The sequence below is a fragment of the Martes martes genome, assembly GCF_963455335.1.
Source record: "Martes martes genome assembly, chromosome: 8".
NCBI classification, from domain to species: domain Eukaryota; kingdom Metazoa; phylum Chordata; class Mammalia; order Carnivora; family Mustelidae; genus Martes; species Martes martes.
Genome location: NC_137895.1, coordinates 47,539,280 through 47,611,368, shown reverse-complemented (window position 1 = coordinate 47,611,368; position 72,089 = coordinate 47,539,280). Strand labels below are relative to the sequence as shown.

The following is a 72,089-nucleotide window of genomic DNA, read 5'->3' as shown; positions in this document are numbered from 1 at the left end:
TAACATAGGGAAGCTGTGATACTACTGAACCGAGGGGCAAGGAGGGTATGTTGGTGGTGCCTCGGCTCCTGATGCCCTGAACACACCTTCTCGGGCCATATGGAGGTACATGCAATAAAGCCTGCATTAAGAGCTTCCAACCAGGTATACAGACAGGCCCAGACTGCGGACTCTTCATCAGCTCTTTTTTCTCCCCTCTTCTGTCCCTGGCTTTTCAATTCCTGGCACAATTCTCTGACTTCTAATATCTGTCTCTGACCTTCACCCTCAGTCTGAAGATCCAGAATTCTCTTCTGCAGCTCACTCAGCTTGGCAATGCATATCATATACCTTTGTGTTTGACATGCTCCCTTGATTCCTGTGACATTTACAATTTCAGGAAACAGACCTCTCCCACCATCCCGCTGGTGCTTACGACTTAGGGAAGCAGGGATTCGGGGAAGAACAATGTTGTGACTGGGGTATCATGTTATGAAAGACTTTGCATCAGATAAATCACAAATTTGACCCATTAAATATAAAAAAATATATAAACAACTAGAAAAGCCTGTAGCATCTAGAAACTGTAATAAGCTGCTCAAGTATTATAAAAGAGAAATAAATGTCCTATCTGCATAGATTTCCTAAGAAGACCAACTACACTATGAAGAATATAATCAGCACATTCAATTCAACATTATTAAATCATACATTTGACTTACCCGGGGCAAATATGCTAATTATACACATTTTAATAACTAATTAGACATTCAATTAATGCCTTGCTGATGACTTCCTTGTATTTATAATAACTTTGATGGAAAATCTAGGGGATCCAAATGTCATTAAAAATTATTCTGGAGAGGTGTGGAATGGGTGGCCGTGGCCTTTGGGCTGGGAGAACTGCACTCTCCGTGGAGACCAGGGAGCTGAGCCAGAGGGGTGGTCAGTACAGTGGGAGCAGCTGGACTGATCACAGCTGCCACTGGATTTGCACGCCATTATATTTTGCAAGCCATGAAACATATGGAGCCTCAAGTAAAACAAGTTTTTAAAAGTCTACCAAAATCTGTCTTCAGAGATGGCTATCATAAAGGTGGGTTTGGAACCAAAATGATGAAACAGAAGCAGCATTGATAGTAGGCACAAACCCTACTGCCAATAAAGGGGAAATAAGAGATGCTCATCAATGAATTATGCTTTTAAATCACCCACACAGGGTTGGATCTCCTTATTTAGCAGCCAAAATCAATGAAGCTCAAGATTTACTAGACAGTCAAGCTAAAAAATGAAGTAATCATGTGGTGAATTTTAAGTTCTTGTTAGTTTATGTATATAAGTGCCAGCTTTTATAATAAAATGCCTCAAAGATACATGCTTTAAAAAAGTTATTCTGAAATATGATTATTGTTACAGCATCTATAAGCGAAACAACCTAATACCATGAATAATTTAAATATTCAACAAGAGAACAATAGCTAAGTTAGTTATGCACAGCCATAAAATATCATTTGATCATTCAAATTTATCTTTAGAAAAATATCTTAGTAATATGAGAAATTGCTAATTTTATAGTAAATGAATAAAGCAAGATGGGAAATGATATACAGTATCATTTCAACTTTGTAAAAATATGCATTGAGAAATAGGGTAAGGTCACACAAAGGTAATATATACCCATAAAAGTGATGTAAAAGGATATTTATTGATATTAAAAAAAACATTATATCCTTGGGTGAAAAGGGGGCACACATCATGACACCATTCTTCAAAACAAATGTGTATTTCTACATGTGCATCAGAATATCTGGAAAGACATACATGAAATGTAATAGGATTATCTCTAGTTATAATGCTAATTTTTACTTTCCCCCTTTTACTTTTCAGCATTGTCTACATTTTTCCATAATTATCATATATCAGTTTCCTATGGCATATAAAGAATACACAGTTACTTTCAGACAGGGAAAGAAGCAAAGGAAAATACTCAAAAATACCCAATATGTTATTAGTAGTTGCCTCTATGCAGTGATTCTTCCTTTTACTTTTTTCTTTTTTATGCATTCCAACATGAAAGAAGATACATCACTAGATACAGATTTCCAGTTATAAGGTAAGTAAGGACTGAAGATGTAATGTCCATGATGACTAGAGTTAACACTGCCTCTTGGTGTATTTGAATGTTGTTAACAGAGTAGATCCCAAGAGTTTTTTTTGTTTTGTTTTGAGATTTTATTTATTTGACAGACAGAGATCACAAGTAGGCAGAGAGGCAGGCAGAGAGAGGGAGGAAGGGAAGCAGGCTCCCCGCTGAGCAGAGAGCCCGATGCAGGGGCTCGATCCCAGGATCCTGGGATCATGACCTGAGCTGAAGGCAGAGGCTTTAACCCACTGAGCCACCCAGGCGCCCCCTAAGAGTTTTTATCAGAAGACACAAACACTGCTTTTATTTTTAAAATATCTTTATAAGGTGGTAGATGTTAACTAAATTTATTGTGGTAATTATTTTACAATCTATAGATGTCAAAGTATGATGCTGTACACCTCAAACTTACACAGTGTTGTATGTCAATTATATCTCAATAGAACTGGGAAAAATAACAAAGAAAATACATTGCTGTCTTTATTTTTATTAATGGTTAAATTCTCTTAAATTTTCTTGTCTGATACTAACATCACTATGCCAGATTTTTTTCAGCTACTATTTGCTTGCCACATCTTTTTATATCCATTGATTTTTAACCTGTCTGTGAGTCTTTGTATAGGTGTGTCTCCTATGTGATGTCAAGATCATTTTGATTCTGATAATCTAGGTCTTTTAACTGATGAGGTTTTTAAATTTTTTTTTAAATTTATTTATTTGTTAGAGAGAGAGAGAGAGCGAGCACAGGCAGACAGAGTGGTAGGCAGAGGCAGAGGGAGAAGCAGGCTCCCTGCAGAGCAAGGAGCCCGATGTGGGACTCGATCCCAGGACGCTGGGATCATGACCTGAGCCGAAGGCAGCTGCTTAACCAACTGAGCCACCCAGGCGTCCCTGATGAGGTTTTTAAACATACATTGTTTGTGTCCTGTTGTATTTGGACATAAACTACAATCCTGTATTGTGTTTTCTATCTATACTTCTGTTTTTCTTTCTTTTCTCCTTTCCTGGCTCCTGTTAGATGAGCAAGAAATTTCCATCTCCCCACCACCTTTCTGGTTCCTGATATGAAGGCTATAGATCATGTTTCTCTGATTTGGGAGGCCAACTTTAATTTTTTAAATAACATATCTAGCATATATAACAATTCAATATATTTTTTTCTGACAGTGTCTGAAGTTATTCAGTAGTTCTTTTTTAAAGATTTTATTTATTTATTGAGCGAGAGAGCGTGTGGGAGAGAGCACGAGCAGGGTGAGGGGCAAAGGGTGAAGCAGACTCCCCACTGAGCAGGAGTCTGATTCAGAGCTTGATCCTGGGACTCTAGGATCATGACCTGAGCCAAAGGCCAATGCTTAACTGACTGAGCCACCCAGGTGACCCTTCAATAGTTCTATCAGACTCCAGAACAGAATCTTAGCACAGGCTATTTCCAGCATTTCAGCTTTATCACACTGGCTTTTGCCCACGTTTATTGATTCACTGTGGCAATACAATAGCCCTAACTCCATTAGGTATCAAGTTTATATTCAAAACAGTAAAAAGGAAAGGGGGAGAAAGGTTATAGCTATCCTGTTTATTAAGAAAGCAAAAGTTTTCCCGTATTCTACTGTGGAAATTTCAACTAAGTTGCATTGGCCAGAACCAAGTCATGATCCTATCCTTGCTGCAAAGGAAGTTAGGAAAACTAAGGCAACAAAGTGTTTGCCAATAGATCAGGATTCTATTCTCACTTTAGGCAAAACTTGAATACGGCTCTTAAAGAGGGAAGAAAATGCATCCCTTATACCATGACCTGGAGCAAATCACTTTCCTCCATTGTAAAATTAGCATATTGGATTAGATTAACTATATTGGATATTTGAAGTGATGAAAATCTGCATAAGGATAATCATAGCAGAATAGAAGATACTTGAGAAATATTGAAAGGAAGCAGAGCCTGGGTAACTCAGTCAGTCTGGCTCTCGATTTCAGCTCTGGTCGTGATCTCAGGGTTATGAAATCAAGTCCGCGGTTGGCTCGTGCTCAGCTCAGAATCTGCTTAAAATTCTCTCTCTCCCTCTCCCTCTGCTCTTCCCCCTGCTCGTGCTTCTAAATAAATAAATAAATAAATAAATAAAATATTTAAAAAAAATATTTAAAGGAAAATTCAACAAGTCTGAGATTGAATGAACCTAGGCTTTTCAACAATTTGTATTTTTTTCCTTTCATTTTTGTTTCAACACTACCTAGTAAACACTTATATCTTAATTCCAATTTCTTTCACTTGTTTATTCAAAGATTTGTGTGGCGGGACCAGCATTGTTTTACCACCAACCTGTTTAACATTAGGTTTCTCCTTCTTTGGGGAGGAAGGAAGAAAGCAAGCAAGCAAGCAACAAGAAAGGCAGACAAACAGAAATAGAAAAAAAGGCAGGGAGGGAGGGACTTGGATTCATAGGTACTTCCTAGTTCTGAAATTCGTTGACTCTTTAACAATTCAATTCAGCCAACATTCATTAAATACCTTATTCAACTAAAGCATTCTTCCAGATGCTATGGGAATATGAAGATGAGGAAAATGTGTTCCTTGACCTCAAGGAATTCAGAGTATACAAAGTATGATATAAGGGTTTATCATCGTTATTATCACTACTACCATCATCATCACCTATGTTCATTTTCTTCAGACCTGCTTCCTCCAAGGCCAATCTTAACATTGTTGGAGCCTAGTGTAGAGACAGTTTATAACTTCACCCCCAGTATTTCTGTTCCTGGATCCATATAGTTGGGGTTGTTTCTTGATGAAGGGAGACAGCGTACAGAAAAAGAAGTGAGTGGTGGAATTAGCTTCATTTTTGGAGTCTATGATAATGAGACGAGTTGGGGATACAATAGCCTGCCAGTCAGAACCCAAGCTCCTTAATAATAGCTTACTTAATGCATGAGATGAAACATTTCTTCTCGACTCTGAGTGAGGAGAAGACATTTTTAAAAACTGGTAATGCTCACTATTGAACAATTTAATCACTGAATTGGCCATGTGGAAAGCTTAACCAGAGTTGACGAATACATTTTAAATCTTATCACTTTTGAGCTTAGAATTTAGAACAAGGCTGGTTCTGAAGTGAGCCTGGCTTAGAAAGATGCCTTCTCCAAAGTCCCTGCTCTCCAAAATGGTGGATGACAGCTTTTTGATACCACAGGTGAACATTCATGGGAGGCAACATTCGCTCATTTCTATACTTTCTGTGCTGGGTATTCTCTTTGCTTCTCCAGATCTATTTACCAACCTTTCCACCCTACTTTCTGCTCTAGTGGGCGACCTTTATTGGCCATACCAATGGTACCTCCTCCCCTCTGACTTCCAGCTGAGCTGAACCAGTGGTAGGCCCCACCAAGAGATCTAAGGTCAAGGGAGATGTAACATTAGGATTTATTTTCTAAGATCTCTCCACTGTATGCATGAAGGCTACAGCTGATTCAGGCAGTCTTCTCCAACAGCTACAGATCTCTCTCTCTCTGAGTTTTAGTAATTGGTTTTTCCCTTTACCCCTTAGACTTGCCCTACAGTGCTTCATCATCTTCTGTTAGTTTCTCTTTACCCTGTCTAAACCCCCCATAAATGGTTACTCCATTACATATTCCATTTCCCCATTGAGTGTACCATCTCTTCCCTGCCAGGTTCTGACTGACACATATTCCCAGAGATTCCAATGTAATATCTATCTGTACTTCTAAGGATTACCAGCTCCCCCATCTCTCATGCTGTATATATACTTTCTAATTTGAGTTGATGCTTATAAAACATGTATCTCAGGGGCTGGCACATAATACTGTGTGCTCAATAATTGTTGGCTTCTTTCCATTCCTCCATTTGAGGTAAATACTATCATCTTTATTTTTTTCAACAGGTCCCATTGAAGTTCAGTAACTCTTGCCCAGAATGGCACAGTTGAGTCTCAAATGACAGAGCTGGGTTTCAAACCAAGATCTGTCACACTACACCTTACCATGCCACTTCTCACTACATGATAATGAAATCTTATTAGCATTTGTCTTATTCACTCCTACTTACTACAGTAGCACCCATGCAGTAGTTGCATTAAAAATATTTGTTGGATAGGAGCATGAATAAATTCTGTCATCATTGATACATTTATTTAGTTGCTGTGTAAGTTGTTGGAAAAAAGTGTTAAGATTACTAATTTTGAGTCCCATTAGCTCCATCAAAAGCAGTTTTTGAGGTGCATGGGTGGCTCAGGTGGCTAAGAATCTGGCTCTTGATCTCAGCTCAGGTCTTGATCTCAGGGTCCTGAGTTCAAGTCCAGGTAGGGTTTCACGCTGGGCATGGAGCCTACTTTTAAAAAAAAAAGCAGTTTTTGATATTGAAAAATACTTTCACTCATATTAATGTTATTGTATTTTGCTGAAGTCCAGCTCTTCACATGATTTTATATTCCAATTTCATCTTCAGTCATTTCCATAAATGAATCATTCAAAACACAAAGATAAATGCATTTTACATAGCACAGAAAAAGACCACTTATATCAAACAGTACACCTTAAAACCATGATGAGAAATGTCTGTTTTTTAAAAACAGTTCACATAAGTGCTGAAAAATAGTTTATGGCAAACTACAGTGTAGCCTTCACATGTTTTTATTTTTCAGTCAGGCGTGTGACTCATTATTATTACAGGTTTCTAAATATCAAACTCCATCCTGAGTCCAAAGTATGGCTAAACTGCATTAAAAAAAATCTTAATTTTAGGCTTTCTATTTTTAAACCTTTAATTTATTATTATTATTATTGTTTGTTTGTTTGTTTGTTTTAGTAGGCTCCATGCCCAGCATGGAGCCCAACATGGGGCCTGAACTTACAACCTGAGATTGAGACTTGAGTGGAGATCAAGAGTTGGCCCCTCAGCCAACTGAGCCACCAAACGCCCCTACTATTACTTTTTTTTTTAGAGTAAGCTCTATGCCAATGTGGGACTTGAACTCACAACCCCAAGATCAAGAGTCACATGTTCTACTGACTGAGTGAGCCACGCATCTCTATGCTTTCCTATTTTTAAAAATAAAGTTGAAATTCTGTCGATAATAAAGTTAATAAATACATGCTGTAGCAATATTAAAAACAGAGAAATGTATACATAAGAAATTAAAATACTCATAATCCCATTATGAGTTCAAATATTAATATATCATTAATATCATTCAAAAATGATATTAATATTTGAACATGTTTCTATGCAGTATTTTGTCTGTACATAATTGAGATGAACTTTTTTGGGGGGCCAGTAGCTGATCATCCTGGAAGTGTGTGCATGACCATGTGCTATAATTTTTTTTAAAGATTTTATTTTTTCATTTGACAGAGAGAGAGAGAGCACACGCATGACCAGGGGGAAGGGCAGAGAGCGAAGTAGATACCCCACTAAGCAGGGAGCCTGATGTGGGGCTTGATTCCAGGACCCTGGGATCATGACCTGAGCTGAAAGTGGATGCTTAACCAACTGAGCCACCCAGATGTCCTGACCATAGGCTATAAATTTAATGTTGCAGCTCTGGACTTTGAATCTCAAGGGAATGTATAAAAAAAGAGCAACACTTAGAGTTGGTAGGAGGTGACTGTGCTTAGTCAAAGATGTGGCATCTAGCAATGAGCCGAGCAACGATTAATGGTGGAGTTCAGTAGAGTGACGGCAGTGGTCCAGCGGCAACAATGCCAGCAGTAGCTTCCTAAGCAGTTTATCTCTGCAGCATGATCCTGACTTATTTTGCCTCCTTTGGTTTCTGCCTATTTTCCAAAAGGGGTTCTCAAGGCTTGAGTCAATTTTCTGAGTTCACTGATATTCTCACAATGCATTTCCTTATCGTTTAGGTCAATTTGAGTTTTGTTTCTTTTACTTGCAGCCAAATGCAATCCAAATGATATAACAGGGCAAATACCATATACACAATGCTAATGATATGCCAATGTTACACAATTTATGACTTATAAAACCTGTACTTTTATACGGTACAGTTTAAAAGAATTTGGTAACAGGAAGTGCACTGTTTGAAATGTGGAACTGGGGGCACCTAGCTGGCTCTGTCACAGTGCATGCGACTCTTGATCTCAGGGTTGTGAGTTCAAGTCCCATGTGCATGGAGCCTACTTAACAAACAAAAAAATGTGGAACTGACTGATTCAAGGAGGGGCAATCAAGGGTGTAATGCCCCATTTCTCTGGCATTGCAATAAGTCTTTCTAATTTAGCCATAGCAAATTGGTTTAACTAATTATTTGGTTTAAACCCATTGGTTTAAGTAATTATTTCTGGAGAGTGCATATGTATTCATTGGGATATGGAAAGATAACGGAGTATATATTTTTATATTTTTTATTTTTTTAATTAATTAATTTATTTTTTAGAGGTTTTATTTTATTTGATACAGAGATAGCACAAGTAGGCAGAGCAGCAAGCAGAGGGAGAGGGAGAAGCAGGCTCTCCACTGAGCAGGGAGCCCAATGTGGGGCTCGATCCAGGACCCTGGGATCATGACCTGAACCAAAGGCAACAACTTAACCAACTGAGCCACCCAGGAGCCCCTGTATTTTTTATTTAAAAAAGAGAAAAGTTAAGAGTAACTAATATTTAATATAGGAATAGTGTCCCCACTCAATTCATGTCAAATGACTTCATGTTATTAAGGTATGTGGCAGGCATAAATATAGGTTTCCTGGGGGTTGATATATCCTATACTTTGGGCTCTTTCTTAAAGAAAAATAACAAAAAATTATGAACACAAAATAACATATAAAAGCAAATTGTTGTTTAGAAGAAGAAAAGAAACACAGGAACTTCAATTTCATGTGATTTTCTCTTTAAAAGAATATGTAGCAAGTTGAGGGGCACCTGGGTGGCTTAGTTAGTTAAGTGTCTGCCTTCCGCTTAGGTCAAAATTCCAGGGTCCTGGGATTGAGTCCCATATCAGATGCCCTGCTCAGCAGGGGGTCTGCTTCTCCCTTTGCCCCTTCCCCTGCTTGTGCTCTTTTTCTCTCTCTCTCTACCACGCTCTCTCACTCTCTCTTGAATAAATAACAAAATCTTTTAAAAAAGAATATATAGCAAGTCAACAATTTTATATGCCTCATTATGTAGTATATTCCTGCTGGTAGAGAGTTCCATTTTGACAAAGCATTAATGAGAACCAATTTTTTCACTTGTAATTTTGCATGTCTCTTTATAGACTAATTTTCAAAAGAATAGTATCTGATTCCATACATTTCAAACTTTGTTTCTCCTCCAGTACCCACATACTTCTATTGCCTAGCATGGTTGGACACACTCAGATCACCATATGACCTCTGGCTTTGCATTTTCATATCACAGAAGCTGGATGAGTTGAAAAGTGGGAGTAAAAATATTTTTGGAAAGCATTCCTGTGTCAGGATAGTTAACAATAACTTATACACAAATATCTTCCATTAAATCCAAATTAAATGTAATCCCTCATTCGACTTCCACTCAGATGCAAAAATATGGCTGTTGCCACGCCAACCCCTATCCAACACAAAGGGGAGTATGTATGACAGAGAGGAAAGTGGTGTGGAAAGGAATAGTGGTTTTAGACAAATTATGGAAGGGGCCCATGAAAGCAAGGGATTTTTGAATCATTAACATTTTTTACTTCCCACGTAATTGCTCCTGTTGGAGGTAGTCCTGAGGAAAGATGGGGACTCTCTCCCCAACACAGAGGATTCTAAAGGGACTCCTTTATACAGGCATTCAGTACACTGTACTTGCTGTGTATTATGCTACATAGAAGTTTATGAGAGCCCAGTTACATAGACTTAGTGATTTTTATTTTCTCGTTTTAACTAAGTTGATCACTACAAAATGCCCAAGTGTTTTAAAAAGAATCCTTAGAAACCATGGTTCATAACTAATACTAGTAATGAAAGTACACATGAAAGACAAGAAAGTGTCAGAGCCAACACTTAATTCTGATATGAATTCCTGTCAGTACCATAAGGAGATGAAAACAAGGATGATGTAATAAGATTTGACAAGAGCAGGACCAAAAATTTCAAGGTTATTTGAAATACGGATTTATATCCACTAATGATAATATGAGGCCATTATAACAGCCATGCATTTAAGAAATATTTATTGGATGGGGCGCCTGGGTGGCTCAGTGGGTTAAGGCCTCTGCCTTCGGCTTGGGTCATGATCCCAGGGTCCTGGGATCGAGCCCTGCATCGGGCTCTCTGCTCCGCGGGGAGCCTGCTTTCTCCTCTCTCTCTCTGCCTGCCTCTCTGCCTACTTGTGATCTGTCTGTCAAATAAATAAATAAAATCTTTAAAAAAAAATATTTATTGGAGTGCCTGGGTGGCTCAGTCAGTTAAGCAACTGACTCTTGATTTCAGCTCAAGTCATGACCTCGGGGTTGTGAGATCGAGCTCCATATCAGGCTTCACGCTCAACACAGAGTCTGCTTGAGACCTCCCTCTGCCCCTCCCCCTGCTCATGCTCACTCTCTAACTCTCTATAAAATAAATAAAAAAAATCTTTTTAAAAACCTTGTTTATTTCATCCTTCAAAACGATATATTTTTGTATGGGTGTTTACAGTATAAAAATGTTAATATAAATTGCTTTATAAAGTAATATTTACATTTACGTATACTATGGCTGCATGTTTAAAATGTTAAGGGTATTTTTTAAAGTTTGGGGAGCAGAGGCACCTGGGTAGTGAAGTTGGCTGGGTGTCCAACTCTTGCTTTCAGCTCAGGTGCTGATCTCAGGGTCATGGGATCAAGCCCCATATCTGGCTCCACACTCAGCACAGTCTGCTTGAGATTCTCTCTCCCTCTCACTCTGCCCCTTTCACTCATGCCCTGCCTCTCAAATAAATAAATAAATATTTTTTTAAAATTTTAAAAATATAAATTTGAGGAGCATAGAGCTAAACTATGACCTACAGTATGTTAAAACCAAAATCGTATTTCTATGGAGATTATGCCATCGACTTACTTGAAGTAAGTCACAATGATATATGTGTCAAATATTTATGGACTTGGATTTGCCTTCTCCAACCATCAGGTCTTTTTCTATGCGTTGTCATCCAATAGGTGGAATGTGTTGGACAAGCCTTGGGGTATCTGCTTGTTCAGAGCAACTGTCTTTTACTGACAACTGTCCACTCTTTCCTAACTCACAGAGTAGATTTTGTAAGCTGTGTTTTTACTCTATGACTCCATCTCCTTAGACAAATTTGATTGGACTAAAAGTAGACTCCTATAAAAATTGAGCTAATCAGTTGCTGTCTCTTTAGATTTTGTGATTGAAGCTTAAAACAGATAGCCATTTTCCTGAATGGTGCTTGTTTGAACTCTGGAGCTGAGGATGCCACTGTTGCACAGACATGTACATGGAAAAGGAGAGAAAGTTCTTCTGTATAGAGAAGGACATGTACAGAACACCTTAGAACATTATTTACCTCCTCCCAACCTCTTTGTTACTCTTCTTAAATATTTTGATTTTGTATTGTTTATATCGTTGGAATGATATAATTGTGGAAAGGACAGGGTCGCAGACAAAGAATGTGGGCAGGCTCTAGAAGATAGAAAAGGCAAACAACTGTATTTGCCTCTAAAGCTTCCAGAAGGAATGCAGGCCTGCTAACATCCTGATTTTGGCCCAGTGAGACCCATTCTGGACTGCTGATCTCCAGAACTATAAGATAATGAATTTCTGTTGTTTCAACCCACTACATTTCTGGTAATACCATTGTCAAGTTGCTCTCAAGGCACTGTGGACTTTGAATTCTGTGTAGATTTGAATAATAGAATTTCAAAACTGAGGGGGACCTTCATGGAGGACTTGAGGTAAAGGACTTGCTTAAGGCTACTTAATGGGTCCGTTGTAAAGTCAGGATAAAAACCCAAATCTCTAATCTTTCATCTATGTATGTTAATGACTGTAAGATGTCTAACAAAGAGGGTGGTATGTAGAAGCACTGATGAATAGAGGAGAGTTTTTACTTTTTGTTATTATTATTATGCATTTTCTTTTGTAAACTATAATATTTCATTTCTTGAACATTGCTAAGTAAGCAGGTACCCTGTAACAACATTTTATTTTTTATTATTATTTTTCCTTAGAGAGAGAGCTGGGGAGGGAGAGAGAGAGAGAACAAGCGAAGGGGTGGGAGGGGCAGAGGGTGAAAGAGAATTTTAAGCAGGCTCTGCGCCCAGCCCAACACAGGGCTCAATCTCATGACCCTGAGATGACGACCTGAGCTGAAATCAAGAGTCAGATGGTTAAGGAACCGAGCCACCCAGACGCTGCTATAACATTTTAAAATCATCAAAAAGCCAGACAGGGAGTGAGGAATTACCTGGTCAAGATGTAGAAAGGATAGGCCTATACATTCAGAGTGCTTTTGCATTTCAGATTCAAAAGAGATGGCTGAGAGGTTACCCTAATCCAGGGTGATCCATGAGATACTAATACTCAGTATCTGGAGATGCTTTGTAGGAAATAATGAAAATCCTCTATGGAAAAAAAAATTATCCTAGGACTCACATTATTTCTTCATTTCAATTATAATGTCCTGCACACAATGATAGGTAATAAGACAACATGAGTGAGAAACAGCATAAGGAACACAACAAATAGGGTTGCCTCAGTGGCTCAGTTGGTAAAGCGTCCAACTCTTGATTTTGGCTCAGGTTGTGAGATCTCTGGGTTGTGAGATCGAGCCCTGTGTTGGGCTGGGCATGGAGCCTGCTGAAGATTGTCTCTCTTTTCCCTCTGCCTGCCCCTCGCCTCTCTCTCTTTCCAAACAAAACAAAACAAAAAAACCACAACAAATACCTAAAACAAAGAACAACAATACACTTGATGGTACTCCAGATATTGGAATTAGCAGAGACCCAGATTGTATACCAACAATGACTACTACACTCAAAGAGATGAAAGCCAGGACTCACTGTTTTCATAGAATGCTATAAAAATGAACGTAACAGATTTTAAAAAGAACCAGATAGAAAGTCTAAAACTTAAAATTACCAAAAAACCCCCACCCCAAAACCAAAATTAATAGCTAAATAGATGTTTGACATCATGGGAGAGAGAATTAGTAATCTATTTTTTTGTTTCTATTTTTTTTTTTTTAACACAGGTCTATACCCCATGTGTGGCTTGAACTCATGACCCCGAGATCAAGAGTCGCATGCTCTACTGACTGAGCCAGCCAGGCAACCCATTATTTTTTATTTATTTATTTTAATTTCTATTTGAGAATTAATCACCTAGAAAATATATCAGAAAAAAAGCTATTCAAAATGAAGCATGAAGAGATAAAAAAGAGAAGGTAAGAAAAATAGTGGGTAGTATAGATTTAACATACATTTGTTGGAGTTTTAGAGGGAGAGAAGAGTGGGGCAGAAGCAATATTTGAAGAGGTAAAAGCTGAGTATTTTCCAGAACTCATGAAAGGCATCAATCAACGTATTCAAGAGGCTCATTGAGTCCCAAGCATCATAAATAAAAAGAAATACACTTCCAAACACACATAGGAAATGAGCAGGAAGCCAAAGTCTAAGAGAAAAAAATCTTAAAAGCAGCCAGAGCCGGGGAGAAAAACCCCAATGACCTCCAAAGAAACTGTCCCACTGACCGCTGAGTTTTCATAGGCAATGGTAGAAGTCAGAACCCTGGAATGATTTTTAAGTGTACTAAAAGAACATAAACTGCTCCTACGTCAACTCTCCCCTCTTCTGCCTTCCTTTTTCACTTACAAGGACCCCTGTGATTACTTTGGATCTACCAGGAGATGAAGGATAAGCCAAACTCCTTAATTGAATCATACCTGTGAAGTCCCTTTTCCAATGTAAAATAATAAAGTCAGAGGTTCTGGGGATTGGGATATAGACATCTATCATGGGCCTGTGGTGCCCACGCCAATCTAAAAATGGGTCTCGCCCCTTATCATGAGTTGCTTTTGTCTTCCATAAAGCCCCATGGAAAAAAGAGAATCAGTATTTCCAAGAAGTAGAAGAGGATGGGGGCATTTTGCATTTTACCTCATTTAAACTACCATCAACCTTCAACCTTGGTGATGTACATATTACCTCAAGTCTGAGGGAGAGGTTAGGTAACTCCACTGAGGCCATCTAGCTGGTAAACTGACGGACTAGTAATTGGTATCCACATCACCACACTGGTCTGTAAGACTCCATCGAAGCTTCTTCCAACATACCAAGTACAGGTGGATATTCTTTGGCTTATCATTGTGTGAACGATTTCTGTATCTTAGCAAACACACTGTAATTTGGTGGTTTTTCAAATGGGTGAAAAAGAAATAGAGAAGGAGTAAGGTTTCTAACCGGAAAGACATCTTTGAATAAAATATTGGTGGCAGAAAGCAGTCTCAATTGATCACGTGATCCCGGTTAACTCACTCACCTTCTATTTGGCCTCAGTTCCCTCATTTGAAAAAGATGTTTGGAGCTAATGACGCCTTTTCCAGTTCCCTTCTCGCTCAGACATTCCATGGTTCTGAGAGAAGCCCCTTGCCTCAAGATGCCTCTATCGTGCTGGGTGGGCTCTAGGATGGCTGCATTCAAGTTGGAGGCGTTTGAAGCATTCAGAGAAAAACCAACGGCGATCCAAGGGGGTAAAAATGAAGGGCAACGAACGCGGGAAGAGGAGATGAAAGGAGACGGTGACGGGAGATAGAGTTGCAAACATAAATGACATGCAAATAACCTAAGTAGCTTGCAAATTACCCAAGATAACAAGCCGCGGGAATCCAGCGTTTACCAGGCAAATGAAACTGGGGGTCTCTGAGGATGCGGGGATAAGAACATTGTTTTCGCTCTCAAGGCGCTCACAGAATGCTGGGTTACACTCCGTATTTAATCACGGACATAAAACTTCCACCTCTCTAGAAGCCTTGGCTGTGAGAACCGTGAGAAAAACTGAGAAATGAAAATAGTACAAAACGTTTGAGTGTGCCAGAGGCAACGTGAAAACACCGTCTCTGGAAAGAGCTGGGACGTGCCCCCCAAGCCCCAGTCCTAACCTACACACACAAAAGAAGCCACCTCTGCCAGCAGAGACGCAAGCTTTTTCTCCGCGCCCGCCGAGCGGCGGGGTTGCAGAGAAGACCGCCGCCCCCGGCCACCCCCGCCTCGTCCCTCCGGCCTCGGAAGTGACGCAGAGCGCCCCGCCCCCGCCGCTAGATCCGCTGCTGCTGCCGCGGCGGGCAGACCTGCAGGAGGCGGCGGCGGCCTCGGCCGAGAGAAGATGGCGGACGGTGTGGACCACATAGACATTTACGCGGATGTGGGCGAAGAGTTCAACCAGGTACGTGAGGGCCCGTGCCCACGCCGCCGAAGCGGGCGGCGCTGCGGTCCGGACGCTGACCTGGGGCCCGCCGCAGGCTGCGAGCCGGCGCCGCTGCAGACCGTGCGCCCTTGCCGCCTGTGGGCCGCGCCGTCCGATCCCGGCGCGGCGCCCCCCTCGCCCCTCGTTCTACCGCGTCGTTTCGCGGGCCGCGAGTGATGCGGCCCGCCGCGGATCTCGGAGCGCGGACGCGGGCCTCTGTGCAGCCGCGGGCCTCTGTGCAGCCGCCGCCGGCCCCTCCCTCGCCGCCGCCACCCTGCCCATTGTTGGCGGCGGCCGGCGGGCGCTTCCCGCCGCGCTAGGCCCGGGCGGTGGGGCCGCGTGTGCGCGGCGGGGGAGAACGGGCCGCCGCCGCCGCGCCCCCTCCCCCGCCGCCGGGCCAAGCAGGAAGCCCGGCGGGGCGCGCGCCGGCCGCCGCCTCTCCCCCGGCCCTGCAGCTCGGGCTCCGATTCCTCTCGTCGCTCCATTTTGTCTCCCCGGCCGCGCACGGTCGCCTCATGGAAGGCCGCATTCATGGCCCTTTGTATCCCGCGCGCCCAGTTTCCTGCGCTCCTGCTCGCGTTTGCGACAGGTTTTGGCGTGGCGCCTTCTTCCTCCTCTCCTCACACTTTCTGAAGGCGGCTTCGGTGTGGGCACGTTTGCAACAAGTCCTTTGACTTTTGCACCATCGTTCGTGCTTTAAAGTCGGTGCGCGGGCCTTGCCTCGGTGGTCGAGGTCTTGCAGTGCTTTTGAGGCCCAGTTCTTTTTGGCTTTTGTGATGAAAATACCTGTGAAGGTAGATGGCCTGAGCCGAAGGAAGACTTGGAAGCATGTCGGTTGGATTGGGGGGGGGTAGCTCACCAAGAGATAAGAGGGGTGATTAAAATAAAGAACGTTGACCCGAAATTCTTTTAGTATAGTTTAAAGGGTTGTAAATAAGACCTGATTTTCGGAAGCGAATGTAAAATGCCTTCCGAGGGATCTGCTAATTTAGGTTTTGGAAGGTTGGAGAAAGTGAGAATGGAAGGTTTTTCCGGTATCTCACAAGCCACAGAAGAACTAGCCGCGGAGCTGTGATGTCTGATGTTGGACATCCTTGCAGAAGATCTCGTTTGTTACTAGAGTAGTGACGTGTAAGCGCTAAGCCTGCTGTTCCCATCTTTACTGCTTTTATGTAGTAACACATTTTTAAAAATTAAATTGTGCCTAACTGTAGTGCACCTAAATGCTTTATTTTTTATAGTCCAGGTCCGTAAGAGAAGCTTGATATAAATTTAGTGGTTAATGTGTTTTTCTTTTTTTTCACCCACAACATTCAGGATTTTATTTCTGACTCGAGGCTCAAGATTTTTTTTTTTTTAAGATTTTATTTATTTATTTGACTGAGAGAGATCACAAGTAGGTGGGGGGGGGGGGGGAAGCAGGCTCCCCGCTGGGCAGAGAGCCCCGTGCGGGGCTCGATCCAAGGACCCTGAGATCATGACCTGAGCCGAAGGCAGAGGCTTAACCCACTGAACCACCCAGGCGCCCCAAGGACTCAAGATTTTTTAAAAAAGAGAGAAAGCTAGAAATCCTTAACAGTTCTTATTTTCAGGAATGACTTTGTGCTTTTCTGGTTTAAGTATTTGACAAAGAAAAATATTTTTCAGTTAGCTGTAAATTGTTGCTACTCTGTTAAAGACGATATTGTAATCAAATGCTAAGTTTTAAATTTTTTGTTCTTTTTATTGTGTTTATATTTTGGATCGGTGAAGCCTGAGTTGTGTCAATGGCAAATCAGAAAATGATCTTGGGCACTGCAATCAGATTGTAATGCTTTTAAGATCAGTAGACAAAGACCTCTAGGAAAATTTCTTTTTATTTATCAAATGGATATAACATTCCATCCAAAAGAGAATATTCAAGACTATCTTCATCGGGTTTTCTTATAAGAAAATACATTTGCTTTGCCTTTTTCCCCATGATAAAAGAAGAATGTGGGTGCAGTTTTAGAATTTGAGCTTTTTTCAGGACCTCTTCATGAAAGATGTTTTTTTAGGCTTTCCTGTACTTAATTTGGGATGGCCATTTCTTTAATACATATAGCTGGAAGGAGTGATACTTGCTTATCCTTGTGCAGTAACTAGTGCTGACTGAGCAGGAGGTGAGAAGAGATTAAAATTTTGTGGCCCAGATAAGGAACTATTTTATAGGGTTCTCTTAAAAATGTAGCTCTTTGTTGATGTAAACTTAACAGCGTTTTGTCTCTCACATATTGTATAATTTTTCCAGTAAAATCTTTATACTTTTGAAAAGATTAATGGGATTAAATAGAGGCTTTGTTTTTGTTATTATTTTGCATATCATTGGCTTTTATAATCTGCTTGCTGTGGTAATTCCTGTACAAAATATGTCCACAAAAAGATAGTTGGTCGTTTTCAAGGTCCATCCTCTTTATAAAAATGTTACTGTTACTGATTCTGAAAATTGATCAGAATTAGAAGCAAGGACAGAATTACTGATCTAATTTTCACTTTATTGTGAGCTGGTGACCTTATTTCTACGGGTTGCTATAGTAAACTATGACTCTTACTGTAGTTTGGTTAAGTGTTTTACTAAGTATAACCAATCTTGACTTATTTTGGCTTCTAAACTGCTGTAAACCTTCCAAAAAAAAAAAATCCTTGTTCTTCACTGTGAGCTGCAGATTTAATTGTATTTGTGCACTTTGAAATTCTCTGTAGTCTGTATTTTCCATTTTAAATGGTACTTTATGAAGCTCCCCCCCCCCGGTGTGTGTATTTTGGTTAAGGACAGAGTAAACTTATTTCAGAAAGTATGAGACAGTCATCTGTCTTAGAAGAAAATTTGGGAATGGGGTGAGAATAAATTTAGTGAAACTGTAGGGTTCCTTTCTTCACCAGATGAATTTAGAATGAAGAATAAAGTTAGAGAAAGAGAGAAGGCACAAGGGAGTTGGCTATTCTTTATGGGTGCTCTTTAGTTCTTAAATTAAAGGTCTTTGGATATAACCAAATTGAGAACAGTTAGTTGCTCCAGTGGAAGGAGAATTTGAACTACTTCCAAACCTCTACATTACTTGAATTTGGAGTTAAGAAGAAAACAGTTCTGTTTCAGCCTCTGTAGTATGTCTCAGTACACGTTGAGCTGGGATTCGTACTCTCATGTGGTAGTTAGCAACCCTACTATTTAACAAATACAAACTTTTTAATTTTGACCAAGACCAAATAAAAAATTTTCAAACTCAGTTGTTCAAAATACGTTTCTTGATTATCTATTATATGCCAACAAGGAGGGATACAAAATTCAGATAGTCTCTACTCTTAAAATGCGTTGTAGTGGGGGGTGAGAGACATCTACATAACTAAAACACTCTGACGGGTCGTGTATTATAAAACTCCTTTATATGTATCTTTGTAGAATTTTTATTGATAGGGAAAGTAAAAAATACTAGGAACCTGAGGAAAGTTTACACTGTATACATTTAAGTGTGTGTTTTGCATGTTCGGAGATGAAAAGCTCTTACTATCGGATTTAGTTATTGATCTGTCTAGTGGTAGGTCACTGGTAACAGTGCATAGTACTTTGTGGCTGGGAAAAAATTCCTTTAGAAATTAAGGACCTAGACATCCTCATAAGTCAACTTGCCTTTATTTCGTGAGTCAGTATATTTTACATTTAATCATTATGTATCTACTGTAGCCAGTTGTCTAGCCGATTTTGGAAAATAAGTTTCTTAGGCAAATGTCAGCGAAAACCTTATTTTTGGTAAATTTATATTTAATAGAAAATCCTCTGAGATAAGGCTGTAAGGTTGAGAATGAGGTAGGTAGAGATTGACTCAGAAACTTTGGTAGAAATATTTAGGGGAGTAGAGCTCTTCCCACTCAGTTTTATAATTTATGAGTGTAGTTTATTCAACTGCCTGTGAATTGTCCACCATTTGTGGTTCATGTGGCATATTTTTAGTACCAGGTTGGCTTCTTTACCATTAGTTGACCTTTTTACAGGGATTGCAAACTAATTTTCAAATGTACTCAGAACACAAGTAGATAAAAATCAGAAAATGATGTATTTTCTATAAAGGTAAATATGAATTAGATTATCTTCTACTGGATTTTGCATGCTAGTATTTTTCTTCCTTGGTATAGAATACATTTTGTAAATGTAAATGCAAAATGTAAACCTACCCCCTTTATATTTCTCCAAATGGAAATGGCTTATACGTTTCTTTCTCTTTTTTCTTCTCCACCTCCTCTTCCTCCTCCTTCTCTTTTAAGTAGAGGAGCTTTGAAACAAGTGGCCCTTGCTGTACCATTACTGGTACTCTTGTGTAATGCAGGGATGCTATTATTACAATTTAGGATCACCAAAAGCCATGTTGGGCTTGTCAGGGAGGATGAAGAGTTTTGTATGGTTATTCCATGGTCAGCCTAGTGGTGGTATACAGAATGTATGTATATACAGGACATCTGTGATACTAAAATTTTGTGGGAAGTGATTAAGGAAAATATGTCTAAAAACAAGTGCTTGGAGGGAAGAAGAAACATTGCCTATAAAAGGGAGCTAATAAAATTTTGGTTATTTTACTATCCATGTTGTTTTAAACTGTTTTTTCTAATGTGGCAACAGCTACTTGTATATCATGTAGAACATAATCTTGAAGTGTAAAATCTTAAAAGGATGCCTCGCCATTAGAATGATTGTAGCGATTTAGAATGAAGGGAAGGAGAAATATTACCGGATTTTTTTTTTTTTAACAAACCCTGAGAACTATTATTTTATTGGAAGTTAAATGTTATGTGCCGCTCTATCAATAGATTAGTTACTATGAAAAGCAGATAGTTAGACTGGGCAGCATTTGGCATCTAAAATCTTTAGAGGGGCAATGTTGGTTTTTGTTTGTTTTTGAATGCCATTAAAATTTCCTAAAGATGATGATTGAGAAGATTCTTTCCATAGTAGAACTTGACACTGTTGACCATTTCTCTTTGACACAGTAGAAGCTATTTCTTTTTTGTTCAGTATATGTTCAGAGCTCACCTTCTTTGTATATGACCTGTGATACACATTTTGCATAATTTCAGAATATGTGTTTTCCCCCTTTTTAAAATGGGAACAGAAAGTAGATGTGTTCTGTATCTTTTCTTAATATGGAGGATAGATGTGATATGCTGAAGCTGAAAAGGAAGATTACTGATACTTCAAGAGTATGTGCTTTGAATTGCATTTTTAGTAATGGCAGCAAATGTATTCAGATTCATTAATATTTTTTCACCAAGTCCAAATGCATACCGTTGGGGCTAGAAGTACAGGCTGTGGCCTTGGAACAGAGCGAAGCTAACTAGTCCACATGGATATCAAACCCCAGGACCCTGGTCTCAATTAGCATCATACTTCAACCAATTGGAAGCAGTCCAACTACCAGACAAAATGGCTGATCCTAAATATTGGTAGAATCATATCAATGTGGAAAATTGGTTGGTGTCAACATAGGAATTCGTGGACGGACAAAAATAGTAAGTGATTGTGATTCACCAGGTTAGTGTAGCTGCAATTATGCTTGTAAATTACTGTCTACTTACGTAAACATTTTCCTAGATTTACAACTAATGAAAAATCAAATGATGTGTTTAACCTGTTTCATGAAAGTATAAATGTAAATAATCCTTGCATTCTTTTTTACTCTCCCTCAGACCATATATTGTGATTATAGTCTCTACTGAGGAGGATGGAAACACAACTCCCTTTGAATAATAATAATAATTCCACTTGATGTACAGAACTGGATTGCAAGAATTTAAAATGCCCACTGCCCCTTGTGGGAATCTTTTTAGTGTCTTAAGTGTATGGAACCACTGCTGCAACTATGCTACCTGAAGCTTCAGCTACACTGAAACTTCATAACAAAACTTATCCTCCTTTTTCCTAATTTTTACTGTCACTGCAATTTGAGCATGTTACTTTGTTTAACAAAAATTCAGTTATAAAAGATTATTTTGATATTGCTGTACAAACAAAATAAAATCAAGGCATAATTTAGTTATTTGTGGTCTTAGTTTCTGCCCATTGCTAAAGATGGCTTTGTTCTGTGACTTAACCTAGAGATCTTGGATTCCTTATTAGATAAGTCTTACAGACATTCTACCTCATAACAAAATGTTATGTAAAGATGCTGTTATGTAATTAGTAAATTGGTTGACTCAGTTATGCAGAAGATAACCTGAAGATGACTTTGTAAATTTCAGATTCCTTTAGCTATGTGTATAATTGTTATTTCCCCTTTTAGGTTTTTTTCTCTTTTAAAAAAAATCTTTACTGCTCTTCTGGATAATAAAGCAAAGCCATGTTCTCTTGGGGCCTATAATAACAATATTTTGTTGATCTGTTTATAGTCCTGTTACAAATGCTTTCCTTTGGGTCATTTGCCTACCACCAAATACTCCTTAAAACTATTAGAACTTTTAGCTCCTCCTTATGTGCCATTTATATAGCAGTTCCTCCTTAATAAATTATATTAATGAGAGGATATAACCCAGTATCTGGGCTCTCAAGTTTGTTGTTTTTTAATTGTAATTCTCTTCTTTTATTATCTCAAATTTTCTACCTCGTAGGAAAAATGAAATAGTTCACATTGATTTAGATACTTAGTGGTGGAAAGGAAGGAAGATAAAAGTAGTTTTTTCTTCTGATTCTGGCTAGTCAAGCCTGTGGCCCTTACAAAGGGCAGTTTAAATGGTGTTGAGTGATCTGCCAATGTCTGCATTTCATTTTTCTTGTAATTATTTATGGTAGAACCCTTCTTTTTCATTTTTCTCCTGTGTACATTTCTGTTTCTTGTTTGCTTTCCTTTTTTGCTTGCTTACCATTCAGGCATGTAAGTGGCATCCACTGGCATTGTTTTTATTCTGCTGCTGATACTCAGTGGCAGAGCTTTATTAGATCCTTGTTCATATCATCTTTTTCTTGCTGATTGACTAGATATCTCTTGCTAAATTGACTAGAGATCTAAGTGGTCAGGTAAGCATTAACTCTTTGTTGACTGAGAATAATGAAACTATTGCTGGATACTAATTTGGATAGTTTTATGCATATTTTATTTACTGTTTCTCTTTTCCTTGTTCATTTGTAATGACATTTGGAATAATTTATGTACCCACATTTCTTCATCCCTTCCCTTTGGCTTGGCTCACTGTGCTTTTTTCTAAAACTAATATCTTTCACAGAGTTGGGGAACAAGATACTGAATACCATAGAAAATAATAGTTGTATTTGCCTGCAGTTAAATATTAAAGATTTATAATGGCTCTGACTTTTGTTTGTGATATTTTTGTGTCATTTTTTTAAAGCCCATCTCTTTGCATTCATGTATTACTTTTACTCTAAGAGTATTGTACTTCCAAGGAAAGTTTTACATCACTGCCTATTTTGTCTCCATATCATTCTTATCCCTGAGGAACGTTATTTCCTATGTTATAATATATGTAAGTGGGAAAATAGGATTTATTGTACAGAAACTCACTTTATATAGGTACCATTCAAGAATACATCTATGGCGTGAAGTAAAGAGAAGATTTTTACTGAGATCTTTGGGGCTTTATCTTCTACCAGATTTTTAAAACAAAATAGTTGAATGAATTTGTATTCCAATCTGTTTAGTGGTAGTCTGACTGTTGTATAATTTAGAGCATTATTTCTGTGTCTCAGGAAGCTGAATATGGTGGACATGATCAGATAGATTTGTATGATGATGTCATCTCCCCATCTGCAAATAATGGAGATGCCCCAGAAGATCGTGATTACATGGATACTCTCCCACCAACTGTTGGTGATGATGTGGGTAAAGGAGCAGCACCAAATGTTGTCTATACATATACTGGGAAGAGAATTGCATTGTATATTGGAAACCTAACATGGGTAAGTAAACTTAACATATGAATTAAATTATTGGTAGTTGGTTTTGAACTGTTCAAGTAGTTAATTTGTTCCAGTTTTATAAAATAAAAATTTGAAGATTTGTTATTCTGTATGCTTGTTTATGCAATGAGGAGAGAAATTCAAGTATGTTTAAACATTATAAATTCCAAATCTAGTTTTGAATTTTGTGGTCATTCAGCTTGTTTTGGTAGACATTCCAGTTAATATAATTCAGTTACTTTGAGTTTAAATCAGATATTCTTTATATTTTACTACTTCTACACTTCTGCTATCCTAGTTTTACAAAGAAAAATGCTCATGTAAAGTCTGGAACCAGGATTCAGAACTCTAGGAACAACAGTTTGCTGGGGTTTTTAAATTTTTCATTATTGGGCTCCTGGCTGGGTCGGTCAGAAGAATGTGCAACTCTTGGTCTCAGGGTTGTGAGTTGGAGCCCCATATTAGGTGTGGAGATTACTTAAAAAAGTAAAATCCTTTTTAAAAGAAGTTTTCATTATCTAATTTATATTACAAACTTATCGAATTTTATTTCTGCTTTTAAATTTGAAATCTCATTTATGAAACACTGCTATATACTTTGTATTTTAATTTGGGTTTTTCATGAGATTATTGATTGGGCGTTTCATTAACTGGGCATTCATTGTATATTTATGATTTTATTAGCATTAAATCTTAAAATTCATGAAATAGCCATATAGAATCTTTATATCTCTACTTAGAAGGATTTAGTACATACACTTGAAAGTTTAAAAGTTGTCTAGAAATCAAAATCTGTCATCCTTCTTTCCTTGGTAGAATTTTAAAATGTTCACATTTAAAAAAAAATTAGTCTCCAACCATTCAGTCTGAGCAGTTTTATAATATTGGAGAGAGTATCAGTAGTATCAATATCAGGAGTGTGATTGCTGAAGAAGACTGAATCTTAGATTGTCCATTTATTATTTTTGTGATCTTGGACAAGCTTTAAATTTCTCCATTGAACCATGTGTGAAAGGGGAATAGTGATAGGACTTACAGGATTGTTTTAAGAGTTAAATATTTGATATAAAGTATACATGATAGGTACTCAGTACATGTTAGTGTTTTTTTTTAATCTTACACTCAAACATAAGGTAGAATTTATTTTCTGAAATAATTTCCTTTAAGGAAAGAAGTGGTAAGTGAGATTGGTTTTATTAAAAACTTAATATCATAGGAATTTAAAGTTTGGAGAGACCAGAAAGTCTTTAAGAGTTTTTAAAAAAAAATTTTTTTTTTTTTTTTTTTTTAAATGAATCTTACCTCCAAGGATATATGCCTTCTGATTTCTGAAACTCTTATCAGGGGATGAAGTTATGTCCTCAAGTGCTTTTATACCATTTAAAAATTAAAGATTAACTGACAGTAACTCTGCTTAGATTTGCACTGAACATTAACTGTCTTGTTTGTTCTGAGTTTACTCTTAAAAACAAGTTTAAACAATACAAATCTTGGCTATGTTTTGATGGTTAATGAGGGGGAAATGTCTTGCAGTGGACAACAGATGAAGACTTAACTGAAGCAGTGCATTCTTTGGGAGTAAATGATATTTTGGAGATAAAATTCTTTGAAAACCGGGCAAATGGCCAGTCAAAGGGGTAAGAATTTTAATTTCATTGTTTCCCCTAATAAGTTAGTACCTAGTGATTATAATTTAGGGAGTAACTATTCTTAATGCTAACTGTGTGCACACTTTATTATCCACATTGGCAAAAGGATCTTAGCCAGAGATTCCCTTCATTTCACTCATTTCATTTACCCTGTGTTCTAACTTAATAAAACTAGTGCAGTTGGAAGTATGGACAGATTAGATTAGATGTATTTAATTTTCCTGAGTTTGAGTTTTTTCCATTTGTGGTTGAAATGATTATTGAAAAGACAGTTTGAAGAAGCATTATCCTATGATTAAGGGATGGGGAAAGATGGGCAACTGGAGAATAATGTAAAATGAATGTTTTGTTTAATTTAACTGTTAAATTATATAAATGAGATAGGATCATTAGAGCAGCATTATGAAATATAGGTACCCAGAAATAGGAAAATAAAAAGCCACAAGCTCACCATCCGTACATGATCACTCTTAAGATTTTAGTGAATATACTTGTAGGTTTTTCCCTAGTACTCCTAGCATATATTTAGTGCAAAAAAAAATTAAAGGAACAGGATTATAATTCACATGTTTCATAACATGAGTAAAACATTTATCCATAAATTCACTTCATCGCTAATGTCTTAATTCTTTCCATCGCTAATGTCTTAATTCTTTCCATCATACCTTGTGTGCTACAGTAATTTATTTTACTATTCTTATTTATGGTTATTGGGGTTTTCAGTCTTACTATAAATAATATTACAGAGGCATCACTATATATAAACCTTTAGGTGCAGATTTTGGATTTTTTTGAGATAAATTGCTAGATGCAAAATAATAAGGAATACGCCTTAGTCTGCTTTATGTTCAGAGTATTAGTTTACATTAAGAATATTTTGTAAATATATGGGGTATCCAAGCACTTCTTACGAACTTCACTTCTATTATCTGGTCCTGAGCCACTATTATCTTTTTTTTTTTAAAGATTTTATTTATTTATTTCACAAATAGAGATCACAAGTAGGCAGAGAGGCAGGCAGACAGTGAGAGGGAAGCAGGCTCCCTGCTGAGCAGAGAGCCCGATGCAGGGCTCAATCCCAGGACCCCGAGATCGTGACCTGAGCTGAAGGCAGAGGCTTTAACCCTCTGAGCCACCCAGGCGCCCCTGAGCCACTATTATCTTACTGAACTTTTGTAATAATCTGGTGTTCTTGCTTTCACCCTAAATCCCCTGCAGCTTATGTTACTGCACAATGTAAACATTGGAAAAAAGTGACATCAATATTTGTCTGCTCAGATCTTCTTCTAATGGTCCCCTCTCACTTAGAGTAAAAGAATCTTAACTGTGCCCTAGAAGGCGCTGTGTGATCTGTTCACCTGTCTGACCTTAGATCCTACACCATTCTTTGCCTTCTTTATGCTGTTTCAGCCACATTTATCTCTGCTGTTCTTCAAATATTCCTACGTAGGATTTTTACACTAGTAGTTTCTTATTCTTGGTTGGTTTTACCCCCAAATATCCACATGGCTCTCTTTCACTTCATTCAGGCCTCTGTTGACAGTTCTCTTTCCTCATCATTCTGTGCAAAATATTACTTTCTGCTCCTTTCGCTCTGTTTTATTTTTTCTTTATTACAGTGTATTTTCCTAATTGGTCTTGTCTCCATTAGATTGTAACCTCCATGAGAGGAAGGATTTTGTTTTGATCACTTTTTGTGTCCCTAGCCCTGGATTGTGTCTGGGATATAGGTGGTGGTGTTCAGTAAATGTTTGTTAAATTTATGAATTCATTAAATTGTTTCTGAGTGTTGTGACCCAAGATAATCTTGAGTCACACAGCAGAATTTGCTGACTAGAATAAGGGATCTAGTTAAAGGTCCATTTTGAACATTAGGAAGAGCTCCTAAGAGCCCTTCTGAGAATAATTATTTCATAAATAATTAATTTATGAAACTGGTAGCCATTTGGGGTTTTTTTTCTCATTTTTTTCTTCTTTCTTTTTAAATTTTTTTAAAAATTTACTTTAATTGCGATATAATTCTTTTTTAAATTGATTTTTCTTAATTGAGATAGAATTCACATCCATAAAATTTACCTTTTAAAAATGTTCAGTCTGGGACACCTTGTTGGCTCAGTTAGTTAAGTGTCTGCCTTCAGCTCAGGTCATGATCCCAGGGTCCTAGGATTGAGTCCTACATAGAGTTGCTTACTCAGTGGGGATCCTGTTTCTCCCTCTGCCTGCTGCTCCCCCTGCTTGTACGTGCACACACTCTCTCCCCCTCTCTCTGACCAATAAATAAAAATCTTTTAAAAAATAAATAAAAAATAAAAATGTTTGGTTTGATGGTTTTTAGTATATTTATTATCACTGTCTAATTCCAGAACATTTCATATAAATAGAATCATGTAGTATGTGGTCCTTTGTGACTGACTTTTACTCAGCATAATGTTTTCAAGATTCAGCCATGTTGTAGCATATATCAGTATTCTTTTTATGGCTAAATACCATACGGATATACTACATCTTTATTTATTCCATCCATCATTTGATAGACATTAGGGTTGTTTCCACTTTTGCTATTGTCAGTAATGCCCCTATGAATATTCTTGTACCAGTTTTGTATGAACATATACTCAATTCTGTTAGGTGTGTGTGTATATATATACTCAATAGTGGAATTATTGGACTATATGTTAATTCTGTATTTAACCTTTGAAGGAATTGCCACATGATTTATCAAAGTAACCATACCATTTTACATGCTTGTCAGTAGTGTATGAAATTTTTAATTTCTCCACATCCTCATCAACATTTTTTATCTTTTTGATTATAGCCATCCTAGTGGATATGAAACGGCATCTCATTGTAGTTTTGATTTACATTGCCCTGATAGTTAGTGATGTTGGGCGTCTTTTCACAGTGGCATTATTCATAATAACCAAGAAATGGAAACAAACCAAATGTCTGTCAGCTGATGGGATTTTTTTTTTTCAATGTGCTATATCCATATGAAATACTCCTCAGCTATAAAAAGACATTAAGTAATGATCCATGCTATAGCATGCATAAACCTTGAAGACGTTATGTATGCTAAGTGAAAGAAGCTAATCACAAAGGACCACATGTTGTATAACTTCATATATATGAAATGTCCAGAATAGGCAAATTCATAGAGACACAAAGTGAATTAGTGGTTTCCTAGAGTTGGGGGATGGAAGGAAATGGAGTGACAGCTAATGAGTATGGAGTTTGATTTTGAGATGTTGGAAATGCTCTAAAATTGCTTGTGGTAATGGTTGTAAAACTCTGAATATACGGGGGAAAAAAACCCCACTGGATTGTACACTTTAAATGAGTGAGGTATATGGTATGTTATTATTTTGAAAAAGTTAAAGATACAAGTGTGAGCTTGCATATTTTTAATTTAAGAAATATTTTCATTTTTCTTAGATAAAGGTAAATGCACATCATTTCCTTAACAGTAGTTTTGTTAATCTCTCCCCACCTACCCTCACTCCTTTAAACATCTTTTAGGTTTGCCCTTGTTGGTGTTGGATCTGAAGCATCCTCAAAAAAGTTAATGGATCTTTTGCCTAAAAGAGAACTTCATGGTCAGAATCCTGTTGTAACTCCATGCAATAAACAGTTCCTGAGTCAATTTGAAATGCAGTCCAGGAAAAGTAAGCAATCCCTCAGAGGCCTTTATTCAAAGATGTGCATTTTAACCAATGTTGCTAGTATTTGTTAGATACTACACTAGAGAAGTCATCTTAATACTTAGTTCATTGGAGAATCCATTTTAGAAAGTCCATCCTTTGGTTTTAAGTCTGGTTTATGACTATGGTCCTGTGTACTGAAAACTCTACACGTCTCAGACCCAGTATTCTACAACAGTGTGCAGGTTCTATAGCCCTTCCATTCTTGTCCTGTCATTCCCATCCTAGAGAGAGAAACTTACATTCTAATCCTTAGATTGAAGGGAAGTTATGTGGATGTGTGTTGTGGTGGGGGCGAAACCACTGGTAACCAGAAAATACTTGTTGAATTTCTGCTTGGCACCTTCCCCCACTTGGTAAAGTGAATACAGGAAAGATTTACCTTTACACACTTAATGAATGCTATCACTTAAAGAGATAGTGGATGATCATGCAGTTTACAGAAATTCAAGTGGTTGTTTTTCTTTTAATGTCTTAGCACTTAAGACTTAACTGAAGAATAGGATAAAAATTTAAATAACCTATGTTTACTGAAATTCAGATTTCTATTGGGAGAATTTTAGTCTTGGCTGCTTGTAGAGTACTGGTATTTTGAAATTAACTCATATCTACTCACTGGAAACACATTTAAGTCTGGATACTTTGAGACTTCAAAAGAACTTAACTCGATGTGAATGTTTTCTAACCACTATTTCCTCATGTAGTGTGGACAGGCCCAAGACATCGCAAGTTAGCCTATAGCATACATGAACTTTGAAATAGAGTTGTTTCTAATAGCAGTGGTTACATTTCAGAGGCCTATTTTAATAAATGCTATTTATGAGTATTTGGATATTTGCAGCTACACAATCAGGACAAATGTCTGGGGAAGGTAAAGCTGGTCCTCCAGGAGGCAGTTCACGTGCAGCATTTCCACAAGGTGGTAGAGGACGGGGCCGTTTTCCAGGGGCTGTTCCCGGTGGGGACAGATTTCCTGGACCAGCAGGACCAGGAGGTCCACCCCCACCTTTTCCAGGTAAAATTTTTCTTAAATTACCATGGATAAAATGTGTCTACCTTAATACCTCTTTTCCTTTTCTCTCTTTTTCAAGTAATGCATTATTAATGTGACTTACTCTCCTTGTTATGCTATTTTTGGAATCCAGGAAATTTGATCAAGCATCTTGTTAAAGGAACTCGGCCTTTGTTCCTGGAAACTAGGATTCCATGGCATATGGGGCACAGCATAGAGGAAATACCCATTTTTGGCCTAAAAGGTCTTTATTTTTCTCCAAACTTGCTTGACTTATATATAGAATATTTACATCCGTCTTATTTTCTTACCTCTTAAAAAATCCTTTCAAGACCATTTTTCCTTGTTTCACTTTCTAGCTTGGCATCAGAGTAGAATATAAGGTGGGTGATTTCACTGTAAGAAATGTGTGTACACTGAAAGATGGAAACTATCTCTAAGCATTGTAATCTTCTTTATTAACATTTTTTGTTTCAGTAATTTTTCTTAAGCATAAATTGAACTAGTTAAATTTGTAAAGATATACCGCATTTCTATAGTTGTTAGTGTAGCATTTACCATATGGGTTTCATTTAAAGAGAAAGAATCTTGGTCTATGAGTTGTGCTTTAAAAGTATATTCTTGACATAAAGGTTACAATACCTTATTGAAGTGTTTCTCTCTCTCTCTCTCTCTCTCTCTCTCTCCTCTCCTCTCCTCTCCTCTCTCCTTTATTCTATAGCTGGACAGACTCCACCACGTCCACCCTTAGGTCCTCCAGGCCCACCTGGTCCACCGGGTCCTCCACCTCCTGGTCAGGTTCTGCCTCCTCCTTTAGCTGGGCCTCCTAATCGAGGAGATCGCCCTCCACCACCAGTTCTTTTTCCTGGACAACCTTTTGGGCAGCCTCCATTGGGTCCGCTTCCTCCTGGCCCTCCACCTCCAGTTCCAGGCTATGGCCCCCCTCCTGGTCCACCACCTCCACAGCAGGGACCACCTCCACCTCCAGGCCCTTTTCCACCTCGCCCACCTGGCCCTCTTGGGCCACCCCTTACACTTGCTCCTCCTCCGCATCTTCCTGGACCACCTCCAGGTGCCCCACCACCAGCTCCACATGTGAATCCGGCTTTCTTTCCTCCACCGACTAACAGCGGCATGCCTACATCAGATAGCCGGGGTCCACCACCAACAGATCCATATGGCCGACCCCCACCATATGATAGGGGTGATTATGGGCCTCCTGGAAGGTAAGTTTTATGTATCTATGACAGTAGACTTGGTGTATTTGTTTGGTAAAAGATACTCCACACTCTCATCACTAAGGTTTTTGTTTGTTTTTTTAAATTATGGCCTTTTCCCCAGATTATAATTTTTTGTATTGTTTTCTCTCATTAGAAGAGGCAATATCATATGGTGAAAGACATACAAAACAGCTTTGGGAGTAATCCACCTCTGCCACTTGATAAAGCTGCATGATTTAGAGCAAGTCACTAAATCCTGGGGATTCATTTTCATTATTTTTTAAGTTAAAAGAGGTTAATAAAGATATTTTAAGTGAGCAAATGGGATCCTTAAACTACTTATAAGATTGTAAAATGAATCTCAATTTCCCATTGGGGATACTACACAGAGCAGTAAAGTTTCTTCATTTTAGGAATTAGATCAGTTTGTTATATAAGCACTATTGATTAGCTCATGCTGATCAGGAGTCCTGAGTAGCAAATTACCAACTTTTAATTAAAATGGGAACATTCAGTGATTTACAAGTATATTTGGGTAGACGAAGGGGCTTGTAAAACACAGTTTTTATGGAAATTAAAATAATTAATGGTGATGCTTGGAGAAGAGCTGAGTGGAAATCACTATTGAAGTAAGTGATCTCTTAGCCCCCTTTGAAAGTCGTTTAAAAACTGTCCATACTCAAAACATAATTTAGAGAGCTAGGTTTCTACTCTTTAAGAACTATTTGAATTTGCCCCTTTAATTTCTTCCGAGTTTATATTTTTAAGCTATCACTATTAAACTACTTTGTATTTCATTTTGTCTGATAACATCCTGAAGGAATGGATTTGAGGTTCTGCCTAATTCCATGCAGTTACACAGACAGATGGCAATAACTTTGATGTTGTAAGCAAAACTCATTGACCATTCTCTGTTTGCATTTATTTGACTGTCAAAAATGCTGTTTGGGGGCACCTGGGTGGCTCAGTTGGTTAGGTGTCTGCCTTGGCTCAGGTCATGATCTCAGGGTTCTGGGTTCGAGTCTGAAGTTGAGCTCTCTGCTCAGTGGGGAGTCCGCTTCTCCCTCTCTGTCTGACCCACCCCCTACCCCACTTGTGCGCTCTCTCTCTCTCAGATAAATAAATCTTTTACTAAAAATGCTGTTTTCTTTAGAATACTGTTAGAACTGTTGAACTAGAATATAACTTCTGTTCACTTTAATTCCAGTAAATGACTTCATATTAAATGTTCACCTTTAGAATATAAGAGTGGGTTACGTGACTTGGTTTGACTATTTAAAATTTGAGTTTCGTATCCTTTTCCTAACATAACAGAGTTTCTGCAGTATTAGGTTTTCAAGAATGGTGGGGATGGTTATTAATGACTAATTTTTTATCAAAAATTAGAGAAAACTCATTATTTTAACATGGGATTTTTTAAAGAGGGATAGAATTGGGACAAGTCGCAGCATCAGGTTGAAATTATACCTATATTTTGAACAACTTGTAATTTGCTCAGGATGTTTATAAAGTTTGGGGAATAACAGTAATATTTTAAAAGCATGCAAAAAGTTAGATTAACTGTTTTCTCATTTCATTGGAATGAACTGCTACTGTGTTCCTCAACTCAGCATCCTACCTAGTAGCTGGTAACTCAGATGGCAAGACTTTCCTTTTCCTGTACTATACATGTACAGTTTTTTCTTTTTTTATTGAAATGTAGTTGACACATAATTTACATGTACAGTTTTTAAAGTTGTCAAGTAGCTTTAGAAAATTTTGGGCACTTAATCCATTTTTTTCAACAGTTTACACTTACTGTCTTTTATTTGCCTGATACTCTTCCAGGGATTCAGTGGTAAGCAAGATGGTCTAAGATCTTGTCCGCATCTGAATTTCTATTCATTAATCACACATTTGTTATCCTTCTGTTGTAAGTTGGGCCCTGTGCCTAGAGGATCCAAACATAAATGTAACCAAACTCCTTAATTGTGTAGGCCTGTATCTTTTGTTGCCAACATTTAAAAATATATATAAATAGAAGATATAATAATATATAACAATTTAAGTTATATATATTCATCAGAACAATTTATTGTGTCGTCTTTTTGTATGACTCTGAAAAATATTATATTGTAGATATGTAAATACATTATCTCTGGCCTCCAAAAGGCAAAGTTTCTAAGTTGCTACTTTATTTCAGCTGAAAGATAGTGGAGTAAGAGAATTTTGCTTAGACTTACTCTCTTTGTAGGATAAATAGTATGCTTCACTCTGGAAAAATAACTGCTAGCTCTGAGGCATTTGTCAAAAGCAACTAGTATGAATTGTTTTATACTGTTCTGACTAACTTGGAAAATTTGTTGAGTGCAATTTAAGGTTTATATTTATTTCACAGGGAAATGGATACTGCAAGAACGCCATTGAGTGAAGCTGAGTTTGAAGAAATCATGAATAGAAATAGGGCAATCTCAAGCAGTGCCATTTCAAGAGCTGTGTCTGATGCCAGTGCTGGTTTGTATATTTCTGTATTAATATTTCTTATTTATGTTATTAGGAATGGCCTAAAACTATGTGCAATCTTGAAGATTGGTCATTTGCATTTAGTATTTATATTCATATTCCCGAATCATATCTGTGTTTATTTAAAAGACATTGAAGGAAGCTATGTGTCACAGTAATGAAAAAAATCCATAATTTTAAATTTTTAGGTATAGATTTAAATTTTAGTCTTTACATTTAATGGCTTAAATTTGACTCTCATATTTACAAATTAATAACCTGCTTTACACAGCAGTAATAACAACAAATTGTGCTAATTTCATGCACATAAAACGTTTTTCCAAATGGTGAAACACTAAAAAAATTAAGACATCTTCTGCAGTTATTTTGTTCTTTATAAAATGATTTATTACTCTTACCCCAAATGGTTAGGTGGTATTTTGGAAACAATTTCTTTGATTTCAGTCTCTCCTTTCCCTCTTAGGTGATTATGGGAGTGCTATTGAGACATTGGTAACTGCAATTTCTTTAATTAAACAATCCAAAGTATCTGCTGATGATCGTTGCAAAGTTCTTATTAGTTCTTTGCAAGATTGCCTTCATGGAATTGAATCCAAGTCTTATGGTTCTGGATCAAGGTAAAACTTTCCTGTCTCATGTCTATTTAAAACTGTTATCTTACAAACAAAAAATACTGTGTTTGGGACTTTAACATAGGACTTTGATTTTGCTTATTACTGTTTATGCAACAGCTATATTGATTTTTTTTTCTTCTTTTCTTACATTGAATCAAATGTCAGGTGTTTGCTTGTTTTTAAAACCCTTCAAAGGTTTCTGGTTATTCTTAGAATAAGACTCTAAACATTGAGGCACTGTGTGATACCTGCCTGTCTTTTCAGTCTCATTGTGTACCTCACCCCTTGCCCACTATTCTCTAGTCATGGTGGTGGTCTCTCTTCTCTTCCTCTTGATCCATTAATACTTAATCACCTCACTGTTTTTATACCTGATACTCCTTCTGCTGGGAACCCTTTTCCCTGGCTCTTCACATAGCTCACTTATTCTTCATGCTTGAACTCAATCTAACTTCTAGGAGAAGTCTTCTCCCAGGTTATTATGTCATGTTGTTCTTTTTATTTCTTTCATAGTATTTACCATAGTCACAGTACTTACCATAGTCTTTTTTTAAAAAGATTTTATTTATTCATTTATTTATTTGTTTGTTTATTTGACGGGAGGGAGAGGAAGAGGGAAAGACTCCCAAGCGGGCTCTGTGTTGAGCACAGAGCCTGACATGGGGCTCATTCTAATAACCCTGAGATCACAACCTGAGCCAAAACCAAGAGTTGGACCCTTAATTGACTGAGCCACCCAGCTGCCCATATTCTTTATTGTTATTGCACATTTCTTTTCACTAGAACACATACATGTTGGAAGATGGAAGGGGCCTTACCTGTCCTGTTCACTGCAGTATTTCTAATGACTAAACAGTGTTTGGTACAGAATAGGTGTTAAATAAATATTTCTTTGAACAAGGAAGTTAATGTCTATTCTTAGTTTTCTAATTAAGTAGTTCCTTTTTTTAGTATTACAGCTAATTTGAAATTTTACATATTTTGAAAGGTAAATCTTTAATCTGTACATGATATTCATAGATCTATCTTCAGTATACTTTATCTGGTATTAGAATCTTCATTAAGTTAAAGGAAAGGACCCTGTCTTTGTCATGGTCCTCAGCTTCCTAATTAGTACCTTTCTGACCCAGTGTAAGTAAGGATTTTTGTATCTGAACAAATTTGTCATAGCTGAAGACCATATCTTACATAGTCTTCTTTTAAATTTTTTAGGCCTTACTAAGTAAGAATTTCTAGGTATTTCAGCTTACAGGCAGTTGTTATTTCCCTATTGTGAATTTTAGAATTTAGCAGGATTTCTTTCTTTTTTTTTTTTTTTACATTTTTTAAATTTAAATTCAATTAATTAGTGTATAATGTATTATTGGATTCAGAGGTACAGGCCTGTGATTTATCAGTCTTATATACTATCCGGTGCTCATTACATCACATGCCCTCCTTAATATCCATCACCTAGTTACCCTATCCTTCCACCTCTTTCCCCTCCAGCAACCCTGTTTGTTTCCTATGATTAAAAGTCTTATGGTTGTCTGCCTCTCTGGTTTTGTTTCATTTTTTCCCACTTTTTCCTTATGATCCTCTGCCTTGTTTCTTAAATTCCACATATCAGTGAGATTATATGACAGTTGTCTTTTTCTTATTGACTTATTTCGCTTAGCGTAAGACCCTCTAGTTCCATCCAGGTCATTGCAATGGCAAGATTTCATTTTTGATGGCTGTGTAATATTCCATTACACACACACGCACGCACACACACATACACACACACACACACACACCCCTTTATCCAGTCATCTGTCGATGGACATCTGGGCTCTTTCCATAGTTTGGCTATTGTGGACATTGCTACTATAAACATTGGGGTGCAGGTGCCCCTTCAGATCACTACATTTGTATTTTGGGATAAATACCCAGTAGTGCAATTGCTGGGTCATAGGGTAGCTATTTTCAACATTTTGGGGAACCTCCGTACTGTTTTCTAGAGTGGCTGCACCAGCTTGCATTCCCACCAACAGTATAGGAGGGTTCCTTTCTCTACATCCTTGCCGACATCTGTTGTTTTCCTGACTTGTTAATTTTAGCCATTCTAACCAGTGTGAGGTGGTATCTCATTGTGGTTTTGGTTTGTACTTCCCTGATGCGGAGGGATGTTGAGCACTTTTTCATGTGTCTGTTGGCCATTTTGATGTCTTCTTTGGAGAAATGTTCATGTCTTCTGCCCATTTCTTGATTGAATTATTTTTTGGGTGTTGAGTTTGATAAGGTCTTTATGGATTTTTGGGTATTAGCCCTTTATCTAATAAGACATTTGCAAATATTTTCTCCCGTTCTGTCGGTTGTCTTTTGGTTTTGTCAGCTGTTTCCTTTGCTGTGCAGAAGCTTTTTATTTCGATGAAGCCCCAATAGTTCATTTTTGCCTTTGTTTCCCTTGCCTTTGGAGATGTGTCTAGCAAGAAGTTGCTGCAGTCAGGGTCGAAGAGGTGGCTGCCTGTGTTCTCCTCTAGGATTTTGATGGATTCCTGTCTCACAATTTAGGTCTTTAATCCATTTTGAGTCTGTTTTTGTGTATGGTGTAAGGAAATGGTCCAGTTTTAGGGGTGCCTGGGTGGCTCAGTTGGTTAAGCAGCTGCCTTAAGCTCGGGTCATGATCTCTGGGTGTTGGGACTGAGTCCTGCATTGGGCACCCTGCTTAGCAGGGTATCTGCTTCTCCCTCTATCCCTGCCTCTCTGTCATGCTTTCGTGCATGTCGCTGTCTCTCAAAGAAAATCTTTTTTAAAAAGGGGGTGGTGGGACGCCTGGGTGGCTCAGTTGGTTGAGCGGCTGCCTTCGGCTTGGGTCATGATCCCAGCGTCCTGGGATCGAGTCCCACATCGGGCTCCTTGCTTGGCGGGGAGCCTGCTTCTCCCTCTGCCTCTGCCTGCAACTCTGTCTGCCTGTGCTCGCTCGCTCGCTCTCTAACAAATAAATAAATTAAAAAAAAAAAATTTAAAAAGGGGGTGGTGATCCTGTTTCATTCTTGTGCATGTGGCTGTCCAGTTTTCCCAACACCATTTGTTGAAGAGACTGTCTTTTTTCCACTGGATATTCTTTCCTGCTATCCCAAGTATTAGTTGGTCATAGAGTTGAGGGTCCATTTCTGGGTTTTCTGTTCTGTTCCATTGATCTTTGTGTCTGTTTTTGTGCCAGTACCATACTATCTTGATGATTATAGCTTTGTAATAGAGCTTAAAGTCCAGAATTGTGAAAAATTTAGAAGAATTTCTAAGAGTATTTTAAGCAATATACCTCAGTTAAATAACCTGGGTTTTGTTTTTGTTTGGTTTGGGGTTTTTTTATTTTGTTTTTAAAGTTTTTATTTGTTTGATGTAGAACGTGTACACAAGCAGGGGGAGAGGCGGGGAGAGAGAGAAGCAGACTCCCCACTGAGTGGGAGCTCGATATGGGACTTGATCTCAGGACCCTGGGATCATGACCTGAGTCGAAGGCAGACACTTAACTGACTGAGCCACCCAGGTGCCCTTGTTTTATTTTTGAAGGCAGCCCATGAAATAATTCTTTTTATTGAGTAACAATGTGAATTATATCCCAGTGTTTTCTAGTGGTCATAAGTGCTAAGTTTTGAACTCTGCTTCCCACCATGCCCCACAGGTCCCACCACACACCTCCTGCAGCAAACATATATAAGAAAGTTTCTTAGTGGAGTGGGACTCATGAACAATCATATTTGGGATAGTTATAAATGTAAAATTGATATGTTTATCAATTGTAAAATTGATAGGTTTAGGTCACCTCTTGATGGTAATTTTTATGTATTTAAGTTTTATAATTTCATGACTTTTATGTCTAAGAAACTACCTTCTGTACAATCTTTAGTTTGAAACAACGTGTTCTTTGAAATTTTTTCTCCTTTACCTTTCTGTTTTTCGTTCAGTTACTATGTGTCTGTTTTAGGCTATTACATGTTATAGATAGGATGTATTGCCTCTGTGTGTCTGGTTCTTAGTTTGGGGGTGAATATTTTTAAAAATGGAATTTCTAGTTCAAGCTTATGGGTGAGTTGGTAAATCATTATTGGTAGTTCAGGATATCCTAAGTCTAAACTAGGTTTGTGAAGAATTTTTTGCCTTGGGTACTTTTAACCACTGCTATTCATTTACAGAGAGCATTAATCCAGTAATTTCTTTTAGAAGACGTGAACGATCAAGAGAGAGGGACCATAGTAGATCACGAGAAAAGAGTCGGCGTCATAAATCCCGTAGTAGAGATCGTCATGATGATTATTATAGAGAGAGAAGCAGAGAACGAGAGAGACATCGGGACCGGGACCGAGATCGGGACCGAGAACGGGACCGAGAGCGCGAGTATCGTCATCGTTAGAAGAAGGTGGGTATTCCTTGTTCCTGTTATATTTAGCATATGTGTTATTAACAGTAATTATAACTCCAAGGCTATTGTTTATACAGTATATACCTACATTTTAAGTGGTCCAACTACTTGTTCTGAATTTAATCTTCTGGAAACATCTGAGACAAATGACAGGTGAGTAATGACAGGTAAAAAAAATTTGACCTTTTATCCTTGAATATTGTGTTGCTGAGTTAAAACTTTAAGATTGTTGATGGTCTTAAGAAAGCAAGAAAACAATCAAGAGGACTCATGTCTACTTCTAAAATCTGAAAATTGGAATTGTCTTAATTATATAGATAGTTTGCATGTGATTTGAAATACAAAATACGGGACGTTAATTCACACACACACACACACACACACACACACACACACACACACAGTGCTTGGACTTGTAAAAGTAAATTGAAAGTTTCCCTGCTTGAACTGACTCCCTAAAATTTTTAAAGACAATCTAACACTGTAATAGCTTATAATACAGAAGGATGGTTTCTCAGCATTGAAAGAGCTTTTGTACTTAAAAAAATACTCTTTAGAAAAGACACTTTTCCTGGCATCTGGTTTTTGTTTTAAAATAAAACATATCCTTTAATTTGCAAAGAAGATATGAAACTTAATTAAAATGGATTCAGGGTACTCCATACCTAAGAATTTTAAGTTGTATCAAATCATGCATCCCAGGTTAGAATAACCTTGAAATAATTTTCTTTGATGTTTCATTCATAAACCATAATCATGTGTCTTTTTTTTCTGTATTTTAAAACTATTTCTTGTGTACATTTTTCATAAAGCGGGAAGTTGTCTGTTAATACTTCATTTTCACGTGTTTTTATTTTTATATTTGTGAACAGCATTTATTCATGTGAAAAGTAGGGGGATGGCACTGTGAGGCTTGTGCATGTGACACAAAGGATATTCTGTAAACAAATAATTTTTCTTTATATGTTGGTGGTATATCCAAATTAAATTAGGCTTAAACAAATCCCTTACAGGTAACTACTCTTTACATAATTATTTTCCATAATCATGGGAAACCCTGAAAATGTAGTCACGGTAATTGTTAGTATTTAAGTTGTTATGGGCAAAAGCAAAGACTATCAAGTGTATGTAATTTTGCGGCAGAAGAGCAGTTTCTTTAACTGTAAGAGATATATCTTAGCAAATGAGATCCTTTTTGAATAATACTATTTATAAAATAAACATGTAAGTCTTATTTTTATGGTACATTAGCTATTACATTATTCACAGTTTTATGGGCTATTTGAAGTGAAAGGCCATTTTTAATACTTCCCTAGCATTTTGATCATGCATCTTAAATATTTATCAAAACTTAATTTTAAAATAATTTTCCATGTATTGTATTATAGAACTTAATATAAATCCCAAAACATTTAGTATGAAGCAAAACATCTCACTTTAAAACCGAGCTCATTGAAATTAATACTGCTTTTGGATGTAAGGATTAATTAAATGTTCTGTCATGTAAATCTAAACACTAAATTTTAAGAGTTTTGTGTGTGTGTGTGTGTTTTTTTTTTTGACAGAGAGAGAGATCACAAGTAGGCAGAGAGGCAGGCAGAGAGAGGGGGAACAGGCTCCCTGCTGAGCAGAGAGCCCAGTGTGGGGCTTGATCCCAGGACTCTGAGATCATGATCTGAGCTGAAGGCAGAGGCTTAACCCACTAAGCCACCCAGGCACCCCATAAACACTAAATTTTAAAGATGTAGTTTTTTCCCCTTTGGGTTGGACAGATCTTAATCCCATTTTAGGAAAAAATTCTCAGTATCCATCAGTTGCTTAAGGTGAATTTTAGCCAACTTATTATTTGAAATGCTTAGCTGTATCAGCCATTTCATTTATAGTAAGGTACAGGTTCTATGAGTTATATCTTTATTTAGACTTTGCCAGTTATCAGCAAGCTTCTAATTATTGAGGGCATGATAATGAAACTTCCATACATTTTTAATCATCTCCAGGATTGGATGTGCCCATCAAGGAGCTTCTGAACCAGATTATACCCAACATTAATGATTTTTCTTCCTGGTTTCAGTTAAACTAGCATAGTCAGCCAGGTAAACTCCTTGAAAAGTCCACTGTTAATTTTAATACTTTGAATTAACTAACATTACATTCCAGTAATGGGTACACCTAACTATATCATGGCTTGAGTTTCATTACATTCAGACATTAACTATGAATTCCTAACTTGAAAACTATGGTTGACATTTTTTCTTAATCACTGATGTGTACCATATCAAAATTTCCATGTTTTGTTTGTACATTAATCAAAATTGAGTTGTAATATTGTTATGTGCCTTCATCCAAGCAAAATTTTACATAAGCATTTCTAGGGCAAAAAATTCTGTTATCCTGGAATATTGTACCTTTGCTATACCAAACAATATTTATTGCGGATGTAGATGTGAACTTACAGGGTTGGGAACTAGGATTAAATATTTTCAAGTGAAAACTTCTAAACAAACAAAAAAACTATCTGCACATTTAATTATTATTATAATAGGGTCTGTTGACCTTTTTAGAAGTTTTTAAATATGAGTCCTTTTGAGCTTTCATGTAAATCTTAAATGGACTAAATGGAGTACAAGTAACTTGGAAGCTAACTTGAATGTCAGTAAGCGTGTATATAAATAAAACAATAATGTAATTTATTATTAAAATGATGAATGGCTAAAAGGGCAAGTTTTTAATTTAACTGGAAACTTAATGATGTTGGCAAGCTGTTAATGTCTGTCCCATCTTAATTTTTTTTGTGTTTGAACTGTTGGTAATGTTAATTGCATTCTCTCATTTAAAATATGTATTAATTTTTCTAAAAGCATTCAGTATCAAGTTCAAATAGGTAATATTTTAATGGGAATATCAGTATTGTAAATTTTCAATATGTAAATACCTTGTATTTCATATTCTGTAATTTCTGCCTCTATTCTCAGACCACTCTGAGCAAAACAAAAGTAGTTCAGTGTTTTAAAATTGTACACTTTTTACAGAAATAATTTTCACAGTTATTTTCTTTTAGATTGCATTCCTCTTATTGTTTGGAACAATGCCACACAGCAAATTTCTGTTAATGATTCAGGATTTTTGTGTGTGTACAAAAAATAATGAATCCAAATTATTTTTTAATATACTCTTTATTCATGCTTTTTCTCCCTGAAATGAGGTTTTACATATTTTCAAATCATTGTCCATTTCTTTGATAAAATTTTAAGCATCTTGTGTGGAAAATGGATTAAATAACTACACTTCGTTGTAAGACTTAATCCATAGATACCATAATCTCAGGTTGTGTTGTTATTGCACAAGATTTAGGGTGGTTTGCATTCTTTACTTAGTTTATAGTTTTTCGTTAATTTAGGAAAAACAAAAAAAGCCAAAAGAATAAAAAGGTTTTTTTATATGCTAAGGTGTTTCAGCTCCTTAAGATTTAGTGTTACTTTGAGGCCAATGTGAAAATTAAGTTCTCTTAACTATCTAATGAATGATACTGGTGGTAATGATACTTAAAAATTATTTCTGCAACTCTTAGGTCATCTGAGATCTGCCTAATATTATCCAGCCTTGTGTTTGTGTTCTCCCCTATGTCCTAACTGCTGTGCTTCTCTGGATATGCTAGTTTTCACTTCTTTTGCTCCAGGTTTTCTTGCTTTTAATATTTGTAATACCTTACTACACAGCTATCTTAACTGAAGTGACAGGAGGGTAGGAAGTAATCCCTTGAATGGATGTATAGTGTTTTTTGCTCACTGTGGTTTAAGAATGGGTTTTGTTTACAAATGATTAATGTTCCCTGTTAAAAGAAAATTCAGTGCCAATGTGAGTCACCTTGCTCTCACCTTCATCTCAGTGTGAAATTTACTACCATTGTTTTAGTTTGTAAATTAGATCACTTTGAATAAGTAATGTTTTGAATGAATATTTAGTTAGCATTGTTTTAAAGAAAACCTAATAACCGAAAAGGGGTAAGTGTGCCATATATGCTATGCATATTTACTAATTTGCCTTCTGTGGTAGGGTGTTCTAATCCTCACAGGAAATTCTCAATCACGTAAATAGCTTATTTTGAAATGTCCGTTTTGTGAAATTTGGGGGACAAAGATGAGTTTTCCTTGACTGTGGTGAGGTTTATTTCTATAGTGAACTGCCCTAGAGCAACAATCTTGTATCTGTTTTATAGTATAATGAAAGACTTTAGTTAAAATGAGGTAAGGTAAGTACTGTGACCACAGGTAGAAAGAAGGAAATTTACCAAATGTTGTGGTAGTAAGGGAAGTTTTGTAAATATCTACAATAAACAGAATTTTCATGAACTATGTTTTAGCCACCGCAAGAAGGAATTTTGATTTATAAGAGTTGACTTATATTCAGAATCTTCTATTTCTTTTGCCCGCTCCATCCCCATTCCTCTCATTAAGGAGAAATTTTCAGAAAAGAGAAAAGTGAATTTTGTTTCATTGAGTTAATAGAAGCACATCTCTAAAAGTATATTAGAATTTTTTTCAATTCAATATTCACTTCTTTTAATTGATTATTAATGTGAAAGCCTGTGAAAGAGCCATATCAGATACATATTTGAATCTTACTAGAAAGGTGAATTGGCCATGAGCATAGAAATACTGATGCTAACGAATTTACTTAGATAAGTTTCTAACAGAAATGCTCATAATTTGAGCTGTTAGTATTGGCTTGATCTTACATTATCTCAAAATACAGGTGCTTCTCTGTATTGAAATTTTACTTAGTGCTTACTTTAGAGACTTCATTGAAGAGCTGTAGATTACATTTGTCTAGTTTTTTAACAGGTGTCTACATAGATCTTCCTTTTATAATTGATAGCTAAAACAACTGTGTGACTTTGACATTAACATATTCGACTAAATGGTATTCTGAAAACATGAGCATTGAATGTATTTGTCACTTTTAAGCTTTTTTGATATCTTTGTTTATGTAGATGTCTAACTAGAAATTTGAGAGTAACCTATGGGATTGGATTATTGGAAATGGGTTGTATTGCCTTCAAATTTGCTTCCGTTTGAGATTGTAAAATTTGTATTTTCAAATGGATAAATGTAAAGTGTTTAGAAAGAGAAATAAAAACTGTCAGACTACCCCCAGATTTTATGTCTGTATGGTGAAAATGAGAGGATTTTAATAGTAAAGATCTATGAAGCATAATCAAGCAAAAGATGAGTGTATTTGTCCTGCAAAAAGATGTGTGTTAACAATTTCACAAACAGGATTCTCTGCAGAAAAAGTAGTAAAATTCTCCTTTGTGGAGTGATGAATAAGAGTAAGTTGCAGTGTATGCCACATGTTTTTTGGAAGGAATGGGTATTTTTTGTTTGCTGTGAGTTTAATTTTTCCCTCTTTAATGACCAGATCTCTCTCTCTCTCACATCACGACAAAAAGGTTAGGGAGATAACATACTTTTTGCAATAAGATTTATTAATTTCCCAGCATCTTTCCTGGTTAGAACATATTCCTTATCTGTCTTTAATACCAGTTTTTAAAAATACATTGCAAAGAACAAAAATAAAACCTGTGGAAGCTGCCTTTCTAGATTTTTTCCCATGAAATAATTCCACCTAAAGCTTCATCAACATAAGATAAAAGTAGAACAAAAGGTAACATTAGAAATGGCTTAAGTATCTCATTTAAAAATACGGGGAAATAGAAACTATTTAAAAGAGAAAGTTCAGGATTAAAACATCTGGGTTTTTTTGTTTTTTGTGTTTTGTTTTCTTTTGCAGTTGTAAAATTTAGGCTTTTACTGCTAGGCAGTGTGAGTGCATATGTGTATTGATGCTCTGAAGATGCTTACAGCCTAGTTGGAGAGGAAAGGACATAAAATACGACATTTATAGTTGTGACAGAATATTAATTACTCTTAATTATAAAGCAAAGTACTTTGCAATTTTATGGCAAAAATATCGCTAAATATTGTGCCCTTTACTTCTTACTACATCATCTTATTAAAACGCTCTCTTGGAACTTATATTTTAAATATCTGGTGTTTCAGTGATCACTTACATGCAAGTTAATTGAATGTTTCTTTTGTGAACCTCTACCTGAAGTTTGCATATTTTTGTATTCTTGAAATTTTAGTTTACTAAATTGTTTTTTTTTTCTTTGTGTGAGTTTTCAATGAAATTTATCATTGTAGATTCTTTTTTAGCTTGTTTTTGGTTAGCTTATATACCACATTAGTTATTTCAATATAGGTGGAATAGAGTGAAACTAAAGTAAATGTTTTAAATTTGTATTACGTCTAAAGATTTGTACGTGGATGTCATATTTATTTAAATGTGCATACTGAGCTATATATAAATTTTATTTATAAATTTTGTAACATGAAACAGTTTGATTTATAACATTTGCAGAAGTTCCTGTATGCTGTCAAATAAATACAACTAATTTGTAAAATAATTGCATTTTATATTCAGTTCACATTTAATTGTTAATGAGTTCTTTAGAATTGATATGTGGGTGAATGAAAAATATTTACATTAAAATCATTCAAGCATTTTTCCATTTATTTTTGTAGTATGCATACTTTAGAAAATGACTTATAAATGTTTCCATCACCACAGAAACAGCAGCTGCTATATTTTCATTTTTGCTTGTCACTAAATTAATAAGGCAGTAATAACTAAGAAGAATGAAATCAGAATGTCTCAGTTTTAATCAGCACATAAATGGGAGCATTTCTCCACCATAAAGGCAGCTACTGTTTCAGTTAATGCTTATTGTGTTAGAATACGTAACAGTGAAGTAGATGCACGACTTGTGTATGTATAGTTAAGCCAGCGTTTTTCTGTGTATTATGGGGAATAGCAAAATCTACATCACAAATTTTGACACATTACAGCTGAAGGAAGAGGAACACCTTCCAAGACAAAACAGTCTTCATGGGGGAAAAATGACGCTTGTCCAGCAGTTTGCTTCTTGTGATTGAACTGAACCTGTAAGGATTCATGGATAAAATGAACAGGAATAGATCTGAATAAAGCAAATCTGCATAAATGGTAACCAGTAGCTCTACTTTCATTTTTTATGTTGCTTAACTGTTTTATTTGAAGGAAACCTGTGTGATTTAAAAAGTTATAGCTTTTGCAACTTTATTACTGGTTATATACATTTGGCCATTATAATGTGCAAGCAATTGGAAAAAAACGTCAAGTAAATGCTTGTTTTTATAGTAGTTTGTTCTTGTTAAAAATGTTCATATGATAATGTCTGTAAACAGCACCACTTTGATTACAATAGATGTAGTGTTGTAATAAACTGTTTAATGGGGCTGATGTGTAAAGCTGTTCAAGTTATTTGATGTTTACACCTCAGGGAAAGTCTTGTGTTCAGCAATATCTAAAGATAATGTTACTATGACATTTATACTGTCCTTTAAAAAAGCATTGCAATAGCGTTTTTGGATATGCACCAATCTAATCTTGCGTTCAGTGAATTAAACATACTAATTAAGTGTCTCTTGCCCTTGATTTTGATATTAGAATAGGTGATTACATGGATATTTAATATTTCTATATTCTGCTTTTCTAGCTGTTTTTACCTAGTTAGCTTGTGATTTTGCTGAATGGTATGTAAACTTGTAAAATTTCACAGACATAGCAATCCAGTCAATGTGTTAGGGGTCAAAAAAATTTTGTGGTTTTAACATTTTAGTAAAAACCCATACGTTATTTGCTACAGTAATGCAGCTTAATTACAACACAGATGTACTGAAATGCTTAATTGTAAACTGCTAGCATTGAAGAAATATTTTGACAATTCTGATTGGATGCGGCAGTTATTTGCTGTTTTATATTAATAGTGCTTATGGTTTATTTTTGAAGCCATAGGCAGTGTAAATACAGCCGTGCAGCAGACAAATGTGAGTAAGGAGAGCATTAGTTTTATTTTCTGGTTACTATAGATTTTGGAAGGGCGTGATGCTTACTAATACCGAGTTGTAATCTCCTGTATGTGTAATGGGTGATAATAGGTGTACCCTGTCACCAGTTCAAGGAATCTTATGTGTATTCATGCAACCTTCTGATTCATGCTAGAGTTACTTAATCAAAGATTTTTTTCAAATCTGCCTTGCATAGAGACCCACATTAAAAGCACTTGGCTGGCATGTGTTCTTAATTACAAAATTAGCATAGGCAGGGTGACAACTTGATTAGATAGTTTTATAGGAGGGTCATTCCGAATCACTATTTTCAGAAATTTGAGTTGAAATCCTAGGCAAGTAAATTTGTTTTTGATCTGATGATCTTTTGAGTGATCTGATAATACACATTGTTTTTTTTAAAATACAGCCAAATTTTAGGGCAATGCTTAAAAGTATTTCGTTACCCTGAATATTATGTCATGTGCAACTTACAGAAGCCCTCCAGAGATTTGCACTGCAGTTCTTCCCTTCCGTTTTGTCCACTATCACACTAGTTCTTACAAAATTAGCTGTTTCAAGTTATTCCTATTATTGCTAGTTTTATTTTAAAACATTTTGTGATTAGAGTATTTGTGCATGGGATCACTGGCGTTTATCAGAACTGTTTGCTCTCAGAAAAAATTTTCAAGTGTTCTGTCTTGTTGAAAATGCAGTTGCCTTTTTAACATTATTTGAGAATTGAATCAAAATCAGTTTTCTTGTTTTGTGTGTAGGTGTTTTGTCATTCCTTAGCTTTTTTATATTTTAATCACAATGCCCTAATGTGAAGAAGTATGGACATAAATATATTACAAGGGAAATTAGTTAATAGTAAGCTTAAAAGGTAAGTAAATGTCCATGAGAATAAGATACTTTCTGACATTTTAAAAATGGAATTCTAAACATCTAACCGCTTGAACTTGAGATGAAACTGGAAATTTTGTACTAATTAAATCATTTATCTTTTCATTTTTATTTTATTTTATTTTTATCAGTGGAACCCTTTAATTGTTCATTCTATATATCACTCTTCTCCCTACGTGGCTGATTTCATTACATAACTTTTGTTGCAGACAATGTGAGTGTCCTAGAATTGTTTGCTGCTAGTCCGTTATTTTTAAGTGTTGTCAGAAGGAAATACCTTTTTGGTTTGTCCATTAATTTTTACAGTCATCTTCTACCTGATAACACACGAATGTATAGCACTAAAGGTGAAAATTGCAAGCCTTGTTTTATTCTTCTTATCCCTCTGTCATTTTTGAGCTAATGTTATTTGAAAACTCTTTCTTTCTTTTTTTTTAACATGTAAAAACAATCCAAAGAGATAAATCATTACATAGACACCAAAAAAAAAAAAAGAGAAAGAGAGTTTCAGAGACCTTTTCATTTCTTTTTACTAATAATTGTAGTGGACATGAAAACAAATTTGAGTTTAACTATAAACCATAGGTATTTATTAGTGCTATGCGGTCACATTCCTTTCAGCCAGTAGTTATGAATGAGTGATGCAGCACCTCTGTGGTATTGCTTCTGAAGCAACACTTTGAATCGATTTTGCTGCTTATAGTTAAAGGATACATGTTTTGGAAAGGATATTCCAATGTAAATTTGGAAGTGTTTATTTTGTCAGTTTTCATAGACAAGATTTGGAGTAAGTTGCAGTGGCTGTTGATCATAGTTTAGACCATTTAATGGCCCCTTTTCCTAGAATATTCTTAAGCAGTTAACTACAATTTGGAGTTCACAGATAACTTTTGGATTGTAGCTTAAGGTATTATTTTCATTTAATTCTCCTGTGGAGAATACTGCTTTGTTTTTTACTAGTTTAAGGTCAGTTCTTAAAATAAACACGGGATTTTAATGAATGTTGTATAACATTTTATAGTGAAAGGGGAAAATTGTTGGAAGGGTAAAGACTTTCTCTTTCCCTTATGTATTTAAATGTGCCAATAACCTAAATACATACTGTTTTATACAATGAAATGCTACTATGAGACTTTCTGTTGGAGTGCTCTCAACATTTTGGTTTTCATACCTGAATGATCATTGCATTTTCTGTATTTTATAAGATGGCTTCAATTTTGTGTTTTAAGCTTCAGCCTGTTATTTTAAGAGGAAGTTTATGTTCTGATTCTTTACTGAGAATACAGTATTGAGAGTCTTACTGTTTTACAGATAACTGCCTTTTAAATTTTATTCATTAAGTTCATTTGCATCCCATAGCCGTCTGTAAATGTTTCCAGCAGTTGTATGTACTTAAATGCACGCTTATCCATTGTACATATTAGATGTTTTTGTGCTAAAATATATTAAGTGGGATTTTTGTAGCAAAGCATTCTATTTTTCTGTTCTTACTCTGTGTGTGTGTTGTTTTTTTACATTAACCTTCAGTTTAAACACTGGAGTATTTATTTCATTTTTTTAGCAACTTGACTCTTAGAAGCCTTAGACTAATTTTTTAATAAATATTCAACCAAAAATTATAAATTTCCTAAGATGTGGCCTTACATATAGCATTCCTTGTGTTTGTAATGTGAGATTTTTGACTAGAGAAATCAAAAGATTCTGGATTAGAGTTTCCTTGTAAGTTGAAATAGAAAATGTGTTAAAATGTCTAGGCTTCTGGGAGGAAGTTCTTACACTCTTCTTTCTTGGCATTAGAAAGAAGCAATATGAATTTTTACAAATATTCAAGCAATTGTATCCAGTTTAGATTGATTTAGGTTTGTCTTAACCAATGTTTCTTTAAAATTTCAGGTTGTTGGCATTCACTCTGAGTATGCAGCTACTGTGGTTTTTGTATGGGATATATAAACAGTTGGTTAGGTATAGACAGATTTTAATGTTTTAAAGACTTCCTGCTATATTAACATATTGTAAGAGGAGTCTTAAAATATTAGGTAGCATTTAATTGAAGTCACACAAATCCTGAAATGGTATCAGCGGATAGTAAACACTACAAAAATTTTTTCATGTGCGAGCATCCTAAAATTCTGCCATGGGTGTAAATGTTTTGCATTAATTTCATAATTGGACAGACCCTGCATTTAGTAAAAACACTTCATTTTGAAGACGTTTTCTTTTTGTCGCACTGTTACTTCATAACACTTCTCAGCATTCTGTAAGTTAAATTATTTTAAAAAACAATGATGAATTCATGTTTATTTTTTTACTTTGAAAATTGTAGTACTCAGGTGGTATTTAATGGGAAAGGATCCTTGGGGTAAATCATAATGTATTCTAAGGAATGCATCTATAACATTGATGACTTTAGCCTTAAAAAAAGGTCTATTCTTACTCTTCTTCCTCTTCATCCCATGGTATATTAGCAAAGTAGTTTACAGCCTTGTACAGCCTTACAAAGTTGTTTTACAATTTTTAATGGAAAGCCCTTAACAAAAAAATTGTATCATATTACCAGTATCCATGAATTAACTAAATCACGGTTTGTAAATAATTTGTCTAATACCAGAAGGCCAAAGAAAGTCTTAAAATTTTAGCTATTGACTCTGGTGACTTCACAATAAGATTTCTGTGCAAAAGGTAAGGTGATATTTGATCAAATAGACATCTTTTTGGTGTCCATGAGAACTAGACTTCCATATTAGCTTCTATTAAAAAGCTCATTCCATTTTATTAAAATGTTTGTAATTGCAATTTTGTGTTTAATGTTTACTTTGTCTTTTCTTTCTTTAGCATTTAGGTGACTGTTCAGCAGTTTGCTATATGGCCATTGTTGGCCCTAAACTGCATTAGTAACAAGCATGGTATTTATCTTGTATTGAAAATAAAACAGTTTTGATAATACTTTATAGTTTGTCCTTTTTGTTTGATTCATAATTTAACCATTGTGTATGCTATGAATAATTCATATCTATTGGTAACATACAGTATAACAGAAATTGGACTGTTGTCTGTATTTATTCTTTAAGCCAGCCTCCTAACCAGTGGTTATTTTCTTCTGTATTGAATGTTGATGGTCTTTAAAGCAGATGATACCTAGCTTAAAATTAGGCTTTAAAACATAAAAACAGCTCTAGGCTGTTTTATTCCCAAACCTTAGGTCCAGAAAACATTTGTTTAGTTTTAGGGGATTATTAATCTTAGTAGACTTGAATCAAGTAAAAATGTTTCTAGATGACAGCAAAAATATTTCACCTGCTAGCTTAGAAACAACATAGAGTACTTTTAAAACAGTAACAGAGGGGCACCTGGGTGGCTCAGTGGGTTAAAGCCTCTGCCTTCGGCTCAGGTCATGATCCCAGGGTCCTGGGATCGAGTCCCGCATCGGGCTCTCTGCTCAGCAGGGAGCCTGCTTCCTCCTCTCTCTGCTGGCCTCTCTGCTTACTTGTGATCTCCGTCTGTCAAATAAATAAATAAAATCTTAAAAAAAAAAAAGTAACAGATTGTGATTTCAGTAAGGATTTGTATGCCAGCTATTATAATCAGGCCCAAAATTTCTCACCTGTAGGCTTCAAAGTATGGTGAACGTAACAAGTCTGTAAACAGTAATAACCATATGAGAAATAGTAAGTTACTACTATTCCTAGGACCCTTTTCGATGCCCCACTAAAATTGTGGTTCAGGTTTTGTTGCCCTTACTCTGTTACATGTTTACATTTTGAAGAAGATTGGATTCGTTGATCCACCTTTCACTGAGTTAATTGAGACTCCTGCAGAGAGTATTTGAAAGATTACTAGGAACTTTTTTTTAACCAGATGCCATACAAGACTCCATAGCATTCAGTCAAGGCCTGATGTAGTGAAAGATGGACTTTTTAATGAAGGATTGATAGAATTTATCCAGTCTCCTAGTTTTATTACCTAATCATTACTGTGAAACAAGAAATGTTATTAGAAATGGTTTCCGATGCTTCTTGTTGCCATCTTGTCTCTCTCTTATATTTCACTAATAGAGCTGTTGGATTTTTATGTTATAACAGTTCCTGTCAGCCGCTGTTGTCCATGTCCGATAAGGGATAAATATACATGATCTTAACTTTAAAAAATATGTATTCGGCTTTATAGGAAAACTTTAGGAAATAGAGTTTACTTCCTTAATGATAACACTTGAGACTTGAAGAACAAATAAGACTGGGTGAAGAGGGAAAGGACATACCTTCTAGTGAGAGACCATTGCATAAAAGGGCTTTTGTGTCAGGAGGGAGTGTATTAATAGAAATTGGGAGAATGCCAGTTTGACTGAAGTGGGAAGTGAGACACATTGGCCTATATGGGTTTTAAGAAAAGGCAAACGCCAAGACTGGGGCTTGTAAATCACATAAAAGATTGTCCCAAGAATGATGTGAAATTATCCAAGTGTGTGAAGTGTTGATTGCTAGCATCTCAAAAAACTTACTGGCTGTAAGTTTAAGTCAGGAAAAGAATAGGGTAAGCCAGTGAAACTATTACAGAAGTCTTTGACTATAGGGAGATAGGATAATAGAGATAGAGAATCTAAGTTGATTTAGTGAAAGACTTAGGAAGCTAAATTGCAAACATCTAGTAAGTTTGGATATGAGGTGAGAAAGGATGGCTTTTAGAGCTTGTGTAATGGTATACCATTCCCCAACTCAGGAAATTTTGGGGAAAAAATGTGGAGATGGTGTGAATTTTGTGCCTTTGAGAGCCAAGAAATAACTAAGTAGTGACTAGTTATATGGCTTTGGAGTTATGAAGATGAGGGTTAAAATCATAACTTTGTAGTAACTGTTAAAATAGAAAAGAAACCATCAAAACATGGGGAGGCAGGGGAAGTGAGGAGTCTGGTACAACTTCCAGGCTTTTGGTTTGGGAATCTGCTCATTTATCAGAATTATGAGAAGAAATAGCTTTGGAGACTTTTTGTTTAGATCCGTTTTAAAGTAAGCTCTCTGCCCAACATGGGGCTTGCACTCATGACCTCATCATCAGGAGTGCGTTCTTTATTGAGTGAGCCAGCCCAGTGCCCAGAGAGGAAGTAGCTTCGGGTTAGAAGAGAAACACTCCTTCCTCAGGAGGGAAAATGTAGGTAGATAAAAATATATGGAGGTTTGTTGGGACGCCTGGGTGGCTCAGTTGGTTAAGCTGCTGCCTTCGGCTCAGGTCATGATCCCGGGCTCCTGGGATCGAGTCCCGCATCAGGCTCCTTGCTCGACAGGGAGCCTGCTTCTCTCTCTGCCTCTGCCTGCTTCTCCGCCTGCTTGTGTGTACTCTCTCTCTCTCTCTGGCAAACAAAAATCTTAAAAAATATATATATATGGAGGTTTGTGAGCTGAAGGTAGGTGGTAGTCTTAAGATGTTCATCTAGTGACTTTAAAACAGTTGGGGGGGGGGCGCCTGGGTGGCTCAGTGGGTTAAAGCCTCTGCCTTCGGCTCAGGTTGTGGTCCCGGGGTCCTGGGATCGAGCCCCGCATTGGGCTCTCTGCTCCGTGGAGAGCCTGCTTTCTCCTCTCTCTCTGCCTGCCTCTCTGTCTACTTGTGATCTCTGTCTGTCAAATAAATAAAATCTTTTAAAAATAAAAAAATTAAAAAAAAAAAAAACAGTTGAGGGCATTGTGGTTTGTGGTTGTAAGTTTGGGAGAATGAACTGAAGTTGATCGGTTTGTTGGGACTTGGTTAGTCTAGCTATAAGAGACTCTCGTTTTTGTGGTGGCAGTCCACTTCACACATTCAGTCACCCAGAAGGTAGGTAGATCAAGCTCCCGGATGGGGACGGCATTAATAATTGTCATCACTTTCGTGTTTAAGGTTGTCAACCCACCTGCAGAAAAGTCACCCATGCCCTCTTGATGGCTGGTAGTTTTGATGGTGGGGGAGGGGTGATAGCATTTTTTTAAATTGCTGTTGTACCTATTCTCTCAGTCTCTTAAATCACGCAAAAGACAGTATTCTCCTTTATCAAGTGAGCCAGTAGGCTCTGAAGAGTTAGAGGACTCCTAGCAGAATGGTGAGTCAAAGTTAGAATGTGTTCGTGATTCCAAGTCTGCTTTTTTCAGTTACTTGCTGAATGTCATCAAACTAAGCACACACCCCCCAGTCCCACGCTATTAAGTGCTAACTTAAGCTTTATTGATACCTGAACTGTAAGGATTTATGAATATATTACTTTAAAATGTTACACTTCCACAAATAAAGAGCTGCCTACTCTGCCGAAGATACTGTGCTGGATACTTCTGTGTTAGACAGGCCTTAGTAACTTAGTGGTATATATATTTTTTAAAACGTGACTGCTTGTGTGGGTTCTACCTCTGTCATAATTACTATAGCTATCCTATCAGATATAAGAGAGATGCATATATTTGTGGAAATGTTAACATTTTGGACAATTTGGACACTGACTAAGAAGTTGGGCTTCACCCCGGTACAGTTTAGAAACTTGGATACAAACCACTGTGTACCACTTTAGTTTTTTTCATCTCCCAAACTGCCTAAATCATTTTACATTATTTCCTCTTTAGATTTCCCCAGCTAGGGGGTGGGTTGGATGGGGAATCACCTTAAATGAAAACACAAAGTGCAAAAAATTTACCGAAGCATCTAACATCCCAAGAACATGCTCAGTATATTAGATGATAATTTGCAGGATGTGAAGACTAGAGGTAATCATTACTCAATGAATTTGAGAACAGTGATGGCTGGCTTTTCAGTTAATAGTATATTCTTGGTAAACACCTGTCCAAGTTATTTTTATACAACTCAGAAATTATTGCAGAATTGCTGGCAGCCATTCTACCCCAAATGTATCAATTTATGGGGCTCCTGGGTACCTCAGTCGGTTAAGCACGTGACTTCGGCTTGGGTCATGATCTCAGGGTCCTGAGTCAGCTTCCCTCCCTCTCTCTGCCTCTCCTCCCACTTGTGCATGTGTGCTTTCCCTTTCAAATTAAATATTAAAAACCACAAACAGTAATCGCAAAGGTAAAAAATGGGTAATTAGATCCATTAATAAAACTTAAAACTCTAAAAAATGTGTAAACTTAAGCTCTTTAATACTTCACATTGCTTGTGAACATACTGTGTATATTTGTGAGTACTGGGAGACTGCCTGTCTAAAGCTTATAGCAATCTGTTCTGTGTTGTCCCTGATTTTCTAAATGATAGTATATAAATGGACACGAAACAGAGGATAGAAATAAATGGCACAACTTCTCTCATTTCGAGGACACCCAGGCAGTAATCTATGTAAAGTTACCTTCTATCAATTGTTACCCCTGTTTTTGTAAATACTGAGAATGGAACATGCCCCCATATCAGTTAACCTAAGTAGAAAGATAAAGTAGAGAGTTAAAAATGAAGATTTAAAATTTTACTTTTCCCTACATCCTTTAGTCTCCTTTGCTGTTTTTCTTCCCTAGACCTTTAATTTTGGGGTACTCTAAGGAGGCTTAGCCTCCCTGCATGTCTTGGTGCTCTTTTCCTGTCTCTTAGCTTTAAGTGTTAATGTGCTCAGTTTCTAAGTTTATATTTCCAATTCAGACCTTTTCCCCAGATTGTCTACTAGACACCTTAAATATCTAATAGGCACATCAAGCAGCATGCTGAGCTCCTCATCCTCTCACACTCCCCCACCATCTGCTAAGCCCGCAGTCTGTCTCAGTAGGTAATACCCAGTACCATCTTTTCAATTGCTTAGATGCAAACTTTGAAATTACTCTTGGCTTCCACACCTCACATCCAATGCATAGGAAATCTTTTGTTGTTGTTGTTAATCATCAGAAAATACCTAGAATCTGGCCACTTGCTATTTCCATGACTTTCATCATTTGCCTATTAAATTACTGCAGTAGGAGCGCCTGGGTGGCTCAGACCGTTGAGCATCTGCCTTTGGCTCAGGTCATGATCTCTGGGTTCTGGGATGGAGCCCCGTGTTGGGCTCTCTGATCAGCAGGGAGCCTACTTCCTCTGGCCCTCCTCCCTGCTCTCTCAAAAACAACAACAACAACAACAACAACAAAACACTTTAAAAAAAAAAATAGATTACTGCCGTAATTCCTATAGTTCTCCCCATCTTCTGCTCTTGCCTTCTACAGTCTTCCCAACACAACTGTCGGGGTTTTTGTTTTTTGTTTTTGTTTTTATCCTATCTCTTCAAAATCCTGCGGTGGCTCCACATTTCTATCAGGAAAGCTCCAGTCTTGAAAATGTTTCTCCATAATTTGGCACCTAAATGTTACCTCTCTGACCACATCTCCCAATACCACTCTTCCCCCTCCCTGCTGATTACTTTCTAGTCACTCTGGCCTTGTTTTTGTTTTTTGTTTCTTGTTTTTTGTTTCAAACAGGCCAGACATGCTTCTGCCTCTCACCCTTTGCAGGGGCCATTTCCCCTGCCTAGGTTTATTTTCACCTTTCTGTTGAAGGGCCAAGTCTGCTAACTCCCTTACTCTGCTTTATTTTCCCAAGTGCTTATTAACACAATGTATAATACGCTCCCTAACACAATGTATGCTATGTTTGTTGTGTGTTAGAATATACAGGCCCATGACTTGTTTCTTTTTTTGTTTTTTAAAAGATTTTATTATTTATTTGACAAAGATCACAAGTAGGCAGAGAGAGAGAAAGGGAAGCAGGCTTGCCGCCGACCAGAGAGCCCAGGACCCTGGGATCATGACCTGAGCCAAAGGCAGAGGCTTTAACCCACTTAGCCACCCAGGCACCCTGACTTGCTTATTTTCTAAGTCCTAAGTTCCTACATCAGCATGTGCCACATACATGTTCAGTAAATGAATGAGTGAATGTCTTCTAAATTCATAGCTCTACCACATCATCTTGTTAGCTTAAGCTTATACAGGTATCCCTGAAAACAGGCACTGTTTTCAAAAGTTTGCATTTATGTCACTTCTATGAAATTTTACAAAAGTTAGTGCCTTGTTTTTGCTAACCAAGAGAAATCTGAGGAGGATTTTTGGCTTTTACGGGAAAAGGCAAAAAGTAAAAGTCGTGTTAAGCACTTTGTTGACCACCAGCTGTTACAGAGGCTGTGTGGACCCTGAGCAGTGAATAGCACTACCAGGCTCCTTCCCTGGAAACCACTCAGCATCAAACCACCATGGCTTTGCACTGTGAGCATCTGAGCTTTATCTTGATTTATTTTGTACACCCCTTAGCAAAATGTGTCCTAACGTATTAGAAAAGCCTGAGGTTATTTTGGGGGTCTACTTTTGGTTGGCAGGGAAACCTGTAATAATAGTTGTAAGAGCTAATTCATGAGCATCTTTTAAGTGGTAAAACATGTTTAAAATGTCATTTTAACCATTTTTAAACATATATTTCAGTGGCAGTAAATACATTCACAATGTGCAACCATCACCACCATCCCTTTCCAGAACTGTTGGATCATCCCAAGCAAACATTGTACCCATTAAACAGTAACTCCCCATTCCTACTTCACCCCCAGTCCCTGACAACCTCTCCTGTACTTCCTATCGATTTGCCTATTCTAGGTACCTCATACAAGTGGAGTCATACACTATGTGGTCTTGTGTGACTGGTATATTTCACTTAGCATAATATTTTCAAGGTTCATCCAGGATGTAACATGTATCGGAATTTGCTTTTAATGGGTGACTGAGCCATTGTATGTATATACCACCTTTCATCCATTCATCTGTTGATGGGCAATAGGGTTTTTCCATCTTTTGGCTGTGGTGAATAATGCTGCTGTGAACATTGGTATACAAGTATGAGTCCTGCTTGCAGTTCTTTGGGGTATATACCTAGCAGTGGAATTGCTGAATCAGATGTGGTTATTCTGTTGAACCCCAAGACTTTCCCATAGCAGATGCATCATTTTATATGCCCACTAGCAATGCATAAGAATTTCAGTTTCTCCACACCCTGACCAACACTTACTTTTCATTTTTCTGATGGTAGCCGTCTTAATGGATATGAAGTGGTGTCATTGTCAACTGTGATTTTTGAAGTGAGTCATCTTTATTGAGTCTTTCCAAAATATTAAGCTTAGTTTTCATTGAACCAATTCTATTTATACTCACTTCACTGATTTATATAATAGCCATGAGATCACAGGAAAACAGTACTAATGACATAGTTTAAGAGCAAACACAACTGAATAGTAAGAGCAGAAGTTCTTGGGCACCTGGCTGGCTCAGTAGGAAGAACATGTGACTCTTAATCTTGGGATCACAAGCCTGAGCCCTGTGTTTTACAGAGAAAATGTACAGGTAGGTTATATGGGGGCCTCTTGAGTGCTAACACAGTATCAACATTTTCTTATTAAATGGTCTAAAAACTACTAAAAATGTGGTCTATAGCCTACCAATGTGAGCATCACATGAGTGGAGAACTTGTTAACGAGTGCTGAATCAGAGCCTCCATCCCAGACTTAGGGAATCAGAATTTGCTTTGGGACAAGATGCCTAAGTGACTTATGTACAGTAATGATCAACATATTGGGGTTTTAAACTTTTAATGGCTACCTGGTATTTCAACTTACAGTTTTAATCAGTTCTTGTCATTGGGTGTTCAGGTTATTTCATTTGATTTTTGACTAGTATGAAGGACAGACATGGCAGTGAATATCCTTGTAAATAAATCTAAATATATATCTCTGTTTTCCAAAAAGTAGTTTCTTAGAATGCTTGATTAAATGAATATGAACATTTGAGGTTTTTTGACACATGATGTTGCCCTCTCATTTACCTTCACCCCAGCTGTATGTGAAAAATCACATTTTCCCACATACTTTGTAATAGTGGTTTAAAAAATATATATTCATTTTGGAGGTGAGAACTTATTTTTAAATATCTTGTGATTTTTACAATGACTTAAATAGCATAAATGTTTCAATATTTTAAAATATTTTAAACTGAAAAATATTTTAAAATGTTAGTATGCTGCCATCTAGTGATAGCTTATGTAAGAAAAGGGTAAGTCATGATTGAGTAATTGAGTTCAGTGTATACATCAGCCCCAAACTAATACGACTAGTAAAGAGCAGACACAAGAACTGAAAGATCCAAGCCAAGTTCCAATATCAAGAAAGATCTGAAAGATTCTTTTCTAATCCTGTATCTCTGGTAAGTCACAGCAGTATAGTCAAACCAGAATGAAGTAATAAAAATATACCCTGATTTTTCTGATGGAGTTTGGTTATAAAACCAGTTAATAAACTAATAAAATCTTTTTTATGTCCATCCCTACACTGAAAATATTTCTGAATTTGCTCAATGCACACAGTAAGTCATTGGAAAGGAAGATATTTTGTACCTGCAAATTTTATACTTCTAAAGAGACTATTACTTTAATTAAAGAATATATTTAATGTTTCTTTGAAGAGGTGTATACAGTATCCTAATGTCATTCTAAACAGAATTCTCATGGTAAGTTTAACAGTGGACTTACCTTTATTTAGTTACATAATACTGTTTTGTTTTGTTTTTTAAACCCAGTCCTTTGGACTTGAAGGTTCTTTTTTTTTTTTCTTCAAAGATTTTATTTATTTATTTGACAGACAGAGATCACAAGTATGCAGAGAGTCAGTCAGAGAGAGGGGGGGAAGCAGGCTTCCCGCTGGGCAGAGCCCAACGTGGGGCTCAATCCCAGGATCCTGGGATCATGACCTGAGCCAAAGGTAGAGGCCCTAACCTGCTGAGCCACCCAGGTGCCCCAATACTGTTTTTGTTTTTAACCCTAGGTGAAAGCCTATCTTTTTTAGCATTTGAGTGCCTGTTCTCTGCTAAGTATGGGATTCAGGAATGAGCTATAAGCTAAGGAATATTCCTTCTGTTTTTGTGAGCCAGGAAATAGAATAATTTCTATTCAATGAATACTCAAAATTACTGCAATGTGCAAAATACCTTGAGCATAAAAAAAGCAATGTGCTGTCTGGAAGAAAAGAGTTGATGAGACTAATATATGCTGACCACTTCCCATGTGTTATTTCTTGTAAGTGTCAAAACAGTATTATTGGGGTTCCTCATTTTATAGACAAGGAAACAAATTTAGAAAGATTCAGTAGCAAAGCAGTGATCCCCTCTACCATGGAGTCAGAGGAGCCACCCTAGAGAATAGTGGGTCATTATTTCCAAGTAATAGGAGATGATATGAAAGGCTGAAGTTAAATTATTAGAAGTTAAATTATTAGAATTAATAGGTTAACAAGCTCTGTGAACACAAAATACAGAAATCAGATGTAAAGTAGCTAGTATTAAATTTAATCAAAGATGTGGAAGCCCTCTTTTGGAGAGTTTTAAACCTTTACTGGAAGACATTAATATAGATCCAAATTAATGGACGTACCATGTTCATGAATAAAAAAGTATTATAAATTTGACAGTTCCCCCAAACTGATCTAGCATTAGTACAAATTCAATTAAAATTCCAAGAGGTTTCTTTCTTTTGTTATTGAATTTGATAACCTGTTTCTCAACCTTATGTGGAAGTTAAAGGCAGATGATGAACAACAATGAGATGTGGGAAGACGCCCGTCAGTCAGAACTTCTAATAAGAGAGTGCAGTGTACTAAGTCATAGTGCAAGAATAGATAAACAGACTATGGAACAACATACAGAGGCCAAAACCACATATATGAAAGCTAGATTTATGCTAGAATGGAAATTACTGTGGACTAATCTGAGAAAAACTAGGATTTTTGCCTAATGCTATACGTAAGTACCAGTTCTAGGTGGATTAAATGTGGACTGAATCTGAGAGGCAAAGTTAGAAAATACAGGAAATACAAGAAAATCTAGAAAATAATTTTATGACTGTAGATTAGAATTTTTTAAGGCAAGGTACAAATCAAAGGGCAATATTGATAAATGTGAATACATTAAGAACTTCTGCTCATTAGAAGATACCACAGAATGCAAAGAGAAGCCGCAATCTGGAAGGACTAGTATCAAGAATATAAAAACCCAGATCTGTAAGAATGACAAAAACTCAACAGAAAAATGGGCAACAGACATGAACTGACATTTCACAGAACATTCCATAAGTATGTGAAATTATTTCTAACTTCATTAGTTATCTAAGAAAAGCATATTAAATTCACAGGTGTCATTTCAATTGAAATATCTGCAAGATAGACCAAACATGTTTAATTGGTTCTAAGTATTAGCTAGGCTGTGATCCAATGAAAAATACTGCTGGAAGGGGTGTTAATTGGTATATCATATCCACTTTGGAAGACAGTTTAGCACTACTTTTTAAACATGCATATATACACTAGGAAAACTTGAATCTCTGCACTAGGAGGCATTTACAAAAATGTTTATAGCAACATTTTTTTTTAAGATTTTATTTGTTTATATGACAGACAGAGATCACAAGTAGGCAGAGAGGCAGGCAGAGAGAGAGGAGGAAGCAGGCTCCCTGCTGAGCAGAGAGCCCGATGCGGGGCTCGATCCTAGGACCCCGGGATCATGACCGGAGTCGAAGGCAGAGGCTTAACCCACTGAGCCACCCAGGTGCCCCTATAGCAACATTTTTAATAGCAAAGAATGGAACAGCTCAGATGTCCACTGACAATAGATAAATAGGACATTTGTACAATGAAGTACTAAAGCAGTGGGGCCGCAGCAGTGTCCACATTAACCAACCTGTGGGAAGAGTCCAGATTTCCATTGACAGATGAATGGTTAAAGAAGATGTGGTCATATATATACAGTGAAATATTATGCAGCCATCAAAATCTTGCCATTTGCAAAGACATGGGTGGAACTAGATGGTATTACAATACCTTAAGCGAAATAGGTCAATCAGAGAAAGACAAATATCATGTTCTCACAGATATGTGGAATTTAAGACACAAGGCAGAGGATCATAGGGGAAGAGAGGAAAGAAATGAAACAAGGCAAAACCAGAGAGGGAGATAAACCGTGAGAGACTTTTAATCTTAGGAAATAAACTGAGGGTTGCTGGAGGGGAGGGGGGGTGGGAGGATGTGGTACCTGGATGGTGGACATTGGGGAGGGTATGTATTGTAATGAGCACTGGGTATCATATAGGACTGATGAATCACAGACCTGTACACCTGAAACAAATACGTTATACTTAACTGAATTTCAGTTTTAAAAAATGAAAAAAAAAAAAAAAGCCAGGTGAGATCACCAAGAGGGTGATGATAAAGAGAAAAGGTCAGCAAACTGAACTCTAGGGTGCTTCTCTGGCTAGAAATAGGGAAAATGGAATGATGCAGCAAAGAATACTGAGATGGGGCAGCCTGTGAGGTGAGAGAGCCAAAAAAAAAAAAAAAAGTGGGGGGTCCCCTGGGTGGCTCAGTTGTTAAGCCTCTGCCTTGGGCTCAGGTCATGATCCAAGAGTCCGGGGAAGAGGGGAAAGAAAGAAGGGAGGAACAAACAGGAAAGAAAGAAGGAACAAACAGGAGGGTGTCTCAAGCCAAGTTTCACAAGAGTGTGAAGTGTGTCACATGCTACCAAAGTGTTCGGTAAGATGAAGATTAAATCGACCATTTGATTTGAAAATCCAGAATTCACTGGTGTCTTAGAGTAGTGTGATTTAGTAGAGTGGTGAGCATAAAAAGATGAATGGAATGAATTTGGAAGGGAGTGGGAGGCAAGAAAGGAGATAGTCTATTTTTTAAAAATTTGTTGTTTTTTAGAGGAGATAGTCTTGAAAAGAATACTGTGAAGAGCAAATAAATGGGGAAGTAGTTGGATAGGGAGGTTACTAATTGATTGATGTTCGGAGTGTTGCACAAACCAAGTGTCATGATGATTTAGAGTGACCAAGCCCTCTGCACTTGTTTGAAAAGCCCCTTGCCCTTTGCCTTATATAAACTTGAAGCCCCCAAGAAATACACAGTTTTGCAAAATAGATATTTTTCAATGAGCTGTTACTGGTCAGGGAATAGCAGAAGAATCTAAAGTTCTAGAGTTGTGACCTCATTGAGGCTTCCATCGTCCTAACAATGGAGCGTACCATTTCTCTCACACAGTAAGCTTGTGTCTCATATGGGACTTAGAAGGCATAATGACTTTTTACCAGAACTTACTGTACATCTACCTATAGAGAGCCTTTGTTCCCAATAATGTAAGCCCTTGGCAAAGACACAAGCTTACAGTCACTCAAAAGTCTTCCATATTGCAGCCACACTTATACTGTGGAGAAGTTTATTTGCCTCCATGTATGAAAATACTTGTATATATTTATTCAGGATCCTTTGTAGGTTGGTATGCGGAATGGGAACGCATTCCTTTTGGGGTAATCACGTAGGGAATTCTAGTGACAGAGTTCTTTTTTAAGTGTGGAGAACGGTGGGCAGTGAAATTCGTGACAGCTTAGATCCAAAGTTCCTTCCACCTTCTAGACACCTACCAGAGCAACAAGTGGGCAGGAGGGACAGCCTGCATAGTATTTTCCTAGCGCTGCTGTCACAGAGTACCATCACTAAAACAAATTTATTGACTCAGTTCTGGGGACTAGCAGAATCAAGGTGTTAGTAGGGCCATGCTCCCTCTGAAAACTGTAGGGCAGTACTTTTCTCTTCCTAGCTTCTGGTGGTTTACTAGCAATCTTTGGCACTTCTTGGCTTGCATTTGCAGAACTCTAGTCCCTGCTTTCGTTATGACATTCTGCCTTACTGTCTCTGACTTTTCATGACTGTAAGGACACTAGTCATACTGGATTAGGGGCCCACCCTACTCTAGTGTGACTCAGTCATAACTAATTCTATCTGCAATATTTCTATTTCTAGACCCTATTTCTAAGGTCACATTCTAACCTACCTGGAGTTAGGACCTCAACATATCTTTTGGGTGGGGTAGTTTGCAGAAGGGGACAGACGATTTGACCTGTAAATCTGGATTATACACCAAAATCCACAAATGGCAAAAGATGTAAGTAGTATTGAAAACAAGTGCGAATGGAGACTATTGGAGTAGTTGGGGAGAAGGGATAGATAACAGCTTTTAGAAAGAGCCAGCAAGCATATATGGTGTGAAGTATTTGGCATTGCACCGATACAAACATACTAAAGGGAAAAATGCGAGTAGAGCAGTAAAACTTGGCATCAGACCAAAAAAAAAAAAAAAAGTAACTAGAAAAAATTTTGTGCAGAAGGTGAAAATTATAACCAAATTCCAGCACCACCCATAGATCTAGACAAACAGAGTCCCTGTTCTGGGTCCCACACTTGAGAGGGACCCACATATCACAGGCACACAAATATATTAAAGAACACACAAGGCAGCACTGTCACTTTGACTCCAATGCTTAGTGCCAACACAGTGCAATTAGTAACTACACTTGTGCTCTTGTGAATAACCACATTCAGACATTAGGGAAACACTTCTCCATATCCTCTGCCTAGTATCTTCAAAAGACAACCGTGTCCAAATATGCAGTTTTGTGGGTTGTGTTGCTACAGACATTGCTTCACGGAGCAAGGAGGATTTGAGTGTCTGAAGTTTGGGGACACAGAAAAGACTAATTGTCAAGTTCTTCCTTAGCACAAGTGTAAAAGATTCCTACATAACAAAGCAGTTTTCCACTAAGGGCCAAGCATTGATTTTCTTCTCTTTATGTTCAAATTTCTACTCTAAAAATTTGGTATTACTTTGAATAAGCTTATGTTTAGGGTGGGCTGGGTGATGGACATTGGGAAGGGTATGTGCTATGGGAAGTGCTTTGAATTGTGTAAGACTGATGAATCACAGGCTGGTACCCCTGAAACAAATAATACATGTATGTTAATTTAAAAAAAAGATTTTGTTTGGGAACCTGGGTAGCTCAGTGGGTTAAAGCCTCTGCTTTCAGCTCGGGTCATGAACCCAGGGTCCTGGGATCGAGTTCCGCATGAGGTCTCTGCTCAGCAGGGAGTCTGCTTCCTCCTCTCTCTCTGCCTGCCTCTCTGCCTACTTGTGATCTCTGTCTGTCAAATAAATAAATTTTAAAAATCTTAAAAAAAAAGATTTTGTTTAAATTCATAATCTTGAAGATTGTTACTGTCAGCGAAATGCAAATTATGTGGAAATAGGATAACATTATTAATGATTGTGCAGAAATAAAGGCAAAAAAATAAAATTCATGGGATAAGTAATATAACTTATGAAATAATGTGCTTATTTTATGCTGTATGCAAGCATTGCTGGTCCCTCAAGAGAACACTAGACATGTACAGTAAGAGTTAAATGTAGTTATCTGGTATTTACTGAGTTTCACTCATATAAAAACCATAGCTTTACACATCTTTCATTGTTTTGAAAGTATATTTGTTGAGACAGAAGGGCTGAATATATTTTATTTCATCGTTTTAAGGTTTAATAACTCTTAAACTTAGACATATGGTTAGGGGCTCCTGTTTATATTCTTGCCCCAGACCCTGCAAATGAAAGGAGTCAACCAGTCAAACATTTACCATGAATTAAAAGCTGCAGGCAATGAAGCAGTTACTACTGTGGTAGAAGAAAACAGTGTCAAATACAAAAATACAGATGGCCAGATAATAGAAGATGAAATATGAAATGACAGAATGAAGAAAGAAAAAAAACCCCATCATAGAAATGAAAATAAAATGAAAAGAAGCACAATAAGTGGTTTTTTTAAAGGTTTAAAAAATAATTGCCATATTAAAATTACAGAAATAGGAACGCAGGCAAAAAAAAAAAAAAAGCCTAACATAATTGAGGTTCTAAATAGATAATCAACATAATTTTCTGAACTGAAGACTCTAATCTGTACATTGAAAAGGCACACTGTGTACTAGGTTAGTACAAAGAGATTTCTGTTTCCGTTGATGGCAGAATGAATGGCTTGGGCCTACTTTCTCACCTAAAACAACTGGGAAAGCTGGAGAAACTATAAATCTGTTTGAATGCATCAAAAGCAAGCAAGCATGCATGAAGAATTACAGGGTTAAAGTCTAGGAAAGGAGTTATGAGTCTGCCATGTGAGATTCTGAAAAGTATTCTAAAATTTCAATTCTGGAAGTAGAGCCCAAGAGGACTAGAAGCTAAACACAATTTTTAGCATGCATGGGGCTAAAGGAACACAAATTAGAGTTGAGGGCTGCAAGGAAAAACTATACACATCAGGTTTTTATTTGGGATCCCAGAAAGCTTATCCAGCTTCAAAATTGTCTTAATCCCTATTTGAACGAAAGGTGCTGCAAGTAAGTTACCTCCCTGGCAGAAACAGAAATGAGTTATCTGGAGGGAGACTGACATCATCCAGAGTTTCAAAGTCTGCACTCGAGTGCAGTTCTCTCCCTCAATAAAAAATAACCTGATTTACCTACTGGAATACAAGATATGAACAAAAGAGAAATGACAGATAATGGAAACAGACCTATAAGGGATCGAATGATCTAAGCCAGGGGCCAGCAATATTTGGCCCATTGGTCAAATCCTGCCCCCTGCCTATTTTTGTAGATAGATGTATTGGAACAGACCTACGTGCATTCGTATATGTATGTTTGTGGCTGCTTTTGTACTCTAACAGCATAAAGAGAACTACTCGATGGCTCACAATGCCTAAAGTATTTACCAGGAATATTCACAGAAGTTTGCTAGCTGCCAATTTAAGCTACCTTGATAAGACACCAGAACAACAGGAAATTTTAAAAGGAATAGAAGGCAATTGTAGAGATAAATGCAGAACTTAGTAAATACTAAACAGAGAATAGACACAGTCAACAATTGATACTTTGAAAGGTATTTAAAAAGCTTAGCCCTTAATGAGACTGATAGAGTTTGAGAAAGAGAAGGTAAAACTAACCAGCCTCAGGAATGAAAATGGGAAAATTAGTACAAGTTTCACCAGGCAAAAACCAATTTACAAGAACTGAATTGAGAAAAGTGAGTAGTCCTTTGTCTATTAAAGAAATTGAGGGGCACCTGTGTGGCTCAGTCGACTAAGTGTTCGACTTTTGATTTCGGCTTGGGTCATGATCTCGGGGTTGTGAGATCGAGCCCCACATTGGGCTCCGCGTTCAGCGCAGTCTTGTTTGTCCCTCTCCCTCTGCTCCTCCCCCTCCTCGCACACTCTCTCTTTCTCTCTCTCAAATAAATAAAATCTTTTAAGAAAAAAAGAATTGAATTCCATAATTCCCACAAAGAAACCACCAAATGAATTCTTCCAAACATTTAAGGAAGAAATAACACCAATGACATAAAACCTTCCAGAGAATAGAAAAAGGCATCCTGGTCTCACCTGAGCAGGATGAAAAGGGGCTCTCCAGTAGCTGGTCTAGTATGTGCTGAAGAGCCAAGCAGGGTGATGAGGCTGCCCACATGGGGGCAGCCTTCCATAGGCTGTTGGAGCCCAAGTGCCATTAGCCGCGCGCGTCCATATGGAAGGTGTAGCCTGGATGGGGTGCGTGTGTGGGTGCAGGGAGATAGGGAGGCGAGGTTAGAATCCAAAGTGCCCACACTGTGGAATAGCCTTTTGGAGTATAACAGCCCAAAGTAAAAGAGGAAAATGTTCACGATGGGCTACACCTTGGCATGGAGAGCCAGATCCTGAGGAAGGTAAAGAATGCCTGTTATGGGTTGCCACAGCCTGTACGATTAGGAGGGCATCCATGTATGGAAGTAACCCAATGTGGGGAGTCAGAGGCTAAGCAGATATGAGGAGGGCATCCATGCAGGAGTGTGGCCTGGTGTAGAGTGGCAGAAACCAACCAGGGAGATGAGATATTCGTGTGTATAAGAGGGTAGTAATAGAGAAGGGAGATTAGTTACATGTAAGGGAACTGAGTAGGCAGGAAAAGGGAGATAGAAGACAGGTTTCTCACTGTCTGAGAAGGGAGTTAAAAATACAGAAAGGATGAAATACTGAATGAACCCTGTGGTTTTGTTTTTTTTTTAATTGGAGTTTTATGTAAGTATATTTCCTATATATATCCACTCAGAGGGCACTTTAATACCAATGAGGATATCTAGTATCTGGATCTTGACTTCTAAATGTCATATCCACTAAAAGGAATTAGGGCTGCTTAGAGAAATGCCTGGTTTTGAGGCTGTTACAGGCAAAGTGAATCATAACAGAGTAGGGGTGCCTGGGTGGCTCAGCTGTTCAAGTGGTCGACTTTTGTTTTCAGTTCAGGTCATGATCTCAGGGTTGTGAGCCTGAGCCCTACTTAAGTGTTCTGAGCTGAGTGTGAAACCTGCTCTCCCTCTGCTCCTCCCCACCCCTGCTTGCGTGCACACACACTCCCTCTCTCAAAAACAAAAAATAATAATAATAATTGTAATAACAGAACATCTTGTGTCAGAAAGCAAGGAAGTTCTCAGAAAATGGAAACATATCAAAATGACCCAGAATCCAGTAAGAATGGGTGCTCCCCTGGCCAAATTGGGGACAATTTGGCAACAACAACAAAAAAGTGATAGTACAGACACATAGACCAATGAAACAGAATGGAGAGTTCAGAAATAAACCCTCACATATATGGTCAAATGATTTTTGTCAGGGTGCCTAGACCACAATGGGAAAAGGACAGTTTATTCAACAAATGGTACTGGGAAAACTGAATATCCACATGCAAAAGAATGATGTTGGACCCTTATCTTACACCATATACAAAATTTAACTCAAAATGAATTAAAGGCCTAAAGTTAAGGCCTAAAACTATAAAATTCCTAGATAAAAACATAGGAGAAAAATTTGATGGCATTGGATTTGGCAATGATTTCTTGATATGAAACCAAAAGCCCCAGCAAGAAAAGCAAAAATATGTTAATGGGACAACATCGAACCTAAAAACTTCAGCACATTAAAGAAAACAATAGAGTAAAAGGGCACCATATAGAATGGGAGACAGTTGTAAATCATCTATGTGATAAAAGGTTAATATCCAGAATAAATAATTCTCAAATATCTCTCAAAAGAGCAATTAACCCAGTTAGAGCATGGGCAAGGGACCTGAATAGACTTTTCTCCAAAACAGGTATGCAAATGGCCAATAAGTATATTAAAAGATGCTCTACATCACCAATCATAGGAGAAGTGCAAATCAAAGTAACTATGGAATATCACTTCATACACATTAGGATGGCCACTATCAAGAAAAACAAAATACAAATGTTGGTGAAGATGTAGAAAATTTGGAACCCTTGTGCACTGCTGGTGGGAGTGTAAAATGGTGCAGCCATTACGGATATCAGCATGGAAATTCCTCAAAAAACTGAAGATAGAAATACCATATGAGGGACACCTGGGTGGCTCAGTGGGTTAAAGCCGCTGCCTTCGGCTCAGGTCATGATCCCAGCATCCTGGGATCGAGTCCCGCATGGGGCTCTCTGCTCAGCGGGGAGCCTGCTTCCTCCCTTCTCTCTCTGCCTGCCTCTCTGCCTACTTGTGATCTGTCTGTCAAATAAATAAATAAAATCTTTAAAAAAAAAAAGAAAAAGAAGAAATACCGTATGATCTGGCAATTCCACTTCTGAATATATATCCAAAATAGTCAAAAGAAGGATTTTGAAGAAATATTTGCACACCCATGTTTATTGCAGCGGTATCCACAATATCAAAGAGGTGGAAGCAGCCCAAACATCCATCAACAGATGAATAAAGCATGGTATAGGTACACAGTGGAGTATTAATTCAGATTTTAAAAAGAAGGAAGTCCTGTCAACATGCTACAGCGTGGACGAACCGGGAGGACATTACACTGTGTGAAATAAGTCAGTCGCCAAAGGACAGATACTGTATGATTCCACTTACATGAGATATCTCGAGTAATCCCCAGTCACAATCCTGATTCCAACTTTCCAGTTACAGTTGTGGAAACAGTAGAATTGTGGTTGCCAGGCTTGGAAGAGAAATGGAGAGTTGTTTACTGTGTGTATAGACTTTCAGTTTTTCAGTTTTGCAAGATGAGAAAATTCTAGAGGGGCACGTGATTGGCTTAGTCTGTAGAGCATGTGAGCCTTGATCTCAGGGTCGTGAGTTCAAGCCCCACACTGGGTATGGAGCCTACTTTTAAAAAAGAAAGAAAGAAAGAAAGAATTCTAGAGATCTGTTATACAAAATGTAAATATAGTTAACTCTACTGAGCTGTACACTTAAATTTTATACTATGTATTTTACTATAATTTTTTAAATTGTAAAAAAAGTGATAAAAGATTTTAATACATTGTAAACATAAGAGTGAGCCTATACAGATATAAACAAATAAATTGAAGGGTGAATTGATAAAGAATGGGGTATTTGCATAATTTCAAATATCTCCCCACAAATTACTTACTAATTATAAAGGAGAAAACATTATTTTTATAGTGACGATGCCTTGTGGACGTGACCATAACCAAATGATCAAGTGGATATTATTAGTAAAGGGACAAACGGATACCATGTGCCACCTGATGGGATGCATTGAGAAGAACACAGTCTCGTATCTGTAATATTCCTGCCAAAGATACATAACCTGAATCTTGTCATGAGGAAAAATCGGACAAGCCAAAATTGAGAGAAATTTCTACAAAATAAGTTACCATGATTTCAAAAATTGTCAAGACCACAGACATGAAAAAAGGACTTAGGAACTGTTCTAGCCTAAAAGGACTAGGAAGATGGGACAATAGAAGTCAATGTGTGATTTTAAACTGAATTTTTTTGCTCTACAAGATATTATGGGGATAATTAGTGGAACTTGAATGAGGGCTTAGGATCAGATTAACATATTAGTGTCAATTTTCTAATTTTGGTTGTGGTAATGTAGAAGAATGTCCTCGTTGGAAAGAATACACCTAAAGTGATGGACATCTGCTCAGAAATTTATTCTCAAATGATTCAGGGAAAGTTCGTAATATTCTTTCAACTTTCCTATAATCTTATAATTATTTAAAAGGAATTTAATGGTGTATTAGAGCTTTATCAGCGATTAGAAAAAAAACATGCCGCAGCTTCATGATTTGGTTTCTTTTCAAATCTTTGAAAATATATTTTGGAGCCCTTAAAATGTTTTTGAGCCCATGTTGCAAAGTTTGAACAGCTTCATCATGGGCAGATCATCTAGTTGGCCCAGGTATCTTCAAAACACTTCATATGTGAGATGACTCTGAAAAGAATACAAATAATAGTTGCGAAGTGTTGTATCCAAGTCGGCAAATCCCAGTAGCGAAGAAGCCATATTTTCTCCAATGAGATTTAAAAAATAGCTTGACAGAGCACATATTGTGTGCTTCCTTGTGTTTTTAAAGAATGCTTTGTTCACACCTGTCATTACAGTTGTGTCCTTATACAACTGATCACAAATGTCTTTCAACAATAGGTTCCTATTATCCAGAACTTGCTTCACTTTATTGAATAAAGCCACAGCTAGATAGTTAAAAATTACGCCTAGGGTTTTTTTTTTTTAATCATGACTATATTACATAATAGTCAGCAGTTGATCAGAGTTGTCATATCTGAAAATCTCCAATAATTCCCTATTAATTTCTGCTAATTTGTTACATTAGCAGAATGTAATTAGGTGTAATTGTTACACCTAGTTTTATACATACTTTCTCATTTTTAAATTAACTCTTAAGTAAGTTTTTTTGTTAAATGCTAAATTTGTTTTTCTCATTTTAATATTTTCTCAAAGGCTCATGGATTAAAAGCAGCATTATTTTGATGACCTTCATGAAATTTAAGAATGCTAGTGTTCAGGGAGCGTGGGTGGCTCAGTGGGTTAAGCCTCTGCCTTCAGCTCAGGTCATGATCTCAGGATTGTGGGATCGAGCCCCGCATCCGGCTCTCTGCTCAGCGGGAAGCCTGCTTCTCCCTCTCTCTCTCTGTCTACTTGTGATCTCTCTGTCAAATAAACAAATAAAATCTAAAAAAAAAAAAAAAAAGTTCAATATGAACTCTGAAGGGGAATTCTCTATTTTGTTTTTAAAATCTTAAGAACCACAACTATTAGCACTTCAGAATAATGCTTAACATTCTTTCTTGTCTGTGTTATAATGCTCTGGGCTAGTGCATTTTTATTTGATTTATGTGTAAACCAAAGAAAGATAAGGAGACATGAAATCAAGTGCAATATGGTGTCCCAGGTCGGGTCCTGAAACAGAAAAAGGACATAAAAGGAAAAGCTAGAGAGATCTAAGTACAGTGTAAATTTAGTTAATAGTAATGTACTAATGTTAATGGGTTCTTTTAAGTTTTTTTAAAGATTTTGTTTATTTATTTGACAGAGAGAGACAGCGAGAGAGGGAACACAAGCAGGGGGAGTAGGAGAGGGAGAAGCAGGCTCCCTGCTGAGCAGGTAGCCCGGTGGGGAACTCCATTCCATGACCCTGGGATCATGACCTAAGCCGAAGGCAGACGCTTAATGCCTGCGCCACCCAGGTGCCCTGTACTAATGTTAGTGTTAACATCTTATATAACCCCGGTTGGTCTGTCAAAACTAAGATTAGGGCAACTTGGTGATGGACTTCTCTGTTCTGTCTTTGCAGCTTTTCTGTAAATATAAAAAAAGTTTTAAGGGCACCAAGGCAATGTAGAAGAAGGATAACTGTTTTTTTTTTTCTTTTCAGTATAACAGAATTCATTGTTTATGCACCACACCCAGTGCTCCATGCAATACATGCCCTCCGTAGTACCCACCCCCGGCCCCTTCAAAACCCTCAGATTGTTTTTCAGAGTCCATAGTCTCTCATGGTTCATCTCCCCTTCCAATTTCCCTCAACTCCCTTCTCCTCTCCGTCTCCCCATGTCCTCCATGTTATTTGTTATGCTCCACAAA

At 37.2% G+C, this 72,089-nt stretch overlaps 1 protein-coding gene and 1 pseudogene across 6 annotated transcripts; both read left to right on the top strand.

Annotated features, from left to right (window-relative positions):
- Positions 1 to 933: 933 nt before the first annotated feature.
- LOC308347829 (mitochondrial import inner membrane translocase subunit TIM14-like) lies at positions 934 to 1,271 on the top strand (annotated as a pseudogene). Its single transcript has one exon. The product of its transcript is annotated as a mitochondrial import inner membrane translocase subunit TIM14-like (transcript).
- A 14,086-nt stretch (positions 1,272 to 15,357) lies between these two features.
- CPSF6 (cleavage and polyadenylation specific factor 6) lies at positions 15,358 to 45,832 on the top strand. Of its 5 annotated transcripts, XM_080810348.1 has the most exons (12): positions 15,358 to 15,465; positions 23,192 to 23,401; positions 24,935 to 25,038; positions 28,567 to 28,712; positions 29,590 to 29,763; positions 29,894 to 30,004; positions 30,482 to 30,553; positions 30,833 to 30,986; positions 33,358 to 33,473; positions 33,946 to 34,099; positions 38,285 to 38,480; positions 45,392 to 45,832. In XM_080810348.1, the coding sequence occupies exons 1-11, from the start codon at positions 15,406 to 15,408 to the stop codon at positions 38,472 to 38,474; spliced, it is 1,491 nt and encodes a 496-aa protein (XP_080666474.1). In that variant the 5' UTR covers positions 15,358 to 15,405; the 3' UTR covers positions 38,475 to 38,480; positions 45,392 to 45,832. The 5 variants fall into 5 exon arrangements, with proteins under 5 accessions (XP_080666474.1, XP_080666471.1, XP_080666470.1 ...); XM_080810345.1 differs by having other exon boundaries at positions 30,482 to 30,986; positions 38,288 to 38,480; XM_080810344.1 differs by having other exon boundaries at positions 30,482 to 30,986.
- Positions 45,833 to 72,089: the final 26,257 nt, after the last annotated feature.

What these genes read in the sequence shown, in the direction of transcription:
- CPSF6 (XM_080810344.1), top strand. Translation starts at nt 15,406, where the DNA reads ATGGCGGACGGTGTGGACCACATAGACATTTACGCGGATGTGGGCGAA. An exon ending in ATATTGGAAACCTAACATGG is followed by an intron (nt 23,402 to 24,934) that starts GTAAGTAAACTT and finishes AATGTCTTGCAG; the next exon opens with TGGACAACAGATGAAGACTT. An exon ending in GCAAATGGCCAGTCAAAGGG is followed by an intron (nt 25,039 to 28,566) that starts GTAAGAATTTTA and finishes AACATCTTTTAG; the next exon opens with GTTTGCCCTTGTTGGTGTTG.